At 46.9% G+C, this 72,089-nt stretch overlaps 1 protein-coding gene and 1 pseudogene across 1 annotated transcript; one reads left to right on the top strand and one right to left on the bottom strand.

Annotated features, from left to right (window-relative positions):
* Positions 1 to 545: 545 nt before the first annotated feature.
* LOC115319878 (4-coumarate--CoA ligase 1-like) lies at positions 546 to 59,249 on the bottom strand. The gene is made up of 9 exons (XM_040205439.3): positions 59,121 to 59,249; positions 50,263 to 50,464; positions 29,516 to 29,619; positions 27,973 to 28,175; positions 24,100 to 24,268; positions 9,911 to 10,180; positions 9,639 to 9,783; positions 7,253 to 7,504; positions 546 to 664 (listed from the first exon to the last, which is right to left on the bottom strand). Exons 1-9 carry the CDS (start codon positions 59,247 to 59,249, stop codon positions 546 to 548), a joined length of 1,593 nt encoding a protein of 530 aa, XP_040061373.1.
* LOC120836495 lies at positions 42,045 to 43,383 on the top strand (annotated as a pseudogene).
* Positions 59,250 to 72,089: the final 12,840 nt, after the last annotated feature.

Here is a 72,089-nt window from a genome sequence, read left to right on the forward strand (position 1 = left end):
GTGGTTCTAGTAACGCTGGAGGACAGGCATAACCCCCCCCCCCCCCCCTCCACACCGTCCTCTCCTCCTCCTCATGAGTTGCGCTCTAACTTGGCATTACACAGAATTGTAAGCATCTTTCATTTTTGTTTTTCTCGTTCAGTGCTATCAAGACAATTTAAGACAAAACCTTTATTCAACCTCAAACCGGGTTCCGCTGTTTCTTGAGTATATTCAATCTTCCCCTAACTATGCCGAGCGTAAGTTCGTATGCTTCCTGCGCTGAGCTCTGAATGGCTCCGTTTGAAAGGATAGAGGGTAGGCCTCAAAGCATCTAGCATTGAGGTCTACCCACTATCCTTCCATCAGAGCCATTCGGAGCTCGGCGTTCTGACGTCACTGCAACCCCTGCGCAGGAAGCATACGAAACTGCGCTCCGCATATCAAATCGCTAGACAAAGTTCCCATTACCAGCACACGACTTGTACTAAGGCTATTAGGTCTATAAATATTTTTTATCAAAACCGACCTAGGCCTTGTTATATTGTAGCACACAACGAGTGAGATTAGCCGTCTTGATGAAGCATCTGCAGTCTTCTTCTCATTGCTTTACCGTTGGCGTCCTTCGGTATCTCGTCAACAAATTTCACGCCCCCGTGAAGGTGCTTGTAGACTCCAAGTTGGCCTGAGAAGAAAAGTAAGGGTTCAGTATAATAGTAAACAGGTGACACTGTCTAGAACAACGATGAATAAACATAGCCATTAATTAAAACGTTAAAAAAATTCTTAACGCGATTTTAGCAGTGTTGGGTAAAGTACACCTAAAAGGTACTTAAAGTAGAAAATTAATTACAGGTCATGTACTTCCAGTAATGTAGTCAGTAAACCGGGCGCCATGTACTGGAAGTAATATACTATAAATAGAAAGGACTTTCCAAGTGAAATGCAACTATTTTTAACACAATATTGCATGATGTTATTTAATTTCCTTTACGATGTATTTTTTAACTGCTATGCACTCTACGTAAATCGAGGTACATTAGTTATTTTTGTAAATGGCGGCGAAAATTGGATAAAGCATAGTTGCCACAGAGTAGTTAATTTACTCTCGCTGGCGAATTATTTAACATAATCACCTTATAATACGCCATTACTTCACTCGGAAAAGTGACCAGATGACGCCTCGAAATACGACAGCGCGTTTTCAGATGACGATATGCTTATTTTTTCTTCAAATTTGGGCGATGTACTTTGAAGTCAGGAGTTGAACTTCCCACGGAAAGTACTAGAAAATAATGCTTTTAAGTAGAGTACAAGTATGCACACATAGACAATGTACTTCAAGTAAAAGACAAGTCCTCTAAACCTACTTGAAAGTGGTACTTTAAGTACAACGCACTTGAAGTACTTCCCAACTACAGGGTGATTCCACGTCAGTTCATGGCCCGGGTCATAGTTTAGATATTTTTGTTAAAGATATATGAAAGCCATGTTCCTGGGAGGAACATTCAGCTATAGATGAAAGCCGTAACATTTGTTTTCATCAAGATATAAAATAGAGAACTCGAGGTGTGGAAAATGAGAAGATTTCACAACGCTACATTTCACAGTCGTCATTTCCCCACCGAAGCTTTCACGTCACCATAACTTTTTTAATACGTTTTACAAGAGATATACAATACATACACAATAAATTAAAAATATAAATAAAATATTTCTATGCAGACAAAAAGTTTAATACGGCATAGAAACGCGTTTTAGAAACGCATTCACAATGTTTTTGCAAATAAACCACCTTTCATAATACTTCACAAAACATATCAAAATGCGCGTCTTTATAAATGTTCCTTATGAATATATAAAGATAATATGCTCATCCTTAATTATCTTTCTGTTATTAATGCGGAAATGCGGCTGATTTCTCAAAATGTGGCAAGATAGGGCGTTGATATTTAAAGTTTTTTTTTTTAATTTCATTGGCACTTTGTAGTGACTTGAACTAACCTGTAATAGCAAAATATTGAGTAATATATGAACTCCGAATGGGAAAAGCTACGACAAACCTTCACTCGGAGCGAGTTAACGTCTTCGTATAGCAGCTTTGCCGCACAGCGCCAAACATTTTGAGCGTTAGTTATGACATGTATTTTATATTCTTAAATTTTTTTCATAAGAGGTGAGTATAAGTGACGCGGAAAGGGACTTTGAGCTGGAATACAATTAGGCTTACAATTCACAGAAACAAAACGGCCCTACTAGTTCTGCAAATTCGCTAACTATGCATAAATAAGCTTAAAACTCTCGGTTGCGCGAGTGGCCATGTATACATCCGCCCTCTCGGCAAATGATGACTTCCACAGATGAGATGCCTGGATTTCTTACACAGGTTTTACGGTGGTCCACTCTGCTTGCTGTACCGCACGAAGCTCTCGAACCCGTTCCGCAGACAGGTGGAACATGCAGACAATTTTTACTTTTTCACGTAGCACTTCTACAAAGTCTTTAGCGGTGACAATCGTTGAGTTAAGCGAAGATCTCAAATTGTCGAGCGTTGCGTGGTGTTTAATAACACCACTGCTCCCTCACAAGCGCCTTTTCCGTGTCCAGTGGCTGAAAAAAATCCATCTTGCTGGAGAGTATACGGCTACCGAGACAATTTGGGCCATTGGAAGTGATTCTTGAAATGCGCCGCCCGCCGCTTTGATGATACAAAAGTTATTTCAGAAAAGACTGGTTAAAGTTCATCAACATACTTTTTTATGGCCTCTGTGGCTAGAAGAGCGTGAGCTGAGTCATGTGTCGTGTCATTGCTGACAACGGCAAAGCTTTGCGTGCCTTGCGTGGACGTAACCACAGTCGTGAAGAAGGAGACTAGTTTTTTTTCTAATGAAACCTCTGCACTTCGATTGGGAAGAGTACTGTCCAATTTTCCGCGAAATCGAAGTGGAACATCACTTCCTTGTGTGGTAAGGCAGTTCCTGTGTCATGTATCAGGCTTCGTTGAAGGTCACGGATGTAAGAACGCCTCATATACTCTGCGCTCTCCAGTTCCCGCAGGAAGGAGGAAGTGTCCATAACCTTTTTGACGCGTTCGCCGGCGTCCCATAACGCGAAACAAGTCTTTCCGTCTTCGTCGAGATGGAGCGACTGCAGTGAGATGCTCTGCATTTTGGGGCACTTTTCGCAACGACGCAGGAAGCAATTTTTTTGTGGAGCGCTGCAGAGGTAGAGGCGTTTTAGGTCGTCTTCAGTAAATGTCGTCTTTGGGACATTTGTTATGGCCGTTAAAAGCAACTAAAAATTGGCGCAATATCTGCACGCGCACACCTTGTGCTCGGGCCTTTTTTTTTACCCATTTTGGTCGTAGGGAATAAAATTTGGAGATGCCTAGTTCTAGATGGTAATCGCCCTTCCTAAACGGCTGGAAAGCTTCCTTAAAGGAGCCCTGCAACAACTTTTTGACTGGGTTTTGATTTGCATTGAACCTGGGCGCACTGAACGTAGGAACTATGTGAAATTTTTATTTTCTCGAATTTCGCTTTATTTTAGAAGTTATAGGAAAATTAAAATTACAAAAATGAGGAAAAAATAACCTCCTTCATGACGTCGCTGGTCGTGGTCGAGGTCACCGAAGGTACCCGACGTCTTCCCGAGGTCCGCCCGAGGTCCTCGCGGGGGGGGGGGGGGGGGGGGGGGGGGGAGGGAGGGGAGGAGAGAGAGGGGGGAGGGGGGGCTCGCGGTTACGCCGACGGCGACGGCGACGCCGCTCAAGCCGGGAACGGGCGCCTAAGTGCTGCGCTCTAAAAAAGCTTCAGTGGCTCTGACCATAAGTGAGGCCAGTACCAAAGATTTCACCTAACGCGCGCTTTTGGCACCGCGGGTCACCCCCGTAGGTGGAGGAGGTTTCCGCGTCGTCCGGTTAAAATAGGAACCACTGATATTTAGTTACTCTCTCCGCGCCCGCTGGCTTGCCCGAACCCCAAGAGACGTGGAAACCGCAAAAAAGTTAGACGCTTAAATATGATTGCAGGGCTCCTTTATTAGAGCGGGTCATAAACCTCTTTACGACTTCGGACATATCGCTGGTCATGGCTTTGACGACGTCCTTTTTGTTAGGGCTTTGAACAGATCATGCGAGGTCGTCGCTTGTGTAGTACTCAATTGCAACCCTCACGTCTTCGGCATTCGCCTTTTTCCCCATGTAGGGATCAGGGGTTGCCCATACACAAAATTACGTTTCAGTTTTCTTGTCTGATCAATCATAGGCAGTCGCTTCCGGCACCAGACGCGATAGTTTGTTTTTTCGAGATGCGTGGTAACAGAAGCGGATACAATCGCTTGCGTTCCTGGTGGGAACTGCATGCCTTCAGCGCTTCGCGGAACGCGTCAAACCACTCCGTGCTGTGCTCACAACTGTCTTCGAGTTCGAGAGTTTCGTGGGGTGAAGCAAGAAGGGTGAACCACCGTAAAACCTGTGTGAGGAATCCAGGCATCTCATCTGTGGAAGTCATCATATGCCGAGAGGCCGAATGTATACATGGCCACTCGCGCAACTGATGTCACATTCAATTGGGGCGCACGCAGCACCGAGAAAGTGCTGCCCCCAAGGCCGCGCCACCGCGCGGGTGCAGCGTATGACGCACTACCAAGTGAACTCGAAGCATTCCGCCGTGCAACGCGTTTGGCGTGGTCACTTCAAGGGCAAAACATAAACGGCTGGACCACTGAACAAAATCCGCCGCGAGTGGGGCGGCGGCCCGCGCCATCTAGCGAGAGTCTCCCGAGCCGCCATGTTTACCGAGACGAGGAAGACGAAGCGAGGGAAAGAAGGGGCCGAAGGAGGCGGAGAGCGGTAGCTCAAGGCCGCGCCGGCCCGCAGTGCGCGAAGCTGCACGGCCTCCTTTCGACGGTGCAGTTGGTGCAGCAACGCGCCGGTGTCGTGCGTCGCACCAAGTCCCAAATGAACGTAGTGCAGCCGCACCGACACGACCATTTGAACGCGACGCGTCCATCGGTGCAGTGCGGTGCGGTGTGGTGCGCCCCAATTGAATGTGACATGAGAGTTTTAAGCTTCTGTCTGCATAGTTAGCGAATTTGCAAAACTAGTGGGGCCGTTTTGTTTCTGTGAATTGCAAGCCAATTATTTGTATTCCAGCTCAAAGGTCCTTTTCAAGTCACTAATACTCACCCCTTATAAAAAAAAAGAATTTTATTAATATAAAATGCATCATACAACTAACGCTCAAAATGTTTGGTGCTGTGCGGCAAAGCCGCTATGACGAAGACGTCGGCTCGCTCCGAGTGAATGTTTGTCGTAAATTTTCCCGTTAGGAGGTCATATGTTACTCAAGTCACTTCAAAGTGCCAAGGGGAGTTTAAAGATAATAAAAGTAAAAGTGTTTTAAATATCGACGCCCAATCTAGCCACATTTTGAAACATCAGCAGCATTTCCGGGTTAATAACAAAAAGATAATTAAGGGTGGGCATATTACCTTTATATATCCGTAAAGAATATTTAAAGACAAGCATTTTGCTATCGTTCGTGAAGTATTATAAAAGATGGTTTATTTGCAAAAAAAAAAAAATTGTGAATATAGTATATCTCTAAAACGTGTTTTTATACCCTGTTTAACTTTTTGTTTTATAAAGATATTTTATTGATATTTTTTTAATTTCTTTGTCTAGGTGTTGTATCTCCTTTGTAAGATGTATTAAAAAACGTTATGGTTACATAAATGCTTTGATGAGGAAATGACGCATCGAGCTTCTCTATTTTATATCTCAGCGAAGAATAGTGTTACGGCGTTCATATATAGCTGAATGTTCCTCCAAAGCACATGGCTTTCATATATATTTTTAACAAGAATATCTCAATAACTGCCCGGATCATCATTGCATTGACTGACGTGGAATCACCCCACAGTATATTAGGGCTTAAAAATTTAGTATAGTTAAACCAATAAACTAGATGCAGTAAGACATTCTAGAAAGGTGCCCTTAGATGGTGCATTTATCATCCTCCAATATGAAAAGTGGGTTGAAAAAAAAAAAATGTAACTTAAAAACAAAACAATTATACTAGAGGCAAGTTTGTAGAAACCAGGCGGGGGATTATCTATGAATGCCGCTTGCATTCATCGTTGCAAACACGGGCAGGTGTTCGCTTTCCCGCTAAATTTAACGGGCAACTTGAATTGATGCATAGGTCACGTGAAGTTATTTTTCCGCTAAATTTAGAGGGGAACCTTAGTGGGGGAACCTGAATTGGTACATAGGTCACGTGAAGTCGATTTTCTGCCCATTTAGGCGGGGAAACTAATTCCGCAAACTTTAGTGGGAAAACTGAATTAGCGCATAGGGCACGTGAAGTCAGTTTTCCCCTGAATTTAGCGGGGAAACTGCATTGATTCATGCGTCGCGTAAAATCAGCTTTCCGCTAAATTTAGCGGGGAAACTTAATTAGTGCATAGGCAACGGGAAGTCAATTTTCAGATAAATTTAGCGGAAACCTGAATATGTGCATAGGTAGCGTGGAGTCAGTTTTCCGCTAAATTTAGCAGGGAACCTGAATTGGTGCATGAGTCACGTGAAGTTAATGTTCTGCTGAATTTAGAGGAGAACCTGATTCCGCTAAGTTTAGTGGGAAACCGGAATAGGCGTATAGGTCATGTAAGGTCAATTTTCCGCTAAATTTAGTGGAAAACTGACTGCATTAGAGGCGACATGCATGGCCAGAAAAATATGATGAGTAGCTCCATAATGATGTCCCACTATAATTGTCAAGATTCTTTTTTTTTTTTGCGGGTGTGCGTTTTTTGTTAGTTAATTCTAGCTCTGAGTGGTGCATAAAAATGATTTTTTGAGCATAGAATGTACTTGTGCATCCCATGTCTCTTTTTGCATTCGCTTACCAAGAGTTTTTGAATATGTCGCTTTTAAATGAGTAAGGTCCCTGATCTTTTTTTTTTTTTTTTCTTTTTTTTTTATTAATTCTATCTGTGAGGAATGAGTGAGATTGAAGTAAGTATTTTGTTTTGTCAATACATAAAATGCATAAAATAAAATAAAATGTGCATAAAATATTATGTGGAGAAGTTTTAGGCAGAAGCACTCCCGACGAGATTGCAGAGGCTTCCAATCGATAAAAGAATCCCGAACAACTAAGGTATTTCTACTTAATTTTGCATTACATTTTGTTGTGTGTAATTCTCCACATCTTATGTCTAAAATATGCTCATGGTGCAAAAAAGAAATCTCGAGATTGAGATTTACCTGCAACGAAGTTTTGGAGCTCTTCCTCGGTGATTTTGCTACAAGATTTCTTCAACACAACAAACGCCAAGGCCGCTTCATGATATCGTGGGTGAGGGACACCAATGACCACTGCTTCTTCGATTCCGTCGTGGCTGAGCAACACGCTTTCGATAGAGGAGGGCGCCACTTGGATGTTCATGCATTTAAAGAACTGGCTCATTCTTTCGACGTAGAAAAACTGACCGTCTTCGTTGTAATAGCAGATGTCGCCTGGAAATTAGCGTGTAGTCGTCATCTCTAGCTGAAAGTTGAGTTCATGAGCTGGTGTAATGTTAAGCTAAATAAATAAATAGTAGATGGACGCTCTCGGAATATCAACGGCACACGAGACAAGGGTCGAAATATATGAGAAAGGTAAAGAACGCGCGAAAACCTTTAATACTCTGAGACAATCTTTCTGTGGCCATGCAGCCAAATGGCACGAGTGTGGGTGCTTGACCAGCGAGCCCTGAAGACAAGGCCTTTCCTTTCAAACGTCATCACTATGCGCAAAGCAAGTCGTCTGCTTCTCGCGCTGGAGTTGCGGTGACGTCAGAAAGACGCCGAACTAAGATTGGTTCCGATTGAAGGATAGTGGGTAGACCTCAAAGCAAGCTGCCTCGCCTTCGTTCAGAGCCAATCACAGCTCGGTGTTTTGACGTCTGCAGAACCCCTGCAAAAGGAGCAGAAGTACTTCCGCTCCACATACCTGCCTTTAGGTCTACCCACTACCCTTCCAATCGGAGCCAACAAGAGTTCGGGCCATTTGACGTTTCCGCAAGCCCTGCTCAGGAAGCGGATGAACTTGCGCTCCGGATTGGACAGACGCCGCGTAACCTAGCTCGCGTAAGCGTCACCGCCAGCGCGACTCGCAGCGCCTCACAACGAGCGTGACGTAGCAAGTGGTGACGCCAAGACCTGCGTGTGCCGCTTTACGTAGTCTCCCGTCGAGCTTGACGTGTTTGCCGCTTGGGGCAGGTCGGGATTCCGTTACTAACGGTGACGTCATGCGCAGAGCTTGTTTTCTTGGTGGTATTGCTTTCGCGTGTATATTGCTAAAGGTGATATTCGCTCGCACGTTTTGAAGAATAGTTATGTTGGTAGACGTTCAAGCGAGTGCATGGAAAGAGGCCGTTGATGAGTATACTACGCAGCCATCAAGGAGCTTCTCTGCTGCAGTAATATATTTTACTTTTCAGTACATAACAATGAATATTAATAACAAGATAAAATAATAATAATAATAATGCGCAGTTTACATTCAAACAAACGGTGGGAAAATTGGGGAATAACGAAAAACTTCAATTTGAAGCTTGAGTTCTCAGACCTATACGCATTTGGTAAGCAAAGAGATTGCGCTTAATAAAAAAACAAACGCGCACAAAAATACGCATTTATGCATTGAGCAAAGCAACATAAAAAATTTATACAGGGACAACCGCGCCAGCAGAACATCAGGAAAACAAAAAGTTGAATTACGTTCTTCAAAATGGTCAGAATATGGTAAATTTTGTAAAAAAAATCCTGGAGCGTATCTTCCTTGAGAAATTCTAGCCACATCTATATATTAGTGTTTCTAATGTTGTTTAGAGGCCGAGGAACCGAACATTGAGGAATTTGGTGCTCATAATTAGATCCGAACGTAAAAATCATTTAGTATTAATTGTGACGGGTAAAGTAGAAGATATCATAATGATTGACGCGGCTAATTTGGTTTTAAAATATGAGAGTTTCATTTTGTTTTGTTCAAATAGCAACCGCGAAGCAGATCGGCTTGTTTGTCTCATTAAATAAGCCTGAACTTTCTAAAGTGCTTCCTCAATGTAATGGGCCTTTAACGTTGGCAACTACCTCGCGGATGTGATTCAACTACCAGTGTGAATGGGCAGTTCTAGCAGACCGTCGCCACGTTCTACTATGGCTACAATACGACTCCAGTCGCGCGCTGAAGAGCATGCTTCGAAGTCACAGCGCGAGCTCACGGCAGCAATGCGGCACGGCAACGCTATGCCAAGGCTAAGCGTCATAAGGGCTTTCGTGTCCGCGAATTTACCCCCGATGGCGTCACAGCGTCACCTGACACTGAGACGCCATCAGGAAGGTGCGCTGATTGCGTTCCATTTAGAGGTACTCTCTGAACGGTCACGTGACACCGACGTCACACCATGGTGTGACTTGACACTGTGACGTGACACCGTGATGTCCTGTATCACCATGACGTCAAATAACGTGGAAGTGGCATGTGACAAGGATGGCTTTATATGTTCCCAAAGCTCTTGCTACGTGCCATTCAGTGGTCTCCTTACTGTATAGCCGCCAAACGAGGAGTGCTAAGAGACTGACTTGTTAAGTCGGCATCCCCTACCTGTTCGTACCCAACCATCGGGAGTAATTTTCTGCGATGTAGCTTCCGGGTGTCCGTAATAGCCCTTCATGGAACACGGCGTCTTCACTAGCACTTCTCCTTCTTCGTTTGGTCCAAGTACTCTTCCACTCTTGACATCAACAACCTGATGACAAGCCGATATCCATTGTGGCCAGCATATCGACAGGGGATAAACGATATTAATAGTTGCGAGCTGAAACTGGACTATCCGCACACCTCTCGTACTCATCACTAAATAGACCCAAATTTACCTTAACTTGTACCATCGGGGACGGGAATCCAATGCCGTACCAACGGGACGCGCCACAGGGAGGTCTGCATACCCGTCCGACTTCCGTAGCTCCGTAAGTTTCTTTGACGATGGCCAGATCAAACGACCGTTCGATTTGCCTCAAAATGTGGGGCGTGGCCTTTGAGCCACACAGAAGAATAGTCGTTAGACTATCCAGCTGAATTCCTTGCTTCTCAGCCGCCTTGGCAAGCAGCTGAATCCAGTATGGACTCCCGAACACCTTAGTCACCTGTGCCAGGATGAGGGGAGAGGGATTCGAATCATGCGGTTCCGCAATTTGTATTTCGAAGAGAGCTCGCATTCTGTGGCTGCGAAATGAATTGTAAGCATGCAGGTCTACGCGCGCACTACTTTATTCACATCAGAATGCATTGCGCCCTATGGTCATACTGCTAATACATCATACAAACGGCAGGCTGCATAACACTGCTTGAGGTGTCTTTCGTGCTTGTACTGTAGCGTTGGTCATAAAAAAAAAAACTGTCTTCAGACATCGTCGAAGCATGCGAATGCATGACACGAAACATGCTTCAACATGCATGGGGCGTGTATCCACAGATATTTTTGGCATTTTGTATGCAACGAACAAAGTGTCTTTGGTATGCATGTATATGAGCAGCGTGATTGGTGAGAAAAAAAAGTGCTACGGTACAAAGTGAGGCGAACGCCCTTTCTCAAGGGAGTTCGCGCCACTAATCACCAGCTTTAAAAATCCCTTAGCGGAGGTTGTTTTAGCGATAATGTCATATAATTATTTTATATACCTATGAATATTACTTGGAAATACTCTCTTTGAACCTATAGTACAGTATACTATTCTTTGCGTGACATATTGGGGAACAAAAACAACCAAATTGCAGAGGCGGTCATCTGTGAACGAGTGTCTCAGGGTTGTCGAGCATATCAGCAGTTGTTTATGGGAATACTTTTAAAGGTGCACTTAAGTGGACTCTGATATCGTCTATATTGTCATAACTCAATCTGCGGGCTCTAAGCATCCCAAGAAACCCGAAATCACATTCACGAGCGGTCAATTTCCCTGCTAAAAATCCATTCAAAAACCGCGCCGTCTCCTCTTTCTGCGGCGTGGTGCAGAACACAAGGCGGCGCTATTGGATGGGAGGGCGCAGAGCCGTATATGGGGAGAGTTTGGTCAGTCTATGATCTCGCCGCCGTAACGCTCTCCTCCCAAGTGAGCCAATCAGCACACGGCGTAGAGCGAGAGGCATGAGCGCATGCGCGTGAACTCCCGGCTGCTCCCACCTGAGTGGGGAGGGCCGCCATCTTCGATCATTCTCCCGGCGGAATGCGTGGGATCGGCATCTAAATCTTGATTATTGCCTTTTATATCGCTCGCTCTGGCAAGAAAATGACATTCTGTTATTCCTCGGTTGGTTTAAAAGCTAATAAATGAAGATTTTTCGGCATATAGCCACAAACTTTTATACAGGCGAAAAAGAAGTCGACCCGTAGCAGACGACGGGTAGCCTTAGCAGTGCTCTTCTCCGACCAGCTCCGACAGCATTGCTAAAAAATGGCGGTCGTCTCTTCTCTGCTCCCTTCTTTCTCTCTCGCTCCTTCGGCGCTCTCCTCCCTTTCATTTGCTTTTCTCCTCTCCGGCGCCTTCGTCGCCGCACCCACTGGCCAAACTCTCCCAATATAGACCTTTTCCACAAGGGCGCCGCCATCTTGAATTGTCGTCACTTCCAGTATGGGCGAAAACATTACTTTGCCGTCGCCACGCCAATAGAAGACATTTGTGATATATGTCTAACCGTCACACATTCTTGTTTTGGCTCCCCTCTATTTTTTTACTGGTTACAGGTTGAAATGTTTTACTATATTGTCGTCGCCCATACTGGAAGTGACGACAATTCAAGATGGCGGCGCCCCTGTGGAAAATGTCTATAGACCGACACGCGGGCTTGACGTCACGGAGCTGCGGCGGCGCTGCGATCGCGCCGGAGCCGGAGGGTGTGGGCAAAAGCGCGCACGTTTCGATGGGCGTCATAGCATTTCATCATGACGCGAAGCTGTGTTGCCGTTAATTGCGCCAAACTGTACAAGAAAAGCAGCAGAGTGAGTTTCCACAAGTTCCCGGGAGACTCTGAAAGGCACAGAAGGTGGATGATATCCGTGGACCGAAAAGTACGGTCGACTCGTTCGAACGACCGCTTGTGCGGCAAACACTTTCTTGACGGCAAGTGCGGCTTTCATTTCAATCTCCGTCCCGAGGCTTGCTTATGTGCAGGGAAACCGTTGTCTGATCGAGACCACCCGAATTTTGTTCCGACGGTGTTCGCGCACAAAGCACCGGCCAAGCGCTCGTCGGAGGCTCGTTACGCCCGTGCTACCCAGCAGAAGGGGAACGGCGACAGAACGGCAGTGTTGTTTCCAGCCTCACCCGCCGGCGGAAATGAGCCTTCAACTAAGTGTAGTAGATGATAAAAGCAAGTCAGTCACCACTGCAAATTATCACTATTAAGATAAATTCAGTTACGAAATTTTTACAAGCTGAAACAGCAGTTATCATGAGAAAACTCGCACGCACATTGCGAGCGTACCCCATGTTCATCGGCGGTACAGCGTTCGGTGCGCGCTCCATTCACGAAATGTTCCGAGCGAAGTCGAGAGGATAGCGCTGAGGAAACGCCTTTTCGGTTTACGGACGCAATCCACTGCCACCGAGACAGGGGTCATGTTTAAAGCGATGGAGCTCAAAGACATTGCAGCCGCTCTCGCCTTGCTGGATTCCTTGCAAGCTACATATGTCCTCGGACAGTATTCTATGCTTTCTGCTTTCATTCGTGCAGCCTGTGATCCAGCAATGGTGTCCCGATGACCGGGGACTGTTGCAATCGAAGCCTCTGGCTCTAATTAAGTTTGCGAGTTTAAAACAGAAAAGAAAGCGCGAATGAAGTTCGGGCGCAGCAGACACCCAACACCGGCGAAGCCTCCTCATCTGGGAATTTCACTCTTTCTACACAATCAGAAAGAGGGAAAGAGCCGGTAGCCCTTTCCCCTTCTCTCTCTCGCCCTCTTTCAGTAAAACGGACTATAGCTACCTACGGTAGCAGAGTTGCGCATTCAGCATCGGCGAGTGGCCGTAGCGCCTGCTTTCCCGCACGCCTGCATGCTTTGCTCCTCACGTGACGAAATTTGGCGAATAGCGGCGCCGCGCGCGCCGCCACGCGTGGAAAACAGAAGAGGAGGAAAAGGAGGCGGAAAGCAGGAAAACATACGCCGGGGCGCGAGAAACGTCGGCGGAGCGACCGTAAAGGTGGCTTTCTTGCACGCCACCGGATGCTTTGCTCCTCACGTGATCGATCTCGGCGAATAGTGGCGTGGCGGCGCGGGGAAAACAAATGCGGAACTCTGGCTCCCGTAGGGAGCCTATACAGGAATTCTAGGAGGGCAGCAGGGGATGGCACGCGACAGTCAATCACAAGTGAAGGCTTCCCGGTAGACTAAATTTTCGAAAGCGCGAGGATTCGAAAATTTAGTCTGCCGAAAAGCCGTCATTCGTGATTAGCTGTTGTGTTCCCCCCCACCCCTCTGCGCCCCCTGATGTTCTGCGCCACCAGCAGAAAGGGGAGCGTGGCGCGTATTGATTGGATTTCTAATAGGGAAATCGGCCGCCCTTGAATGAAACTTTGGGTTTGAGTTATGACAATAAATAGACGATCTTGGAATCCACTTGAGTGCCCCTTTAATAATCTTTACAAATATAGAGGGTAAGGAAAACGAAGAACGTTTTCTCGCGAGCAAACTACCAGCCATGGCGAACGTCAGGAATTAGAAAAGACAAAAAGATTTGTATGGTGCTGATTAAAAGTAATCAGTTTACTTGTAATCAATTACAATTTAGGAAGGTTTTGTAATCTTTGATTACACACATTAGGAAGCAATTGCAAGAGTAATATGATTCCTTTTCGAAGTACCAACATTACTTGAAGCCGATATATCCTACTGAAAAAAACCGTTTGGCGCCTATATGAAAATAAACGGGTCCATACAGGTAACAGTTTAACCATACCGGTCACCAGTTTGTCAAAGGGGTCGCCCGTATGGCTCAAAGGGGTCCCCCGTATGAGCCATAACGGTCACCTATTTGGACAAACAGGTCACTCCTTTGTCCAACGGGTCGCTCGTCTGGGCAAATGGGTTGCTCGTCTGGGCAAATGGGTCGCTCGTCTGGGCAAATGGGCGACTCGTTTGGGCAAAGTTGTCGCACGTTTGCTCAAACCGGTGACAATGTTGCAAACTGTACCGGTTTAATCAAACGGCTCTCCGGAGCCCCGTTTGATACTGAACGTACAGATCGGCGGCGTGGGCACACCTAGCGTTTCAGCCGTGGCAGCCAATGTTTCCGGAAGGCTGGTTCATCGATTTCAGATCTTCCGCGTAATGCAAGTAATTATATTTATATTTCAATTGCGCTGATGTTCGCTTATGCTGCAACTAAGACTAACTCCTTTTTTTGTTGTTTTTTTACGTAAACGCGCGACGTTGGTGAGCCGATATTTTTGACAGAACTTTAAAACTTTGTCCATCTTTGTTGCCTCAATTTACTTATTCAGATCGAATCTTTCTCGCAGAAGACGCGACCGCGTGAAAGAATGTACGTCTAGACTCCGTTTCACTTTAATTCAAGACGCCGCGAAGGTATCACGCGTACACGCGCCTCCAAGAACATCGAGCATTGCGAGAGCACGCCCGCCGTTGCAGCAGTCAAACTACGAGCTCGCGCTGAGTACTTTCTTCGCTCGGGCGCAAGCCGAGCTTTTGGCCGCCCCGCCGCCATTTCCAAGGTTCAAGCGTGCTAAAATGCGCGCGCGCGTTTTTTTTTTTTTTTTCGACGTTACAAAAACACATTTCACTGGAATGCCTGAGGAGAGGGAGAGGGACTGTCCCTGTGGTCCTCGCCCCCTCCTTCCTTTCTTGTCACCCGTCACATGACTCGCAGCCACGCGCGAGCTACACGCTGATAAGCATCGAGATCCGGAAGGGTGCGTATAGCAGCCGCTTTTTTCTTTGTCTGCTTGTTGTCAGTTCCAGCTCCAACTTCGCGCGTCCACCTGCTTCGATCTGTCGCCTAACCCTGCGGTCTTATTAGGATGTCTCTCGACAACGTATTGGATGTGCACCAAAGCTATCAGTGTTCGAAAAGTCCTACGTCTATATCGGTAAAAAGCGATTCTTCAAAAAAGTCAGGAATTCTTGCGGTTTGGTTGGGTTCGGCAACTGACAGCTTGTGCGCCACATCGTGTTGAAACTTCCAAGAAGCCGTTCCCTCTCATTCGTGTTTGTGTGGTTGTCCTGCTTTGACCGTGTCGACAAATATCACGGATTACATCTTTCAAGTCCGCTATTTTTATGGTAAGTGCACTGCAACCTACTTCTTGGCAACGATTGACCGTACTTCTACTCGTACTCTTCCAGATTATCTATATAATTACGCAGCCACTATTCTCGCGGCAGCCGGGCGAATAATTTCCCGAAAGTCTACCTTCATAGTCTAGAATTACCTCGGTTCTTGTTTGGTTTGCTATCTTCTCAGTTGTATAAAAGCTTAGAGTGCCTCTCACATTTCACAGATCGCTTGCACGTTTGTACTTGTCTACAGAAGACGTAATAAACTTTGAGGAGAATTGAAGACAATCTTTTGTGTCTGTTTTCCTGTCCATTTGCAAGCACCTACGTGAGCACATTCGTTCTACGTGTTTCCTCCATGTTATAAATGGGTTTATGAGTTTCGGAACGTCTTAAATAAGGGTGAAGATAACCAACCTACCAGACGATCCCCGTTTAGGGCTACCGCATAATTTCCCAATTCAAATGGCACGTTCAAACGTGTGGTCACGTGCAAGGTCGAACGGGCACCTGTATCAACCCCGCAAGGCGCACCTGTGAAAGCAGGTGTTTGGAGGGTGGCGCCTCCACGGACCGCGAGCCATGCGGGTTCGCCCGCCCACGTCTGGCTGTGCGTGGCTTTCCCGTGTCTGGGGAAAAGGGCATCCTGGTGGTTGAGCCGAGCCCGGGGTAGGTTTGGACCCTTCGGGACCCCCCGGGTGAGGCAATACACCACTTCGGCCCCTGCTTCTCATAGACGGGAGTCCTGGTAAGGCCCGGCCAGGATGATTCAGTCCAGTCGCCACTTCCACTATCCCCTCTCTACTTTCACCCTTGTCTTCTCCTCCTTTTCACTCTTCTCATTTCTCTTCTTTCTTTTTCAAATTCTCAGGCGGCAAGGGCTAACCTTGGGGGGCGACAGACCCCTTGTCCAGAACCACACTTGGGTATAGTTCCTGGGCAGTGCTAATAGCATAACGTTTCCAGCACAGCCCTTTTTGTTATGGTGCGTTATCTATTCCCTTGTTGGGCTCCGTGGTGGGCGGCACACCACAGGTTCCGAACAAACTTCGCCTCTTATGGCAACCCCCCAAACCAAAACCCCCAGTTCTGGACGTGCCGCTAAGAGGCATCGTCCCGAACGAACAGTCATAGTAAAAGACAAAGAAGATGAAACATTTTTCAGATTCATGGTGATCCACTCCGAGGTCCCTGACAAACCTCTCTCTAAGATGTCACCGTTTCTTGTAGCGAAGGTTCTTTACAGTCAGATTGGTCCTGATTACAAGGCAAAGAAACTGCATTCTGGTGATCTTCTTGTAGAAGTTGCCAAAAAGTCCCAGAGGATTACGCTTCTAAAATTGACATCCCTAGGTGACATACAGGTAAGTGTGAGCACACATAGAACCCTTAATACCATTCGAGGGGTGATTTTAGGAGATGATCTTCTTTCCAGTAGTAAAGATGAGATCTTGGAAGGCCTGCGGGCATCTAGAGTAGTGGCGGTCAAACGCATTATGACGAGGCGTGACGGTGCAGAGGTGAGAACTAAACACCTTATCCTGACGTTTGAACGTCACACGCTTCTTGCACTCGTCAAAGCTGGCTACTTGAATTGTCGTGTCAGACCGTACGTCCCGAACCCACAGCGATGCTTCCGTTGCCAGCGTTTTGGTCACGGGTCGCGCAGCTGTCGGGGGAGGGAGACGTGTGCAAAGTGTGGGAGCCGCGACCATGTGGCCGACGTCTTTGAAGATTCAGTTGCCTGCGCGTACTGTAAGGGTCCTCACCCTGCTTACTCTCGGTCCTGCCCGCTGTGGCGACAAGAAAAGGAGATCCTTACCTTACGAGCCAAAGAGAACTTATCGTACTCTGAAGCAAGACAAAGGTTTTCCTTCATTTCCAAAGGTACCTACTCCGACGCGGTGCGCAGGGGCCCTGCAACACGTACGGAGTCCAGGGCTACTCAGTTCTCTCTTGAGGACTTGACAAGCCCTTCTCAGGCCCCGAAACAACCTGCGGGGAAGCAGGGTGCCCCAGGTAACGCTGGGAGCACACAGACTCTCCAGTCGATTCAGGCACGACCTCCGGCTGACCGGCAGCCTCGTGCCAGTGGCTCTTCTCAAGATGGAGAGCGAGCCCGTCGTTCCAATCCCTCGGAGGCGGCCCGCCTTGTTACGGAGCAACAGGGCCCACCTGCTGCTCCATCAATGTCAAAAGACGTTGAAAGCGTGAATATATGAGGGTCTCGGCCTTGTACGTCGAAGACTTCTTCGACGGGGTCTAGCCGTGGCCGGAAGCTCGTGGTCCAGGTCTCCGACCACGTCGGAACTGCAAACTTGCGTCCAAGGTTTAGGATGCAGTGGGAGCTGTTGACATTGCCGACTCTTCAGCTCCTTCCTCGGATCAGGAGGACATGGAATGGCAAACTGCTAAATCAAAACAAAAAGGAAGAAAGCCGGTGGTTCCTCCTTAGTGTGTAGCACAAGTAGAATTGCTTTAATTCATTTATGAAATCTTTATTCCCTTAAAATGGGCTCTGTAATTCTTCAGTGGAACTGCCGTGGCTTATTCACTAACCTTACAGATGTTGAGTTCCTTTTAGAAGAGTATAAGGCATCTGCCTTATGCTTGCAGGAAACACACTTGAATATGATCTCACACTAAGTTTCTGAGACGCTACAGTGTGTTTCGTAAAGACCGCCCTAGCACGTCCATTTCTTGTGGCGGTGTTGCGGTGGTGCTTCCAAAACATATTCCATGTTCAGAGGTTCCGCTTCAGACGCCACTCGAAGCTATCGCTGTTCGTCTCTTGTTGCATAAAGCCATAACTGTATGTTCAGTGTATTTTCCACCTTCTCTTTCTCTGAAGCGACAAGATCTCGACTCTCTTTTAAGCCAGCTCCCAGAGCCCATTCTTTTACTCGGTGATTTTAACGCACATAGTTCCCTCTGGGGAAGTGATCATACAGATACACGTGGAAAGATAGTCGAATCCATATTATTTTCACAGTCATTATGCATTTTTAATGCTGGCCGTCCTACATATTTTAGTCCTTCATCCTTGTCATCTACATGCATCGATCTTTCTATTGGCAGTGCAAATCTGCTACCCGATTTTTCATGGACTGTTGATCAGAATCCCCATGGAAGTGACCACTTCCCCATTATTTTAAAATGTTACGACACTCCGCAGTCTTCATCTACGCGCCATCCACGCTGGAAGTTTGAAAAAGCAGACTGGAGCCTTTTTACGCAGTCATCACTCCTGGCCTGTTCTCGCCTCGATCAGCTTTCGATTGATGAGCTCAGCCATCTTTTAACATCCCATATTCTCACTGCAGCGTCACTCTCAATCCCTCGGTCATCTGGACAGCTCCCTAGACGACCGAAGCCATGGTGGAATGAAGACTGTAAAGAGAGTCGCAAACAGCAAAACAAAGCTTGGAGTGTTCCAAGACGTTATCCAACTCGGGATAACCTGATATCTTTCCGAAAAATGAAAGCTCGTGCTAGGTACATTCGTCAGAAAGCGAAACGCGAGATCTGGCAAAAATATGCGTCCTCTATCAATAGTTGTACTTCTTCCAAGGAAGTATGGGACAGGATTCATAAAGTAAATGGCTCGTATCATGCTTTCACTATTCCACTTCTTTCCAGAAATGGAAAATGCCCAAGCAATCTTGAAGAACAGGGCAACATCCTTGGCGAGCATTTTGAATTCATTTCCAGCTCGCAGCATTACTCGCCTGCTTTTCTGCAACATAAAAGGATAGCTGAAAGTATGGTACTGAAAACATCCGGTGGTGAACGCGAAGCTTATAATGCCCCCTTTACTTTACACGAACTGAACATAGTGCTCCAAAACTCTAAGTCATCGGCTCCTGGTCCAGATGGTATTCATTATTATATGCTTCAACATCTCCATCCTTCCACACTTGATATTGTTTTATACCTTTTTAATCGTATTTGGTTTGAGGGCTACTTTCCATTGGACTGGAGAATGGCAACAATCATACCCATACTCAAGCCCGGTAAAGATCCATCCTGTGCGGCTAGTTATAGGCCTACCGCTTTGACTAGCTGCTTTGGAAAGACTCTTGAACGAATAATTAATAGAAGATTGATGTATTTCCTTGAGCTAAATAGACATCTAGATGTGAACCAATGCGGCTATCGTTCGTCTCGGTCCACTCTTGACCATTTAGTGCGGCTGGAGACAGTCGTGCGTGAGGCCTTCGTTCATCGACAACATTGCCTATCTGTAATTTTTGACCTCGAAAAAGCCTACGATACAGACTGGCGTTTTGGTACACTGAGGGACTTGTATGATATGGGTGTCCATGGTCGAATGCTTCGTACCATTGAGAGCAACCTCAGCAGGCGCACCTTTCGTGTTCAGATAGGAACAGCTTTATCTAAAGTGTTTGTCCAGGAAAATGGCGTTCCTCAGGGAGGCGTTCTTAGTGTCACTTTGTTTATTGTCAAAATGAACTCCCTTGCATTGGCTATCCCCCCATCGGTGCAGTATTCACTCTATGTAGACGACCTTCAGATCTTTGTGTTGTCTTGCAATCTGTCACTGTGTGAGCGACGAATTCAGTTAACTATCAATAAGCTATCAACCTGGGCCAATCAAAATGGGTTTAAGTTTTCCTCAGATAAAACAGTTTGTGTGTGCTTTTCTCGGAAACGCGGACTACTTCCAGAACCTGTTCTTGCAATAAACCATTGCACAGTTTCTGTGAAGCCTGAGCACAAGTTTCTAGGTCTTACATTTGACAGCAAACTAACCTTTGGTGCCAGTATTAAGCATCTAAGATTAAAAGCTCACAAATCACTTAATATTCTTAAAGTCCTGTCCCACCGATCCTGGGGCTCTGACCGGACGTGCCTTTTGAGGATATATCGCTCGATAGTGCAATCACGACTGGACTATGGCAGTATTGTTTACTGTTCCGCTAGGCCTTCCATTCTAAAAATGCTCGACCCTATTCATCATCTTGGGTTGCGATTGGCGACGGGTGCCTTTCGCACGTCTCCTGTGCCAAGTCTGTATGCAGAGGCCAACGAGCTGTCTCTTGAGAGGAGAAGATTTTCACTGGGCTTTATGTATACCCGTAGAGTTCCATCTCTGATCACGCTGCGCGAATGGCTGTGGAAGACATGCACTCTGAAAGGGTGTTTCAAAACAAAGCCACAATTGTGCCTCCCTTCTCTTTGAGATTGAAAAGTGCCAGTGAGAACATGCGACTCGATTGGAGGCCCCCGGTAGTGCAGTCTACTGTTGCGGGAGCACCTTGGGAGCACCCTGTCATTAAGTGTGACCTTTCACTCACTCGATACAAGAAAGCTGATACTCCTAATGGTGTGTTTCTTCAGAAATTCTTAGCACTGCAAAGTCAATATTCCGAATATGTAAGCTTCTACACAAATGGTACAAAGACGGAATCTGCTGCTGGGTGTTCCATGATTGGCCCAACCGTTCAACTTGTTAGGCGAATCAACTCCTCTGCTTCTATTTTTACAGCAGAGCTCTATGGTCTGCTTCTTACCATAGGTTTCATACTTTATAAAAAGCTCCCTCGCTCCACCGTATACACCGACTCCCTCAGTGCATTGCATGCACTGTCTTCACTAACACCCCTCAAGCACATCCTGCTCCTTGAACTGCGAAATAAGGTTGTTGCCGCCTCAAGACAGGGATACGAAATTGTATTTTGCTGGATTCCCAGCCACGTGGGCATTCCGGCCAATGAGGCACCAGATCGTGCAGCAAGTAATTGTGTAAAGCGAACAGTTGACCTCCACAGCATTCCTTATGCAGACTACAAAGGCATTCTCAGGCGTCACGTTAAGTGCAAATGGCAGGCTGAATGGGACCAAGAAATCGGCAACAAGTTGCACATGATCAAACCTCTTTTGAGCGAATGGCAGAGTGCACGCCACCAGGAACGCTTTTTTGAGGTTGTTTGAGGCTCAGGATTGGTTAGACTCATCTGACTCATGGCTACCTCCTTCGTGGGGAAGATGCCCCCCCTTGTGAGCAGTGTGACAATGCCTTAAGCATTCTTCATATTCTTGTTGAACGTCCTGCTTATCATGAAGAACGGCTTTTGTATTTTTCGCAGCTGTATCAAGAACAAGTCCCACTACACCCAGCTTTGCTCTTAAGTGATGATTCTCTTGTGACACATACTAATGTTTTCAAATTTTAAGATAGTATCAGCCTTCTACACCGATTGTAGCTTTCTTAACCTACAGATCATGCCCATCACCCTTTTACCTTTTGGTACCCCATTACCATCTTTTATCTAATCACTTGCTACTAAAGCCTCTTTTTTCTCTCCAAACCTTTTCCAGCAATAGTCTCGTTTTTGGCGCTCTATGGCCTTAGTAGCTTTTGCGCCATAAACACCAAATCAACCAAATCAACCAACATGTATCAAACGGGCACCCGTACCGAACGGGCACCTGTATCAAATGGGTACCGTTTCGAGCGGGTAGCGTTTCAAACGGCTACCCGTATCCCGTAATCACGTTTGATCCAAACGGGTCGACAAGTTGGCACCCGTTTGATTTACCAGTTTGCCACCCGTTTGAATTATTAATGGTTTTTTTCAGTAGGTTTCTACCTTCTGCTTTGGCGCTCTTTGTTTCTAAAAGTTTCCAGCCAAAGAAACCTCAAACCAAGTCTTCAGCAGAAGACTGCTTGTTTCTCCCTTCTGCAATGGCCCTCTTTGTTTCTAAAAGTTTCCAGCCAAAGAAACCTCAAACCAAGTCTTCGCAGAAGGGTAGTCTTCTAAAATTGGCGGTTTTAAAAGATCTGTAGTTTCTAGTTCAGTGATTCTAATATATTAATGAAAAGTACGATAGACCTGTTTTCAAACCGGGAGAAAAATATGTCGTTTGGAAGATCTGATGTAATCGGAGAAGCAACAATTACTTTTTAGAGTCGCGGTAAATTCCTTTTTTTCTTTAGTAATCAAGCAATTTATTTGAATACATTTCAACCAAGAGTTGCTGTGATCCTTGTAGATTAATTTTTCAGAGTGTCGTGTAGAAGACTGAAAAAAACAGCCTAATTGATGGAAGTAAACATATGGCTCCAGTTAGAAACTTGCTGGGCGCCTTTGAAGATCCCTAAATCGAACAAGTTTAGTAAGACTCAAATCACGTGGCGATAAAGTTCCTCCTCGTGCAGCAGGGGGAAAGCTGGCGACGAGAAAGCACGGTTCAGAAAACCACCTGCTTTTTCGTATCCCCAGCCTTCAGCCTGCTGCACGAATAAGTACTTTTAACGTGCTTCGAATCTTCCTAAAATAGATTGATTTAGGAATCTTCCATATCGCCCAGAAAGTTTCTAATTTAACCTAAGTTTGGTTTCAATCATGAAGACGTAGATCATTTTAGGTAATTATTTTGCTATTTCGTGCGCGTTTTTCTTCTTCAAATCCTGAGGTTTGCCGTGGTTGGAAGCTTGTTCCCAAAAGGGTTTCTTTTTTCTTTTCTTTTTCTGAATCACACAATTTATAGGATTTTCTGTTAGTTATTCTCAGAGACACCCGGCATAAGGCCGCGGAATAGTCGCCGACCCCGTGATTCCTCCTTCGAGCGTGATTCATTACGCCAGTATACTCCTTTTTTGTGTATGTGAGAACTGCGCGTTAATTGTTCTTGTTAGAAACAATTCTATATCTAGGTGTTCACCAGCATCGTAAAAGTATTATAGTAACGCTTTTAGTGTGTTATGCCTGGAACACCTAGGATAAACCATTAAAGCAAAAACGTATTGCTGATCTGGGTTTTATAACTCAGGATTAAGGTAACGATTTATAGAAAATGACGGGACATTTTTTTGTCTATTTATTTGAAATATTTACTACAAACCCATTTTCAAGTTGAACTACAAACTAGATGGCGGGTGCAGGTTGCCATTGACACTTCTAGTTGCTGAGGACTGTCTGTGTTTTCCCTTGTGTTTTAACATCGAGCCCGATTGACATAATTGTAGCGTTTAATTCACTTTTAAACAGGTAAATTTTCTTATAATTTGCCACGGCCGATAATAATAAGGATAGTCCCTTATTAATAACAGAATTTATTAAATAAAGTGACTACAATTAAGGCTGTTGTTTGTTGATAACTTCAAGTTAAATAATGTATATGCTAATAAAACCCTCTAGACCTGGCAGAGTACTCGGCATCCTTTTGCACCGAAGAAAGAATCATAAACACATGTTTCATATCTAATCTTCGACGATGTTTCATAGACATGGCTGCGATTTTTCAACACGTTATGGTCGCATCGCCGTCCATGTGCGACGCTGTTGGCAGCGGTTTTTTATGGAGCGGAAAACAAGACTAAATTTCTTGTGAGATTTAGCTCACAGATTCCCACACATGGTGCATAGGTAAGCTCACCAGGTAGCGTTTCGGACAAACCGTAAAGCGTTTTGGCAACGAGGTGCCCGGATGAGGAAAATCGGGAAGTCGCCAAAAAGGTGTGCATGAGTTTGGGAAATATTGTATATGAAACTATTTAGATCATTTCAAATTTTGTCAGATCCGTGTCTGCCCACATTGCTGCTATTTCAAATTGTTCAACTCGATGTTATTTTGAAAAAAAAAAAACTTTTTTTGGAACATGTACGCTTTAGAATGACTTTACTTCTTTTTTTTTTAATATACACTTTTTACTCTTTGCTGGTGAGCTACTAGCGGCTAAGAAATCGCGTGACACAATATCGCGCAACCCTGTTAGTGTATGAAAATATACCGTGCGTGTCGTCATACCTTGTATTTTTTCATTGCATCAACCATTTTCTCATTATTCATAGATTTCGATAAAAGGACAGTTTTCGCTCCAGAGGTGATGTCTTGCAGGTAAAACCGGTACGCAATTGTTGATGATATAGGTAGGCAGGAAGCAACAACTTCGTGGTCGCTGGACACTTCATTAGACCTTGACATTTTGAAAGAGAAAACAAGAACACACACACACACAAAACGACGGTTTAAAAACTGATTCCGTTAAAACACTATTGATACAACACCAATACGTCCAAGTTTACACGCGATCTATTTAACAATGTTTTCTCTACTATGCGCCCCTACTCGACCCTTAATTGACGTCACGACACCTGGGTGGCGCTGCTATCGGCACTGGGCATTATTACAGTTGAGAGAGCTAGTAAATACAAGTATCTAGGAGTATGGATATGTAATGGTGCAGAATATCTCAGTGAGCATGAAAAGTATATAATAGGTAAGGGCAACAGAAATGCAGCTGTAATGAAAAATAGAGCACTTTGGAATTACAACAGGTATGAGGTGGTAAGAGAGATTTGGAAAGGGGGTCACGGTGCCTGGGCTTGACTTTTGGAAACGCAGTGCTAATTATGAAATCCGAAGTGCATGCGAGACTAGAAATAAAACAGCGCGGAGTAGGTAGACTGGCTTTGGGGGCACATTGCAAAACGCCAAACCAGGGAGTACAAGAAGACATGGGATGGCGTCATTTGAATGCAGGGAAGCGGTGAGCAAGATAGAATTTGAGGATAGGTTGACGCAAATGGATGGGGAGCAATGGGCACGAAAGGTTTTCAGCTATTTATACATGAGGAGTGTAGACACAAAGTGGAGACAGCGCACTAGGAAATTAAGAGGGAAGTTTTTGGGCTACAGCGAAGATACGGAAGAGCAAGTCTCAGTTAAGAAGAAAGTTAAGGCCACAGAAAGAGATCGGTGGCTAGAGGGAATGCAGACAAAGACGGCTCTGGAAAGCTATAGATTAAACAAAACAGTTATTGCTAAAGAAAGCGTTTATGACAATTCTAGGGGAAGCTAATTGTTGTTTGAGGCGAGGACGGGTGTTCTGCGAACCAGAACATACAGAGTGAAGTACCAGGAAATGGATACAGTGTGCACTGCTTGTGAAGAGGAGGACGAGACGGCTGAGCACCTGATACTGTACTGTAAAGGGCTTCACCCTATGCCTACCGAAGACAACACAGATTTAATAAAGCCATTGGGTTTTAGAGACAGCGAAGGGAGAGTGGATTTCAAGACTGTAGAAATTACCAAGCAAAGATTAAATGAATGGTGACAGAAATCGAGAGAAAACTAGGTATTTTCTTATTCACTGATGGCAAGGGGGTTTCATAGCCTCACTTTCTTTGCACTGCGGAGTGAATATATATTTAACATTTAAATATTCTAAGCTTAAATGGTAAAACAAAATGGCTAGGTGGCGTAAGCTACCACCCGATCCAAAGGGCTCAGCCGTATTCATCCATCCCTCCATCCATCCATCCGGCATGCGCGGTCGATGCATCTCACGCGAATCTGGCTTCTGGGCACGCGCAATGCCCCCAGTTGGCGTGAGCAGACGCGAGTTTCTTTGTTCTTGGGTGTATATTGTTTGTTGCGAACTGAGTATTGTGCAGTGTGTTATGGTTCAAACATATGGTTCAAATTAGAGACTTGCTGAGCGTCAGCGAAAACCCCTAAATAAGTTAATTTTAGGACGACACGAAGCACATGAGAATCTGGAGTGCGCGCTAAAGTTACCACTTGTGCAGGACGCGCAAGGCCGGCGAAGGGAAAACGCGGACGATAAGAGTATCATCCGTGTTTGCGCATCACCGGCCTTGCGCCTGCTTCAAGAGCGGTTACTTTAGAGCAGCCCCGCGCCTCCACGAAGCCGTTTGTAAGTTGACAGATTTAGAGGATCTTGATGACGCTCATAACGTCCCTAACTAGAATAAAATGTTTATTTCTAATAATTAAAAATTAATTAGGTTATATCGGAGAATAGAATACTAATTAGTTTGTTTCTTAATTTGCGACGTCCGCAATGGCTGGCAGTTTGTTCGAGAAAATACTTTGTTATGTTTTGAACCAGCCTGGTTTTCATAATCTTTTCAAAGTATTCGAAAATATTTTAAACGGGCGCTGACACGTCCAAATAATTGTTTTACAGCGGAGGTGTTAAGGGCTAACTTCCCCAGGATCGTGCCCGGCATCAAACAAATGTCGACACAAAACTCTGGACAGCTACCGCCATCTATGAGTTACGGCGGCAACCATACAGCCGGTTTGCCGGCCTCGCTCATTGATAGCGGCAACCTTTTCAGCATTTCCACTCAGGTTTTCACCAGAGTGGAAAGGCTGAATTTCTCTAGGCAGCGTCCTAGATGTCGTCCTCAAGGTCGTCTTAGAAATTGTCCTTGAGGTCGTCCTAGACGTCATCATTGAGGTCGTCCTTGATGTTGTCCTCGAGGTCGTCCTAGGAGTCATCCTTGAGGTTGTAGTAGAGGTCATCATGAAGTCGTCCTTAAGTTCGTCCTAACCGTCGTCCTTGAGGTCGTCCTAAACATCGTCCTAGACGTCGTCCCTGAGGTTGTCCTAAACGTCGTCCCTGAGGTCGTCCTTGAAGTTTACCTTGAGGTCGTCCTAGACGTCGTCCTCTATTCGTCGTCCCTGAGGTCGTAAAAGAAGTCGTCCTTTAAGCCTCACAAAGAAGTCGTCCTTGAGGTCGTCCCACCATAGTACAGCTTCGCTGGTCTTCCTTCTTCACCAGAGTGGAAAGGTTGAAAGTTTTTTTTCTTCTGATTATTATTATCCTAAACGATTGACAACGATGCCTGGACATTACCCTCAAAATTCGAAACTTGGAATGTCAACATTTTTGAAGTAAAAAAAAGATCCAAATGCCGAATTTGAAGTTCCCGCGTGATCCGCGCCAGGGCGGTGACGTCAAATTTTGAGCCATCCTGCGAATCGAGTTTCTATCGCGCCTCCGCTCCGAGCTGACGTCGCCGCCGCGACCCGAAGTGTCGTGTTCGCCGACGTCGCGCGAACAACCGGTTTCCTCCGTCGGTGCTGTGCCGCCTATCGCTGAGAGCAGGCGACGCTTGACTTCCGTGTTGGAAGTTCTTTTAGGGCCCTTTCAGCGATCTGAAATTCTTTGATACGGTGTGAGGTCGAAGAGAACACGCTGTGGACTTTTGTGAGCGACGTGAGAGGCCACGTCTCGCCAGTCCTGCACTGAAGGCTGCCCCGGCAGTGTCACAATCAAAACTACGATACACAAACACCAAACCCAGTTGTTTTGATTGTTTGACGATTTCCTTTTCGAAGTCTAAGAGGTCGTCGGACACCTAAAAAAAGACTACTTCGTCCGATTCCCCGACTTACCGATCATCCTCTGCTACATGCGTCGAGCGCCGCCATGTTAGCCGAGGGAAGATAAACATCGACGTGGCAACATCACACCGGTTTCCGATTTTAGGTATTTCAAAAAGGAGGGATGTAGTGCGTTCGCAATTGCGTCAAAAAACATGTTATACTAATGCCGTTATTAAATGTACAAAAATGTCGCCTACGAAGCTTCTAAATTTCATGATATTTGACACCACAACTCAAAAGAAGCGAGGAGGTGAGGAGCGGGAGACAATAACGCCAAAAACAAAAATGCGCACGCGCTTAAGGATTTTTTTTTTTTCGTTGCGTTGCGGCTTTTTTTGGCGTGTCTTTTGATTAAAACTTGCATCGGTTTAGAAAATAAAAAAATACGAGCTCTGGAGTTATAGTGGCCCTTTAAAAAAAATGGTCTGTCAATTACAGTACGCCTCCGCGCGCGTATACATAAGTTCTAGAACTCACCCGGGCCGATGTAAATGGGCCACGATGCTGTAGTGCGTGTGTTCAACAGCCTTCGGGCTACCCGTTGTTCCCGATGTGTACAACAGTACGATGACTTCCTTCTTGACGTCGGCCACAGGAAATTCCTGGAAGGTGTCTTCGTTCATTTCCTTGAAGTCGGGCACGGAAACAAAACCAGGGGCGGTTCCTACGCAGAAGTAACCCTGAAAGCGTTGAACACGCGCGATTAATCGCCACATGTCAAGCGGACCAGTTGTTTTTAAATAGTTGTTTGTTGTCAAACTCTTTGGAGTCACGTGTAGACCGCTAGGCTCATCTGTGGAACGCTGAAACTCGTGGCCAGCACGAGCCGATCGCTGAATGCAGTATACGTGTCTTTGCCCGGATTTCTTCAAGTGACGCGAAATTTCAGCACCAAATATTGTTAGCGATGCGCGCGACCAAAAGCGCGCTGTGGTCGGCTTCCCACGCCAAACCAGCGGCAAAAAAAAGCATGTTAGCACTTGGCACTCCTGGTGTCGGTTTAAGAACGCGACGGCTCCTAACTTCTACTGTACTTCCGCATCGTCGAAAGTGGCGTCGCAACTGATGATAAATAATCAAGGTCATTTCTCGAGGTGTCACGGCGAGGTAAATTCACGGTCATGACGTCACGGATGGAAGCCATAAGAGGGTGCCACCAAAACATCTTGGCGCTAATCCTTCGTTTCACAGTTGCACCCACTGATATCTATGACAATTGCAGGATTGCGCTTCCCCGCTTCAAGGCCACTGCACGATTGCGGTCACTGGTCGGCCATCTTACGACATCCGCTGAAGCGTTGTCAAGGCGGTGGTCACGTGACTTTTGCCTTTGTTGTTTCGTGACCTACAGATGGTAACCATGGCGACTGTCTAGGCTTGACTGCGCTAGAGCGAATGTTCTAAGATGTCCGACGGTTGCCGCCTTCGCGGAGCGGGGAAGCACGATCCAGCAATTGTCATAGATATCAGTGGTTTCGCCGTAAAGCCGGGATCACAGTGCTCACACATCAATCAAAAGACAGTCTGCAAACTTGAGTAACCGCAATATCCGTGGTTCGACTGTCGCGTGCCATGTTTTTCACTTGAACTCGGACATGCGGCGTACGAAGCACAAATCTCGCGGTTACTCGCGTTCGAATCTATTTGCAAACAATCGTATTTACACCGTATAAGCAGTGTGACCCCGGCTTAACCTGGCAAAGAGCAAACGCTGTGGCCCTCTCGAGCCAATCAGAGAGACGGAGGTGAAGCACGTGACAGCCCCTACTAAGAGACTGAGGTATACAGGGGCGAGAGTCACGCCACTTACGTACTCCTTAGAGATTACCTGCCGCTCAAAATTCGTACAAAGAGGTTTTCCTCTCTCCGTTGCTTCGGCAGCAACTATAGTGAGATACATTTGTCACGTGTTTCTCTCCGCCGCGCTGATTGGTTCACTGGAACCATAGCCTTCACGGTTTGCCAAGTGACGATGAGACCCTTTTAAGCTGCTGGAGTGGCTAGTGTGTGGCTAGGCTACCTTTACGTCCATCTTGTTACGCAAGTTGCTGAATCGTTTAGCTTCACTGGCTGAGGTGAGGATGTGGGCGGCATTGCTGTCTCGAATCCTGTAAAGAATATCATCTGAAACGAATAAAGTAGGCAAATGAACGATAACATGCTGCAGTGGTCGTGTTTTGTATTAGTCGCATTTCGAAATCGTCACCGCGAGGGTTGCAAAGCTCGATGACGAAATCCTGGGGATCGCAATGTTGACAACGTCAACAACACTTGGGTAACGTGCCAGATGCTCGTATAAAGAGAGAAATATTTCTACCCAAGATCCCGCGTGGGTCAAAGGGATCGACGGCCGCTTGAAGGGACGGCATAATCGGGTTTTTACCGTTTCGCGCTAGGATTTAGTAGAGACGCGCCTAACGTTGGTGGAAGCTTTCGCTCAAATTATGGAAAGATTGGCTCACCTGTGTAAAGCAAGAAAAAAACTTTCAGCCTTTCCACTCTCGCGAAGAAGGAAAACCAGCGAAGCTGTACTATGGTGGAAATTAACTATTTATAAATGTAAGGATTGAGGTGTGATTGGGTAATTGGTTATGCATTGTACTTGCTTGCCTTTGTTATACCACGTCATCCGCCGAAGGCTCATGAGCGGGAGTCGAGGCGTTGCTAGTCGCTCCTCCACCACGTTCAGCCTCGGCAGGTAATCCGGTACGGGTGGGTACTTGTAGCCGTTCACGGTCGCGAACCGGGGCACCGCGCCTTTGAGTAGGGAATCTCGGCACGTTCTGCACGCCGGTCCTTTGTAGAAGTCCGCCGACTCGATGCACTGCCGCAACGCGCACGCGCCCGTTTCCCGATTTTTCTCGTCCAATTGGAAGTCTTTTGCTTCTGCTCCCTCGAAAACGTCCTCTGTTTTTATTTTACGGGTGATACGCCATGAAATTTAATTTCCGGCACCAAGCAGCAAGTTCCCGGTCCCGGCCCAGGGTGGTACGTCACCAGTAGCCCCGGGTCGAAGACCTCAAGGATGTCTGAACAAGCTCCATCGCTGGTGCCAGGGATCTCCGAGGGCGGGACACCCGGACCATCACATGCAAGTGCTCAGCAGCCAACTCAGAACGCCATAGCCATGTCACCAGTTGTCATGACTACCAGTACTATAAAAATCCCAACCAAGCGACGATGCCCGGACTTTGATAAAGATCCACTATCCCACGACGACCGATCCTCTACCTACACTGTTTACGGCACAGTCGCCCCATCGGAGGGAGGCAGTCATGATCACATGCAAGACGTCGACCTGGACGATTACGAGAACCCTTTCACTGAAGTCCGATACAAGAAAAACCGCCCTGCAGGAATACCAGTAGTCTTCAAAACAGTTAACAGTGAAAAATCTTTCTGGCGCATCAATCCCAATGTTGTTGCCAACGAAGTGATTGGCATCGCCAAAGAGAAACTACTTTTTCACCGCATCAACAAGGACGGCAGCCTTGCTGTTAGCGTGGAATCTCTCCTAGCGGCAAACAGGCTTCTTGCTGTTACATCGCTTTGTACCATCGAGGTGACCACGAGTGTCCCCGAGTCGTACTCACGGAACCTCGGGAAAATCAAAGGAGTCCCTCTTGAATACTCGGACGGTGAGCTACTCGAATATTTAAAAGATTTTGGCGTCCTCTATGTTCAGCGCCAGATTTCTTACAGACGACAGGATGACGGCAAAGTCGAAGAACACAAGACTGAGAGTGTCATTCTTCGTTTCCGTCCGGATCGCCCAATGCCACAGCGCATTTTAATAGGTTTCACATCTCACCCTGTAGAGGAATACTTTGGCCCACCCATCCAATGCTTTCACTGTCAAAGATATGGGCACATTTCAAAATTCTGTCGTGGTCCACAACGTTGTAATGTGTTCGCTGGGCCACACAATCACGAGGCATGTACATCTTTGCAAGACCCAAAGTGTGCCAACTGTGAAGGTCCACATCCCTCAACGTTTGCTGGTTGCCCATGCAAGAAGTCCGCGACAAACATGCACAAGAAGGAACTCGTGAACGGTAGGGATTACCGAGCAAAGAAACCAAACCCGAACCCAGACATTGTACGTTTTTCAAGGCCACCACCATCTGCAAATCCAAAGAAATCAACGAAGAGAACGTATTCTGACGTCGTACAAGGGGCACCAAAAGAAGATAGGAGCAGATGAAAAGCAATGTTACAGCAAGACATTCCTCTGTCAAGAAATACTTCGGATCCTACGACACGGCCGCCGGTAGCAGCACCTCGTAGAGGAAAGAACAATGAACGCAACCCACCAGCTGCTGCAATTCCAGGTAGAATACCTCAGGAACAACAAAACGACTTTGGACAAGTTATTGTTCCCATGCTTTTTGCTGCGCTTAGAGCAATAATCAGAACGCTGCCCGGTTCTAGCAACCTTCCGGAAGTTAGGGCAATACTGGCCATGGAACCACTCATCAGGACAACATGCCCATTGGTGAGTGAAGACCTCCATGGCTGAGGCCTATAAGCGCACATCTATCCTCCAGTGGAATGCTAACAGCTTGCAAGGAAAATTAGGGGACTTTCGACAATTTGTTGCGCAATACTCTTTTTCCATTCTAATAATATCAGAGGCGCGTGTAAATAATCAATTTCGACTTGCTAACTATGTTATGTACCAATCAAAGAGGCCAAGAGGAACAAGTCGATGCTTAGTCGGGGTGCGTAAAGAATTTGGCTCGATTCTGTTATTTACTTCAGATTCAAGTGCATTGGAGTATGTCGTCTGCAAAGTCAGTTATGGCACGACCTCACTTACTGTAGTAGGCGTATATATAGAACCACAGAAGACTGTGACAAGAACAGAGTTCGAGGCATCATTCACAAGACTTGAACGTCCCTACGTTGTTTGCGGAGATTTTAACGCCCATCATACCCTATGGGGCGGATCCCACTGCGATCCTCGAGGAAGCCTTATCGAAAGCCTGGTAGACCAGTATGATATGTGCATTCTGAATGACCGCTCTCCAACATACTTGAAAGGTGTAAACTATTCAAGTTGCCTAGACCTGACCTTGTGCTCCTCCGATCATTCACATGAGTTTGACTGGCGCATAGACTTGGACACGCGTGGCAGTGATCATTTTCCCATACTGATACACCATCCCCGGATTGTTTTTAACCGTGTTCCGCACCGGGTACACTTTACCAACTGGAAAATGTTCCGCTTTTTAAATAACAAAGAGGTGGAACAAATTCAGTCTCTCGAAAACTTTGAAAACATTATTAGCAGAAATTTTGAAAAGGCTACACGTAAGGTGCCCGTTCCAAAAGACCGTGTTTGTGTGAATGGCGAATATGAAAGACTGCGGCCTGTAAGACGCAAAGCTGCAAGAAGATATCGGAGATCTGGGAGAATTGAAGACTATCGCGAGGCTCAACACCTTCATACTCAAATGCGCCGACAGCTACAAAAGCTGGCTAAGCGTCATTGGAGAAAGCTTTGTGCCAGATTTTCTCCTTTCACCCAAGTTAAGATGGTATGGAACATATTGCGTTCGCTTAGGTCACCTGTTACGCAACAACGTCCATTTCGGGCACTGGCACTTTCGCAAGGAACATCCGAAGTGATAGTGGCTGATCAGTTTTGTGTTTCTCCATCTCAACCAGGTGTGGCAATGTTATCGCCAGAATATTGTGCCTCTCGTGAAGCTGCACTGAAAGACGCTGCTCAAGAAATTCATTCCCAACACTTGCAACTCGACTAAAAGTTCACCATTCATGAACTTAATGAGGCGTTACGAACGATTCGTAAGCATACAGCCCCTTGGCATGATCACATTCGTTATGAAGCACTTACAAATCTCGGGCCGGGAACACTGCGCAGCCTACTTGATATTTACAATAATGTGTGGAACAGAGAAACCTTCCCAGCTTCATGGAAACTAGCGAAGATAATTCCAATACTTAAGTCGGGAAAAACACCGAAAGAACTGGGATCATTTCGCCCAGTCAGTCTGACAAGCTGTGTAGGAAAAATTTTTGAAAAAATGATACAATCACGGCTACAATGGTGGATGGAAACAACCGATGTATTACCGGAACAATTAACCGGATTTCGACCTCGACGATGCACTATAGACTCAGTCTTAGATCTTGTAACAACTATTGAACATGAACGGGCATCCGGAAATATGACGATCGCTGTATTTCTAGACGTGCATCGCGCTTTTGACACCGTGAGTCACGAACATGTTCTTCGTGGACTTTTACGGCTTAAGATACCAGGCCGTATGATCCGCTGTATACGCAACTTTCTCATGCACAGGAAGATATTTGTAGGCACGAGTGAGGGAAATAGCAAACAACATGAACTCCACCATGGTGTGCCACAAGGCAGCGTGTTAAGCCCCACTTTATTTAATGTAGTCATGGCAGAACTGCCAAGTAAACTTCCTTCACCACTGAATGTGTCCATCTACGCTGATGATATTTGTATATGGGTATCTGGGACTTCTGAGACCAAACTACAAGAACAATTGCAGTATGGCCTTAATGACACATACAGTTATCTTCGTGAAAGGGGCATGGACATTTTCAGTTAAAAAATCTGCATTTCTCCCATTTACTAGAAAGCACCTTAAGAATTTTAAATTGACACTTCAAGGACAACAGATTGAAAAGGTGAAGTGGCATCGTTTTCTTGGAGTTACGCTGGACTTCTCCCTCACATGGTCAAGACATATTAACATGCTTGAGGAAAAAATTAACAGTCATTAACATTCTTAGATATGTGGACCGTGCCAGATGGGGAGGCTCGACTGATGGACTACTGCTATTGCATACCGCTATAGTACGCCAGACTATCGCATACTCCATTCCTGTTTTACATGACCTCTCACCAACACTGGTAAAACGCTTGACATACATGATTGCGCGAAGTTTGCGCGTATTCCTTGGACTCCCCCGCGCAACATCTAGTGACCTCGTCATTGCTGAGGCCAAGGAACCTCCAGTACCTGTTCTCCTGGAACAAGAAACATGCCGTCATTATCTTCGATTGGCTTCGCACTCACATGCCCGACCCTTGTGCCAAAAGATACTTCGACGGACGGAGTCTAGCTTTCACCGACTTCTCGTCGCACTACCCGTCGCAGCACCTCATCATGCGCATTGGCTTCCAAGTCTAATCAACCCTCCGTGGACAATTCCGCCACTGGAGATACAGACTGAAATTCCTGGTCTTGGATCAAAATCTTCGGTGGCCCCCGTGGTGGCGAAGACAATGTCCCTCTCCATTTAGAGGCACGCTACAAAGACGACATTCATATTTACACAGACGGGTCAACATCTGCTTACTCAATCCCGATGTTAGACACATTTAAATGTTTTCGATTGTCCCATCATACATGCTCGACGTCAGCGGAGTTACATGCAATACTTTCAGCATCATCATTCATTGAAGCATTCGGTACACCATCAAACTGGGTTGTTCTAACGGACTCAAAATCATAACTAGAATTATTACAGGGCATGCACCTTCGTACTTCCCAGGTGACCATTCTATATCGGGTGCAACTCACGTTAGCACAAGCTCGACTCCACGGACATAACGTCAGGCTACAATGGATACCGAGCCACTGCCAAATCGCCGGAAATGAAGAGGCTGTTCACCTGGCAGCTCAAGCTCACGCTGGTGACGCAATGGAAGCGACATCCTTTACCTCTGGAGTTGCGAAATTCATCCTTCGTCACTTACGCCATCTACGTTGTCGGCAGTGCTGGCTAAAGGACACTTCAGCAGAGACTCTCCTACCATATATCGACCCGGATTTTGAGCTTCCGCCGCACACCGGGATGAAAAGAAAATACGACGCATTAATCCATCGACTCAGACTTGAAGTGGCCTTTACTAACAGCTTTTTATTTCGAATTAAGCGCCGAGATTCGCCAAGATGTGACTGTGGAGAACCATATCAGGATGTACAACATATCCTCCTTGACTGTGAACGCTTTCAGCATGAAAGGCGCCGGATGGAGATTCGCCTTCAAATAATAGATGATAGACCCCTGTCTCTGACCAAGTTGTTGGGGCCCTGGCCGACGCGTAAAAAACAAGACAGCAATGAGTATCATTCATGACTTTCTAAAGGACGATAGAATCGTGTATGATTATTAAGTGCGAACGTGCGTCAATTTCAACGGGAATGACTATGTATGTAATTTAGCAAATCAATGCACGACTCCCCAAACGGTCGTCTTATTCGCAATTGTAATTAGATTTGTTTGTATGTTTTTTTTACGGTTTTATTTTATGTGTTTTATCTTTATTCTTTTCCTTTTATGTTCTTCCTTTTATTCATATATATTTTCTCTCTCTTTCTTGTTATGGAGTAGCCGGTGTCATTTAAAGAATACCAACATCTCCATAATAAAGAATTTATCTCTCTCAGTCTCCGGCGAACCAGGGTCGGTCGCACACGGCGCACGTGACCTTAAACGGGTTCTCCACAAACTCCCTCCGGAACCTCGCCGTCGCACCTGGGGGTTCAGCGGGCGTGGAGTGCTGTCGTCGCCGGGCCTCGCGCTTGCGCTTGGCCTCCGCAGCCCGCCGGCGCCATTTACATCGCTGGTTCTGTTCTCGGCGGACGCTTTCCAGGCGAGCGATATGCTCTTCTTTCGCAAGGGAGTCTGAAGCGATGGGCGCAGTGGAAGTTGAGGTGACAGCGGCTTCACGTCGGTTGCGGACCCATTGGCGCTGCTGCGTACGTCGCCGCTCTTTCCGCACCCAGTCTTCTTCCCCGAAAGGGCACGCGCACGGCCCATCATGAGTCTAAACTAGAGCCACTCTACATGGCAGCGTAGCTGCCAGAGTATCGCCACGCTTTTCCCTGTGCCGCCTCTCACCGTGATTGGTCAAACGCGGTACCATAGCAACGAGCTGAGCTGTTCGGTTTCCTTGGCAACCGAGTGAATACTCGTCACGTGACTTCAAAAGAGCCGTGATGTCGCCGGTAACATGGCAGCGCCCAAAGCTGGTGGATACGAGTTTGTTCGGTGCGCGGTAGTCGCAATGTGCCGCTGCTTGCCGACGATTTCGGACTTCTTCGTGCTCTCTGACGCAGGTATAACGTGAAGATCTGAAAGAATGATACTTTATACCCTTTCTGTGCAAGATCGCTCTGGATATTAGCACCTGTGCGACAGCATCAGTCATATCGCCGTAGCGGTGCTCGGATTCCTGGATGTGTTCGAGGATCGTTTGCATGCAATTTTCGCATACTCCTAGCCTTGTTTGAACGTTGGAATGTCTGAGAATCAATGCAAATTATACGCGTCGCATGTTGGACCTTGGGGGAGTTGTTTCAGCACCAGGTAACCGCGTAATCTCAAAATTTTAGCGAGGAAGCTCCTGCGATCTTTACGTTTTGTACTAATCAACGATCTTACGATATAGCTTTTAGGATAACATTTTCGCATTTTCTAGCTTCCTTTGAATGTTGAAATGTCTGTGCAGGGCCTAGGGGAAGTTGTTTCAGCCCTGGATCACCGAATATTCACAGCGACTTTAAGTGAGGAAGCGCCCGCGACCTTTAACCTTTTGTACTAATCGACGATTTTACGAATTGGCAGTTCTGAAAACTTTGATAAACGTCCTCTCGTTGCAATAGCTTGCATTTGATCGGAGTGTTTTTTTTTTTTAAGTGACAAGCTGGCGTTTGCTCAAATGACGTATATGAAATGACCTGCTCTATAAGAATGCATCAACTCATACTATTAAATTTATATGCTCTGAGGTGTGTTCGTCTTTGTAGTTAACAAGTTAAAGACAATTATCTTTTACGAGTGTAATATTTATTTTATGCAGCTGGCCCGTTTCGCAGTTATTAATGTCCTTGTGCTATGATGCTATCATCATGTGTGTATGGTTCTAAATATCCTCTTTGCAATGCCGACAAAAGCCAAAATGACGTCAACCGACCCCAGCTCACGCCTTTGACACAAAAACTGCGTCACTCGGACGTGTACGCTCGTCAACAATCAATTCGTCGATGAATATTTGAATTCGAGTTTGTGGCCAATGAGTTGCACATGAGTGCACTTGCGAATGAGAAGTTCTATGGTGTGCTCAAAAAGCACGGTGGAAGCTTGGGGTCATCGCACCGGTGTCCTAGCATGTCACGACCGCGTGATTCCACTATTCTCTTTTGAGTTGAGGATTAAAGCTAAGGAAGATGTTAAATAATCATTTCATGGCCCCTTTAGCACGGGTGTGCGTGCTACACCAGATAAATATAGACATTTTGTATGCCGGTAAACGTCCGGACGACCACTCGGCCTGTCGGCAAGAACACGTCGTATCCGGCGTCCGTCTCTTTTGATGACGTTAACAATCCTCTGTAGACCACCGTGCTGTCCTTCTTGGTTTAACCCCGTCGACTGTTTATCGCTTAAAATGAGGGTGATAGCGTCGTCGACGTCGCTCCTCGCCAGTCGGTGAGATAATCTCATCTTGAATGAATGATTGGGTCTTGAAGTATGGTGCTAAGCATACATACTCTTGCTGTGGGGCAGTCGAGCAGCAGTCAACGCACACGGCGGCAGGCTGGCAGACGCACACGCGTAAGGGTTTTTGCCTATCTGCTTTGCCTGGCGCGCCGCCGTGTGCGCACCAATTTAAGTGCAAATAAATCCCTCACTCACTCACTCACTCATGTCCCAAGGCAATCTTCCTGTCATAGCCGGCATAATCGGATTTTGTTAAATAGGAGCGAAGTCCGAAAGTACAAGAACGGCACGTTCGTCCCTCGAAGAGGCCGCCATCCCGGCGGCGCGGAAAACCACTCGCTTTGTCCGTTCACGCTGCATATCGTCTCATTTCACAGAAGAATCAGGCACCGCTCCTCCAGAGGCCCGTGCCGTACCGCCATGCAAAACGTCTTTTAGGTCTTTTACCACTTTTCAATTACCGAATGGAGATATCAACTAGATAAAGGTTGCCGCCCGGTGTAACTAGCAGTACGGTTACCATAGAAACCTCCCAGGCCCAAAATGGAGATCACTATTGGCGCTTCTGACGTCGTGCATCTAGATAATTTTGCGTCGTGTCGCTACTCTGGCAGCTACGCTGCCACATACACGTTTGCAAGAAAGGCTCCTGTGCGCTGCCATTTTGAGCGATGCTGGCGCCCCGTAGCGTTTCCGCCATGCTGGGGTACGCCAGGGCACGTCATTGGGGTGCGCGATGACAAGATGGTGCCGTTTGCTGCATAGCCGATGGCTTACGTTAGCGGCACACTTACTGTCTCGAAACGCAGGAGGAGGTATCCACACAGAATCGTAGCGTCACATATTGTAGGACGGGGCATCTTTCATGGTTGGAGCTGACTTTATAACGAGCGCAGCCTCTGTTCCTGCATGTTGTGGAAGCCAGATCTGCCGCGAGCGCTGCCATCGTTGATGCAAAGGCCATGCGACTTTTGGCGCATTCTGAAGAGAGCGCCTTGAGACTTTAGATCTTTTTGAAAATTTTCGATTTGTTACCGCTTTAGGCATTTTATTTAATCGTCCTTGCTATTTCGCTGTCAAAGACGACACGTGTACGTTTTATAATTATTTTTTAAAATTTTCTTTCTGCGCTCAGTGGTGTACGCTTCGGCAAGAGACGCTTGGCAACATTGCACGACAACCAGCGAACGTCCTGGCTGGAGAGTAGGTCCGCCTCATTTTGGCGCGCGGTTCGTGGTTAAGCCGGGATCCCACTTGCAAAGGTGTATAGAGTGGCTCTAGTCTAAACCACCGTGGTCTAAACCGAAACTGATACGAGCGTAGGATACAGCGCGCAAAAGAGACGAGGACGAAGAAACACACGGGAAAAGCGCTGCGCTCGTCACGTGTGTTTCTTCTTCGCCCTCGTCTGTTTTTCCCATTGTTTCCTAGGATGCATTTCCACCAACGCACCCAACTATCCATTCTTCTACGATAGCTGGAAAGGTTGCCGCCATCTACGAGCGACGGCGACAACCAGACTGGATGTGTGCTTGCAACGCCGTCGCTTATAGATGGCGGTCTCTGTACAGAGGTTTGGGGAGGTTGGTGTCGAGAAGATTTTGGTACCGGACACGGTCCCGGGGAACCTAGCCCTTAACAGCTCCGCTGTAAAAATCTTGTTTTGAGAGTGAGGCAATGGCTACGAACGTTGACATGAATGGAATCAGACGGGGTTTCTGCACTGATTGCTTGTGTAAAAAGCTCTACCGGGACACTCTGCACGGTGGAACGTACCAGTGGTGTGCTTACTGCGGGCACCCTCACACCGCCCACAACGAACTCGGTAATTATGAAATTTTTGTATTATGGTATGTAGGCAGGCTTTATTTACGTTCTGTTGGCATATGCGTTGCTTCTGAAAAAAAAAATGAATGGCTTGCGCCGAAACGTCAACAGAAATATATTTTTTCAGTTGATTATGTTGATTTCTAAAACATGCCTCAGATCTCTTCTGCAGCTTCAAGTCGCAAATGTAATCCATGTTTTCCAAAGCCACATAGAACTTCTAATGTTCCGCTACGACTAAGTGCGTTCTCGTTCTGTTTTGGTAATACAAAAACGATTCTTGTAAGTCACTTAAAACAGCAGTTAATTCTCGTGTCAAATATTAGCAGTCGCAGAAGTTATCGTCATAAGCTAATGTCACTCGCTATGTCATCGTATACAAATTGGGTTTCAAATCTTTACCTGTTTACATTTTATTTTCGAATTTGTTTCCTACCGCCTGCTTGAAAACAGGTGAAAACGCTTCATTACCTTCATTCTAATTCCCACTCTCTGTATCTAAAGGAAAACCATATGGTCTCTCATTCAGCAAAAGGTGGAGGCACAGCTTCGGTTCCAAAACACAATGGTCACCATGCTGGGAAAACTGGAGGAGGTAAAAGGGGCCTTCTGCGGAGACAACAACATTCTTGAACATTGAAGACCATCCTCCGGTCTCTATTGGCTAGAAGTTCTCTCATCACCAATGGTACGCAATTTCGAACAATCGCGGCTTGCAGAACGACCGCACCCCTGACGATAGAGTTCCAGGGCCCAAGACTTTCTTCGGTTCGGGGAAACAGATAGTTCCTGGGAACCGGTCAGTGAAACTCTCCGCTGGGACGACTCTGGAGGAGGCACTAGTCATGTGCATTATAACATAACGTATATGTACGGTGTATTACATAACGGGACTCTCCTACCCTGCGGCATATGGACAAACCCTTGAACTCCTCCAGTGTCCGCTCGTTGAAAACGACGAGTTTCGATTCCGTTCATGTCGGAAAAACTCAGAAAATTGCCTATGGTCGTTCAAAAACAACAGAGGTTCTGAGCTGATGGCAAGAAACGCCGAGTAATTTGTTTTTAATGCTATGAAGCAGGTAACTACACTCTAAAAAAAAAGCACGGGAACCTACTTTCCCGAACAGCACTTGGATAGCCAATCACCGTAACTCAAGGAGTCAGCTCAGCGAATCACGATGCCGAAACATAAGATTTGACCGAAAATCCAGTCTGAGTTGTGACATTAATCAATGCAAAACGTCACGCTTGTATTGCTTAGTGTCATAACTCAGACTGCATTTTTTTTTTGTATAATAATATTTTTCGGCATCTACATTCGCTGAGCTGCTTCCATGAGTTTTGGTGATTGACTTTCCAAGTGTTGTGCGGGAAAGTAGGCGCACGGCATTTTTTAGAATGTACTCTTATTTTTTGTGTTATCCGCTGAAAAAGAAAATTTTCAGCACGGTTGTATTGTTATTTCTTATGATAGGCAAAAGGAGTCACTTTGCAGCACGAAATTTCTTGTGTGATAGTTTGTAAGAAACGCCAATTTCTGGCGTCGTTCTAACATCTTTTTATCCGTATAAGCTACCAGAACGTCGTTATAAAATTTCTATTTAGATCCAGACATTTAAAAATATTTTCTTGTGTCATGGCAAATAAAACACGTGTTTACTTTTAAAGATTGTTACTGTTTTATTTGACATATTGATTCCGCTTGTCAGACATAATATACAGATGAATTTTCGATTCCGTTACGCAGCAGAAAATACCTTTGGTTAAACAATATCAGCGAAACTGCGAGAACTGCATTACTGCAGTGCAGCATGGAAGAAAGAAGAAGTGCCTGAGATTGAGGGCGTAAAATTTTCGTTCCGTCAATTCGACAGCCTTTTCGGTAGCCTATAGCCAGCTGTGACCTTCAAAGACCGACCATAGTAAGCTTCAGAACTACCGGCAACGTCCGAGCAGTCGCCAGTGAAAAGCCACTCGTAAGGGTGGTCTTTTCTAGACCCCAATCATGATGCCCGGCTCCACGATCGAACTTCCACATATCGAGCATTGAAAGCGCCGCCACCAACGTCACAAACCCGGCATCGACAAACCACATCACCCCTGGACAACACTGCATGCCGAACGACTCAACTCACGATGCTCATGACACCGCGTCAAAATTCTGGACGTCCGAGTCGGTAGCGAACTCGTCTGAGACCGGGGTCGAAATTATGGATGAAAGCAACACCAACAACGAAGAGTGGAACAAGGCACGATCACGTAAGCGCTCACACAAAACACTGTCCGACTCTGCTTCGAGTTCGGGAACAGTTCGCAGACAGCCAAACGTCAGTGAAGGACTCACAGTAATCTTTGCCGCTACGAAGCCTGACCAAAGGCTAGCAACTTTAAGCTGCTTGAGGCTTTCCAACGCCCTAGAGAAGCTCTGTTCAGAGTGCATCCTTCAGATCCGCCCCAACGAGAGCCTCAACGTTGTCGCCGTTGATCTGCGCAACGGACAAACAACAAGGACGCTGCTGAAATGTTCTGAACTTTGTGGTGTCTCTGTCAGGGCCTACCAATCCCTTGAGGGCCCCACATCGATTGGTGTTATAAAAAATGTCGATGCTGAACTGTCAGATCCTGAAATTCTAGAAAACCTGCGATCGGATGGCCGCATAGCCAGAGTACGTCGTCTTGTGGTGACAGGTGTCGTAAAGCTGACATTCAACAGTTCACCATTGCCAAGTTTCGTGCTGCTAGGACGAGTACGACACCAAGTGACGGAGTTCAAGCCCCGTCCAATCCAGTGTCGCAACTGTGGTGGTTTTGGACACTTTGCAGTCTCATGCGCACGTTCTTCCGCATGCTCTCGTTGTGCAGAGCCGCATCCTATAACTAACACCACGAGCAACACCAAATGTAAATCCACAGTGATCAAGTGCGTCAACTGTGGAGAAGCACATGAAGCTACATCTCCAGCGTGTTCAAAATGGAGTGAAGAGCAAAATGTCGTCACGTACGCCAAGAGAAACGCCGTTGACTACCGCTCTGCCAGAATTATTGTAAAGCAGGCATCGGGAGTCATACCAGAACCCATTCTCAATGTGGTGGCCAACAGCACCTCCAAGAAAAGTGGAGAAGCCCCAGTGCAGGACAGGCAACCCCCAGCCCTTGACGATAAGGGGATAAGCTATGCCGCAGCACTCAAGACCGATCCTCAAAAAAATATCGAAAGACCACCTAATAACAACTCTGCAACAACGTCTAATATGCAAAAACCCGGTGTCACAATTCCGACGGGCACTGAAAAGTCGACATGCAACGGAGCATCTATCAAAAAAATCTGAGCACTCAATGGGAGTCAACAATATTGAACCAACATCAACGGCTGACTCTTCAAAAAGATTACCCCGAGATGCTCCGGAAAAACCTACGGCGAATTCGATCAAATTATTCAGAATAGCAGCAGAAATGGCGTGCGCTTATGTCGATGGCATTGATGCCTCGTGGGCACACATCCTATGCGGTTTCATTCAGGCAGCGTTCCCACTGCTGAGTATAGCTTAATGCTACATCCCAACATCCACCCAAAGAGACGCACCCGAAATATTGCATGTCCAGCAGTGCTTCAATGGAATACTAACGGCATAGAACAACGCCTCTCAGATCTACGCCTACATTTAAAGACCAACCGATACGACGCCCTCGCCCTTCAAGAAACTCGTATAAAATACGGCAAATTCAGACTTTCTCCATACGTCATTTATCAGGGCCTACTGCCAGTTACTGAAAACACGAACAACGAAGTGCCGAAAGCCACGATACTTGTCCGAAAAAAACTGGATCAGCATCAAATAGATTTGACAGACTTATGTGACGATGCTGCTGAGTTCACCGCTGTAACGATACGTAAAGGGGACTGCGACACCACTATAGTTTCTGCGTACGTCCGCCCGGGAACCAAATGGGACCCTACGATAAATGATGAAGATTATGCCGCGCTGCTCAGAAAACGTACTATTTTTCGGAGACTTTAACGTCCAAAATCACACCTGGGAAGATAAGCACACAACGACGCGCGGATCTGCTCTAGAGGCCACAGTGGACAAGCTAGGGCTCACTCCACTGAATGATGGAACCGCAACATTTGTCAGATCGGCGGTCTCCAATAGTGTCCTTGACCTCAGCTTCGCTACACCACAACTCAGCGTATAATGGCAACCTCAACATGACAGCTGGGGTAGTGATCATATCCCCATCATTATCTCCTCCCCAAGCTCTACAAGCGCTACACATAGGACCTGCAGAGTCGTCAACTGGGACCAATATCGCTTGCACCTCCAAGACCTTCTCTCAGAAGGAAACGTCGATCTCACAACGGCTATTTCACGAGCCCTATACGACGCACCGGGGCCGGTCCAGGTCCCAGTCTCCCGCCCGAATCCTAACCTCCTCTACCTCAAGCTGAGGGCCCGCTGACGGCAAGCCCAAAATCGTTCGCTACGTACAAGGAGAATGGAGGATATTCAGCGCTATAGGAGAATCGACGCAGCGTTCCGCCGCCATACTAACCGACTTGAGCGAAAGCAGTGGTGGCAAAAATGTGAATCTCTTGGTACTCCCGGTGGCGCAAGACAGGCTTGGAGGATGGCACGTGCTCTCGCATCAGAGGTAGTTCCTCGGCTTCAGATCTCAGCGTTTGCTATATCGCAAAATATTACATTAGCACGAACTGCCGAGCTTTTGGCCGATCAATTCTCCCGTCCAATCTCTCCCCCTTCAGACTTTCAAATTAGCTCATCAGTGACCCCCCTTTATCAACTGCCCAACATAGACTCCGACTCCACGCTTAAAGAACTGCAGAACGCACTTAGAAGATCCACCCGTCGTAGAAGCACTCCAGGGCCGGACGGGATAACGTACCAGGCTTTAAACAACATAGACCCCATCATGCTGCCTAAATTACTGGAGGAGCTAAACTCAGTCTGGAGCACGGCGGCACTGCCGGATGCTTGGCTCAACTCCGAAGTCATACCAATCCACAAACCAGGCAAACCGGTAGAAGATTTGTCATCATACCGACCAATTTCACTCACCTCCTGCCTTGGAAAAGTTCTCGAACGCATGATACTTAGAAGACTAGACTGGGCACTAGAAACAGTTGGCGCGACCCCAGAACAACTCTCTGGTTTCCGCCGTCGACGTTGCACGGCAGATGATATTGGGGATCTCGTCTAAGCGTTGTAGGAAGCCAAACAAGCTAATCACGGTTACGCCGTCATTTTCCTTGATATTACCAAATCATTTGATGTGATTCCTGACGCTACTGTCATTAACCAGCTTCAAGTCCTTGGCGTCACGGGACGAACTTTGACATTTATCAAGGCCTTTCTCACTGGCCGGACTATGAAAGTTCGCATCGGAAACGATCGCAGCACGATCAGACACGTAACTCAAGGAGTTCCTCAAGGAAGCGTACTAAGCCCGCTTGTCTTTAACGTTGCAATGGCCGCTCTTCCCCGAACTCTCGCCCGTGATAACCGATCTCCAAGAATTCAAATATACGCGGATGATGTGGCCCTTTGGGCCACGTCACCACCAGTCATGTATGCTAAAATGCAACGTCGTTTACAGCTGACTCTTGACGGTATTTCAAAGGAAATTACTCGACTGGGTTTAACTATCTCGCCATCTGAAACCGCGGTACTTGCTCACCATCCACGTGGCTTTAAGGCCAGCTCTTTCACGTACTCTGTAAACGGTACTCCCATAACACGGATGCGCAACCACATGTACCTAGGACTGGTTATTGATGACTGCCTTTCCTGGCGTCCAGCCGCGAAACAAACAATATCTCGGTGCGCCCTGCACCTCAACGTACTTCGCAGGATCCGAGGATTAACGTGGGGAACCTCGCAATCTATGATTCTGCAAATGTATAGGGGACTGATACAATCCAGGTTGCTCTATGCGCTCCCACTTGTACTCGTACGGGACGCTCAGCTCACGAAGATGGAGATCATTCAAAGGAAAGCCCTCAGAATCTACCTCGGTCTTCCCCCGTCCGCGCCGAACGTCCCTATTTGGTCGAAGCTAGACAAAACACAATAGACAATCTAGCGTTCCCTCAGGCACAACGACATCTCGCCCGGCAGACGCTCACAAGTTCTACTTCCAACCTCTTACAACGCTTCGATAGACGTCCCAATTCCCTCCTAGGAAAAGTCTACGCAGTTAAGGAGTCGGTCGGTACATTGGATGACGACCCTCCTCCACCACCCCCTCATACAACTGTGTTTCTGAATATATCGGAAGAAATTCCCCAACTACGCAGCAAAAAGTTGGTCTCGGATGTGGTTTCCCGTAATCTTGCGGAAGAACACGTCGACAGCTTTTTCGACGGTTGGATAAAAGTTTTCACCGATGGCTCAGTCTGTCATCAAAAGAAATCCTCAACTGCTGCTGTAGTTATCCCTGAACTCGCCATTATCAAGTCCGGTCGCCTCAACTTCCACACATCATCCACCATCGCAGAATTAAAAGCACTAGAACTTGCGCTCGGTACCCTCCACGACTTTCAGAGCCCAGAAAAGGCGGCTTTGCTCACAGATTCCAGAGCGGCACTACACATCCTCACCAATCTGGAAGACGCACCTCCGATTGCCCGCATCATCGCTTTCAAAGTCGAATCTTTGAAAAAAAAAAAAAAAAACTTGGACTATAGCATTCCAGTGGTTGCCATCTCACTGTGGGATCGACGGCAAGGAAAGGGCCGACCGAATCGCAGCTGAGGCACATGAACTCACCAACAGCACTCTCCACGTGCCGAAGATCAACGAGGCCAGGCTTCTCATTGCACGTGAGACGCAAAAAAGACACCCGGACGTAGGCGTAGCTGGTGGAACCCCACCATCACCGGTCCCCACCAAACTCGGCCGCCCAGAAGCAGCCCTTCTTCACCGACTCAGAACACGTTCAGCTTTTACGGCTTCTTGGCTTTACCGCATCAAATGCGGGGACAGCCCACACTGTCAGACATGCCAAGTTCCCGAGGATATACAACATCTCCTTTGTGACTGCCCAATCTTCGACGCTCAGCGTCCTAGACTCCACCTTGAACTTCGTCAAAAAGGCGCAGCAAGGCAGAGCCTTTCGCACCTGCTTTTCCCGCCAGGTCCCAGGTGCATCGCTAAGAAAACATTCGCGCTGCTCCTGACATTCCTGGAAGACACCGGCTTGGCTGACCATCTTAAATGCTTGGTGTTCCTTCCAGTTTCCAGTACGGCGGTCCCGGCTTGGCGCAAGGTCTTTGACTGTGACGGGTAACATGACCTTTTGCCATTGAGGTGGCAGACCTGACAGTGCTGGACTAGACACCACTTAATATCTTTTGATCAGTGTGTGTCTTGTTTGAACCTACCTTCTATTTCTTCCTTCTCTCTGTCTCTTTCCCTTTTCTTTTGCTGCTCAGACCGGGACTGGCAGGCCCCCATTAGAAGGAGTGGCCACACTCTTCCGGTCTTCCTTCCCCCTCCCCTTTCTTGGTTTTAAAATAAATTTCAACGCTTACACACACACAGTGCAGCATGTCAGCTCACAGTCAAGACACGAAGGAGCAGAAAGTGTACGACACAATAGGGAGTATTCACTGGCGGCCATATCCGTGTGCGCTGCTGCTGAGCGCGTGCTCACGACGAGCTTCCGCATTCCTTTTGGGGCGTGCACTTAGCACCATCAAGGTTGCCAGTCTTAGCAGGCTATTAATATGAGCTCGTTCTGAGCATGCGCTCTAAACATTGCCCTCAAATATGGCGTCCAGTGAATACCTCCTATAAGACAGATAACCTAAAGCCGGGGTCACACTGCTTATACATCATGCAAAATCAGACATTTTCCAAATTGAGTCACCGCGATATCCGTGTTTTGTATGCCACGTGACAAAGTTACCTCTTGAATTGGTTGCCTCGTGGCGTACAAGGCACGGGTGTCGCGGTGACTCGTTTTAGAACATGTATGCAGAATGTATCTTTTATGATTTTTAAGCAGTGTGACTCCGACTTTTTTTTTTTTTTAAGCAGGCCACCGTCTCTCCAAATTTAGGGGGAAAATGTCTAAAAAAATGTGCCTCTTACTAAAGGGGACGGAGCTCGAATTTGAGGGCGACGCCGTATCGCTCACTTTAAGAGGGGTGGTGTCTCACTTATTTAAGAGGGAGCATCCCCATGTAATATTAAAAGGTCTGTCGCCCCCCTTAAAGTTAAGTGGAAAAAAATTGAATAAATGTCCATCTTACTAAGTGGTACCGGGCTTAGAGTGTAGGCTCACTTCCGGGTGGCGCAGCCTGTACCGCGAGCCACGCGCTCCTCTGTTTGCATTTCATTTTTCCCCGATAGTACAAGTCGCTCGTATCAATCCTGTTCTACGGAACAGCGTTTCAAATAAAAAGGGCTGCACTCTAACCTTGGAAGCCACTTATTGTAGGACTTGAGTAACGGTAATACGCAGAGATACTGCAGTCATTAGGAAGATCCGCTTCACCTCATGCGTGTATCGGAATTTGGGAATGTTTTAAGTACAAAGCTTTGCAAGATGATGTTGATGTCCAAAACAGTTCCTCTGCATGAGAATTCATAAATGTATCTGTTTTGCTTTTGGGTTTCGGTGACACTTTGGAATGTCAACCATGGCACTGGTTTCGGCTGCTTGAAAGGCCATAATTCCTTGTTGTATTATCTTGAAATTACCTAATGGAAAGTTGGCAATTAAGTTGGCTAGGAAACAAAAAAGTATTAAACTTATACCCGTGCCACACGGACAACTCGAATGCTTTTTAAAACGAATGACATTTGTGTGATCGACGAATCAGCTCGCAATCTGTCGCGCGTGGAATGCGCCACGCCCGGAGTGTCGCGTGCTGATTGGCCGTCCGCTCAAATGTCATTCGTTGGAAATAGCATTCGAGTCGCCTGTGTGGCACGGGTCATGTCATTCGTTGTAAATGGCATTCGAGTTGCCCGTGTGGCACGGGTATTAGTAATACCCGTGCCACACAGGCACTCGAATGCCATTTACAACGAATAACATTTGAGTGCACGGCCAATCAGAGCGCGACACTCCGGGCGTGGCGCATTCCACGTGCGACAGATTCCGAGCTGATATGTCGAACACATAAATGTCATTCATTGTAAATGGCATTCGAGTTGCCCGTGTGGCACGGGTATAAGGCTCCGATCGTCATAGATTTTTGAGGAGGCCTTTTTCCAATCACTGTGCGGCTGTATGATCGCCTTCTCCTTTTGTCAGAATTTGATGTGGTGGCGGTGTTGAAAACAGTAAAGAAGAAAGCTGCCACCTTCCAGGTACTGAGGCCCGGGGCTCAGATTGAGGCACCGCCGACGCTCGGTGTGGCATCCTCTCAACGTCGTCGTCTTCCTCTTTTCTGGTTTCTTTCAGCAAGTCTCCGCTGACGCTGTTCTAGCAAGCCGGCCAAGAACAAACTGTCACCGAGACGCCGAGACTGAACGCTTCTATTTCACGCTTCAAATGCCGTTTCCAATACTGTGACGTCACAATCTGCTGATTGGTCGACGCCGTGTTGCACATTTAGTTTACGCTGTATTCGCGGGAGGAGTATTCGGCGTTGGCGACGGCCTTGGCTCCGCCCACAGGCAAAAATCTCCCGAAATACGGCTCTTGGGTTAATATGGTAATCGTGGTCTTTCCCAGTTGTGTCTTAATTCAGTCAGAACAAGTACTTTGACAGTGGCCGTTGGGTCAGCCTCCACCTAGGCCATTGCTGACCGGCAACCAGTTAGCCCTAGAGCCACTGTATATGGCAGCGTAGCTGCGCTGCCATAGATACAGTGGCTCTTGGTAGCCCCGGTGCTCGAGGCTCTCCAAGAAGCTGCCTCTCCTCTACTCGCGAGAACATGAACTTAGGAGTGGGAGAAACAGTTGGTGCTGTGGGAAAAGTAAAAAAAACTCAGAGTAGTTGAAATAAACTAAACGAGTTGCGAAGTACCCTGCGGTAAGGACACCAAGAAAGAACGCACACCCATTTGGTCAGGAGAGAAGAAGACAGCACAAAAGTGCACGTGCCCTTCCTTGTCCCATCTTTCGTTGTGTGCTTCTTTTTATTCTTTTTCAGATAGTACGTTTTGGCGCAGTATAGTGTGCCTTCATTTATGGGCAAACGTTGAAAGTTGGAAACCCGTAAACACTATTTGGCGCGCACAGAAAGATGTGAGACAATAAAAACTCTCGACGCAGTGATCGACGAATACGGGGCACAATCCCAAGGCAGGAACGTCACCTTGACAGTGTCTCTGTCACAATCTCGCGTTCGTCTTTTAATATGCAGATTGTCTAGCCGACAGTCAAAGCAGTGAAGTTTACCTTTCTACGAAATATTCTTTCGCGGAAGTCACGACCATATTTTATCCTCACCGTCTGACAAGATCAGATGGGATGCCACAGAAACTCCCCCGGCAAAAACGACGCTGTACAAGGCGATCATGTCTTCCAGGGAATTGTCCACATGTACCAGGACCTTGTCGCCTTTCTTAACGCCGTGTCTCTGGAACCCAGCGGCATATCGCTGACACATCTTGAGGAGCTCTGCAAAAGTGATCTCTTCGTCGTTCCAGACCTGCAATATGTTGACAATTCAGACTTGATCCGCGACACCCGTATTGTATGGCAATACCGCCTTAAAAACAAGAGATGCGCAGGACGTCATCGTTTAGGCTAGGCTCCATGAGGCGAATATGCTGAGTAACGTGACTTCCCATGACGCCATGGTATGGCGTGACACTGTGAACTCGATTTTACGGACAGATTTGGTCGGGAACTTGGCGTCACGTGATATGACGTCGCGCAACCTGATATCAGTTCACGTCCGGCACATTTCGCCGCTACATTTAGAGAACTTGACGTCACTCGACGTGATGTCACGTGATAACATGACGTCGTGTGACGTCAATTTCTCTGCTAAATCTAGCGCGTTAATGCACTTACGGACGGAAGAATTCCTGGGATAGGGGGTTCCGTTCAGAAAAGCAAAAAATAACATCTTCCAGTTTTATCCAAGAGGTGCTCGGGGGTGTTACGATTATGCGGGCATCGAACCCTTGGAGAGCATCAGTGAGATTACAGAGAGTTGGCTATTGTGCTCCAGCGCGAAACTTTTCTTCGTCGTTGCGTATCCACAGAAAAGAGCGAGTAGAAAACAGTCTATGCCAGAAAAAACTGTTGCCATCCCCGTTTTTGCGGGTGGAGGAGCGGCGTCAATTTTAACATTCGCGCCGGTGACGACAGTGGCGCAATGGTGCCCAAATGAACGCCAGTGGCGTGGAGAAAGCTCTACAGTAATTCAACCAATAACCGCATTTCGCGTCTTTGGATAGCAAGAATTCACGTCGGCGCACACTGCCAGCTTACTATGCCAATAAACTGGAGAGCTATTCTTTCTGCTTGTTTTGTTGCTAAGACGATACACTCGAAAGGAGTGGAGTCCAACATGAAATTAAGTATATATATATAAAAAAATAAAAAAAAATAAAACGAAGGGTTGTGAAGTTCGGTGTATTGTTTGTAGTTCAGTGATCAACCGTTGTGGTGGTGGCGACGTTCGACATCCAGGGGAGGTGTACATAAGGCGTAGAGGCAATAAAGTTTTTAGCTGAGTTTGAGACGTTGTCTGTCCCTTTTTCTTTCTACTTCACGATTTCCCGTTTTTCAAACCAGAGTCTCAGGTTTTCAATCATCTCGTATAACTTACACCAGCTCGCCTGCACTTTAACCGTTTTTTCATTGTCATAACATGTTTGTTTAATGGTAGCAAAAACTGGAGGCGCCACTGGAGAGGATCAGGAAAGTTTCGGGGAGCGCGAAATCGGGGCGCCCGAGACAAGAGTCACCTCAAGCTCTAAATAATGCCCGGGATTTTCTTTTTTTTTTATGTAACATGTTTTTTTTTTGTACGCATGTGTCCAACGTCGTGAACACGATACACGTGCGAACACGAGCAGTATTTTTTTAATTTCTTGGCGGCGGGTCAATTGACCGAAGTCTCCCATCTTCCACTCTTTTATGGTGCCTGGAGCGTGTGTCCGACTGGTGCATTTAGCGCCCTATCCTGGCCATGCATCAAAAGTGGCCCTGAAATGGCAACAAGTGACGTCACGGGAGCCGGAGTGTCAGGCTGTCGGATGTCGGATGTCGCGATCCTGGCGGTTGCTCTTAGAGATGCGTGCGAAAAGTACGAGCGATCGCGAATGTCGCTGTCATCACAGTGACCCAACTTCTGGCTGCTGAATTTCCCGTGGAGTGTCACACTGGAGAGAGACCTCCAGCAAAACAAGCGTCTGCACGCCCACCACCGCTGCTGGGACAGCGCCAGGATCGCGGCCGGCGATATCATCGCACTTGTATGACGTATTCCGGCGGAAATTGAGAGACCAGTTTTTTTAGACGCGGTAAACCCAGCAGTCGTATTCCAGGCACCATAGTTACACACCTGCCACACGGTGAAATTTGATATCAGTTCCATCGACTGGCATTAAGTCTGTTGGATTTGTCCAGTAACTTCTGAACAAGTTCTTTCCAAGTTCAGAAGAGCGTGGGGGTCGTACACATAAAGCTAGGGTGCCTACATGTTTCCGCTCCGCTTTAGGGTGGCGCCAACTTCTTGTTACCCTTTCCCAGATCCTCTCCCACCGCCATTTTTTCCAACTTCTTATTTCGCTAAACGTAAACAACGTTGAGTTTCTGTAGTCTCGACACACCGGCAACACTGTGAGGCCATTTCCATTTCCGTTCATAAGAGGAGTGGGAGGCTCAGCGTGATGGCGGTTGTCGTGGCTGTCGCTCTCTTTATTCGGGTGTTTCATATATTGAAGTTGCGAGCAGGAAGTATGCGTTGCTTTTATCGAAACGCGAGTTCCCGCGACAAAATAGAACGCAACACACCGGCATTAAACGCTAAAACCTCGCCGTCGGAACGAGAGCGGTGAGCGCTCTCTAGCCCTAACCAGGATTAGCGGCGTATAGTCCGAGCGCACGACCCGTGAGTGTGACGAAATGGTCGACGAAAACAGCGGAGGTTGCCATGGTGACGAGGTACGCAACACTGGTTTGTCGGCAACAGGTATCACAATCGTTGTCGCCACCCAAAACAGCGGAGCGGCGGAAACATGTAGGCACCCTACATAAAGATATGATGTAGCTAGAGGTTGTGGAGATCTGGCTGCCCTCCCCCGCGCCGACGTTTCGGGCCCCAAACCCCGGCAGAAGCTTAAAGGGCAACTCCGGCCAAAACTCAAAATGAATTAAATTACTGGTATCGCTTTAGTGACACAAAATACGACCCCAGCCAAAATTGCACGTCCGTGGGACGCCGCATTCTCAACTAATGCCGATAATAAAAACGCGACCCGCCGCGAGCCGCTGCTCCTTAGCGGCCGGCCAGCGGGTTGCCGATCGCTAAAGCAACATTGGGCCGTGATGTCAACATCGTCCTCTTTTTTTCCTCCGTTCCGGACGGGAGCACGACGCAGCCGTCGCGTGCGCTTCTTTGGGCCGCTACCACCGCTACTTCGGCTTGTAATTGCGTGTTTAGCCGTTGCTTTCACCTGTAGCCCGTGTAGCTTCGGTATAGCCTTTTGTTTATTTGCTTGTGAGGTCTCCTAGACTCGTTTTGGCGAGCAACTCGGTGCGCCCAAGACTGCCCAGCTGTTCTTCGAAAGATGCCGAGTACAACTTAAAGCGCTATGGGCTGCTCAGACAAGCCGCTGCGCAACCCGGAGGTGCTTTTTCACAAGTTTCCAACGGATCGGAAATTGGAGAAGGTGTGGGTGAACGCTGTTCGTCGAGTCGACTTTGAAAGCCTTGGACGTCGACCCCCAGATCGAAGCTCTGCTCCGATCATTTTTCGCCGGAGAGTTACGAACAGAACCTACTGGTGTTGGTTGCTTGTGGCTTGTCAGCGAAGGGGTCGAGGCTTAAAAAGGATGCCGTGCCGTCGCTCTTTGCCCATCGTACATGTACAGAAAAGGTAAACACGATAAGAGTATCCTGACCAATAAATAAAACAGTCATTGTCAAGTGCAGTGTTGAAGATTGAGCATTCATGCTCCACTGAATGTCTGTTGAATGGGGAATGGTGGGCATGTAGAGTACAACCAGTAACTAGCTCCAAACACTGAAGTTTGTAATGAAAACGAAAACATTGTTCTGCTTTGCGTCACTGCTTGTTTACTACGCAATCTCGTCCGTAGTATTCAGGTCCGTAACGACTACTAGCGAACAGCCGGCGCGTGAAGCTCATGCGATATAAACATTCGCCTCCCAATCGTTCGAACCCGTTACGCAGCAGTATTAATTAACACTGCGCTTGTGAATACCACAAGAAACTTTAAAGAAATCGTGAAAACTTCGGATTTGTAAGTTACAACTCTCTAATTTGCCCGAGTTCGGCTAGAGGTAAATATAATATTTAAAAATGCAAAAAAAAACAAAAAAAACAATAGCCTTAGTTAAAAGTTACGAAGGAAAACTTAAGATCCTATGTATTCTAATAAAAAAATTGTTGTGGGTGGGGGTGGGAATGCGAAAGGGAAAAAAAGTGTTCTCACCTTGCTAACGTTTTCTGTTTTCCTTTATCACCCACACAAACTTTTGCTAGCTTTGAGAAAAAAATGACTGCCCAAAGAACTTTTTTTTTTATTTTTCTTAGTGCGGCAAGTTTTTTTTGTTTGTACAAAGATTCACTACCTGGACGAACTTATGTGGTGAGTTAGTGTCGTAGCTTACAAATTCGGCTTTTACGCGCCTGAGAAAAAAATAACGAAAAAACAGACGTCTACAGCTTGACACACGTCTCTTCGGTTGTTCCGGAACGCGCCGGAGAGCCTCAAAGCTTCGTGTCTGGGACTGACCCGCCGCGCGAAAGCGCCAGCACTGTACGTTACTAGCAGCGCGGCGTAGAGCAACGCCGCTCCATCCACGGAGCCCCGATGACAATTTAGGCCTAGCGACGAGTGCGGGAGACCGCACGCACGCCGACAGCTGCTGAGTACGGCACCGAACGAGTTCACTCGTTTTCCAGTCGCTAGTTTTTCGGTATACAAGCAACAAGTACGGCACGGCATAGCGCACGCGCGGCTGCGGCCAACGATTACGCCACCGAACGAGTTGACGGGTTTTCCAGTCGCTAGCTTTTGGGTATACGCACTAACTTTTGCTACATATGCTGGATAACTACCACGTATACAGAATTAAAACAAAATCAGTTTACCTTCTATCTTTAGACGATTAGCGCAACAGAGGTAGGTGCCGCTTGGACTGCGTACTCGCTGAACGAGAACGATCTTGGCGTCACGTCCACATAGAGGCTGATTTCCAGTGTTGCCGGAACCTCGAGCGGCTAGTTTCGGTTTTGTCGGCCGCGCCCCGAACAAAATTTTGAGACGTCGATATCTTTAAAACTACGCACAATAACGAGAAAAGAATTACACCTTGCAACTCAATGGCGCTAACTGCACTAAAAACAGCCATAATCCCAAAATCGAAAGTATGGACCGGAGTTGCCCTTTTAACGCGCCATGCCTCCAAGGTGCGCCATGCCTCGGGGCAACGGCGATGGCCTCGCGTACCAATCCGAGTACGCCGCTCCCCGAGGCCAACTGACGTCACGCGACTGGCTACCCAGAACAAAGGAGCGAAAACTCGAAAGGGGGACACGGGACAGAGAGGTCTGTCTCTCGGATGGCGGCTCTCTCCGACGGCGGCTCTTGAACGGCGGACCGCAAGGGAAGCGTGCAGCGGTGACAGGGAAGGAGGACGCTGGCACGGGAATCGACGGGAGACGGACGCTGGCGCGGAGCGGTGCGGGCGCGACGTTGAGTTGCGGACTCGACCAACGGACCGGACAGCGACCCTGTACGACATCGTCCCCATGACGCGGTGTGGACGACCACCGCTCGGACACGGAGCAGCTGCTGCCTCGGCCACGCTGATGACCGTTCCCCGATCCCGAATCCCCCCAGGCAATAAGTGAGTGAATAAACCTTTTTCCCGAGAGCGAAGTATTGCTGTGCAATGTTCATCCGGGGACAGGGTCTGAGGGAATCGGAGCTAGAAGCCCGTATAAACTGGCGCCGCAACGTGGGGACTGATATTTGATCAGGCTGGCATTCCGATTTCTAACCTGTTTCCGGTTGAATTGGGGCACTGTTTCACGCTCTTTTGGGGGGGTCATCTTCGGCGCGGGAACAGCGCACGAAGTTTCCTTGCGGTCACGCCGCACGAAGGTCCTGACAATATCGCCTGCCTGACGAGGAGGCGCGGACCTGGACCGCTTTCTCTTGGGCTTAACCCTTTTGCCAGCTTGTCAGGAATTCAGGAATGTCAGGCGTGTCAGCTTGTCAGATCGGCGAACAAGTTCGCGTGTTCAATTGCCGACCATGGAACAAGTGGTTGAAGGCCACCATCGTGTCGAGGAGTGGACCCGTTTCCTACAAGCTACGGGTAGAGCTGGACTATAGCGCTGTCATTTGGCGTCGTAACAAAGACCACATCCGGTCCGATGCTGACCAGAGCGAAGATGCACCATTTCCTATACAGGTATGCAGAGTTTAGGTTTTACCTCGGCTTTTGGAGCTACCAAGCCCATTTTAACCAGCAATAAGATCAAGGACACTGACGTCTGGCAACACAGAAGGGCAAGCAGCCCTGTCACCAGTATGCCGGTACCTAGCAAGAGCGCACCGTCCTCCCGCGCGCTCTTCGCCGGAGGTGTGAACTGAAACTTGGGGCGGACGTCACAGTTCTGTGGGGAAAGTGTGGTGTTAGGCTCAAGTTAGGGTGACCACCCGTCCCGCGACTCGCGGGACTGTCCCGCATTAAGGGCTCGTGTCCCGCGTCCCGCGGGAAACTTTAAAATCCTCAAAATGTCCCGCATTTCATACTGTCGTAAATTTCACTCTGCAACTCATGGTGCTGCTGAACAACGGGGCACGGGGAAGTGCGGAGGTCGCTGGTAATCGTGTGAATCGCAATGGTCCCTATTGAAAAATCTAATTTGTATGAGAAACTTCTGTGTCCAATAAACATATATGTATCATAAAATAAATAGAGGAACATATAAGAACCATACAAGAGCCATATTATAACTATTTAAGAACATATAAGAACCACATAAAAAACTTGTGAAAAGTTAATTAACCGTTTCTTAACCGTTTCTTGTATAGTTCTTAGATGTTCTCATATATCTTATGTAGTTCTTATAAAGTTCTTATATTTTCTTGTATATCTTATATGATTCATAATTGTTTATTAGACACAAGAAATATCTCGTACAAATGACTTTTTCAGTAAGGGTATGACATTTTTTATCCAAGAATTGCAAAATTGCGGAAAGCGACCGTCGTTCTTGGAGGAGAACCGACGCAAATGATTCGCTGTGCCTCTCCCCTTGGTGGAAAAATATTCTAAGAAACATTGCTCGCCACTAGTTATAATATATAATTTTGTAAATATTTCAAAGTAGCCTTAAATGTAAAAAAAATTGCTGAGGATTTTTCTTTTTATGAAGACTCAAGGCAAAAAGCCTGCAACCCACAAGGGTCGAAAAAGACAATATTGTTAAACTTTATGATGCAATTAAGCGCAAAGGTACGAGCGAGCTGGACAAGAATGACGAAAATAATCGCTGGAAAAAAGGAACAAGAGAGACAAAGGACAAACACAAATCTTGGGTTTGTGTTTGTGCTTTGTCCCTCTTGCTCCCCTTCTCCAGGGATTATTTTCGTCATGTTAAACATTTGTGTAGGATCATGGTGATAAAAGTAAGTGTTGACAAAAACAATGACCCTAAAAATTTTACTGTTTCTTAGTTTCATTTGATGCATTGAGTTCTGCTGCAGTTGATTTTTATGCTTTCAACTTCGACACATTGAATAACATAGTTGTCATAAAAAAATATATCACTGGAGTGAAAATTATTTTAGCCTAGTTGCTGCAATCCAATTTGCAGGTTTATAAACAGCAAAGGACATTAAATATGTTAACAGAGCCTCGCTTCATATAGTGTGCGCGTTCATAGATCTCTCCGCTTGACTCACTTGACGCAGTGAGTCACGTGCCGTGTGATACATGGCTAATCATAGCACCAATGCAAAAGCGCCACGAAAACAGACAATTTATTATACATTGCAATTCATTATTTTATTCCCATATTTTCGTTCTGTGATACTAACAAAAAGGCAAAAACAATTACTCTGAACCGGTTACCGTTATATCTTTTTCCGGTTCAGGTCCAGTTTTAATTCCAAGATAGCGGCGAAGATTTCGGTTCGGTTTCGTTCCCGTTCGGCTAAAAATAAAGGTTGGGTTTCGGTTCAACGCCCTGGTTACATTTACAAATTACAGAGCCTCAAATGTAACGAATTACCGTTACAAATTACTTTGGCTGATAATTAACGGATTACTCACCCGTTGCGCTAGAAATTACTTTCACGTTTCTTTTCTGTAATTATCAAGAAAAACAATAGAAACAATTTCGATGTTTTCAAAAATGTTCTGCAGCCTTACTTCCCATTTTTCGTACGCGCGTATCACAGTATTCATTGTAAAAATAAAATATGGTACTAAAGAGAAATAATGTACGTCCACTCCATTAACCTGTAAGCTGACAAAGCAGCGAAAGCTGCAACCACGTCCGCCATCCCGCTAGCATACGGCGACCGGAAATCATTCACGGAATTCTGCAAAGAAAGCTCACGGTGATCATGCTCAGGAGCAGCGTCTACCTCTCCTAAGAGATCAAAAGGACAACACCATCTCGGCCTTGTCTTTTTCATCTTTGTTTTTCGCGTATTTGTATATGCCTTACACGTTATTCCAGCCGTTCTAGAGACAGGTCATACAAAACATCGTGTTTTCTTATCGGTTATTCTTTTGTTGAACTTGCTATCTGTGCGCTGCTGGATTGCCTGATCATATTGCTCCAGTTTCTGGAAATATGTTCATATATTTAAGAGGTAACGAGTAATTAAATTATTCCGTTGGTAATATTTATAACGAAAATAGATTACAAATTACGGCCACAAAAGATTAACGTAGCAATTACAAAATTACTTTAAAAAGTAACGGATTATAAGCAATCAGTTACTTGAAACGGATTATTTCCCAAGTCTGGGTGCTGGCGCTGATTTTTGCGCTTCAGTTTAGATCGAGGCCAGGTATTTTTGACCCCCTATGTATACAAAAGCACAGTTAAATTAAACATATGTTGTCAAGATTACCAGAGCAGTTCGGCAGCCATATTGCTCGAGGCACTGTTTCACCGCCTGGTAAAACGTCATTTCCGGCACAGGTTCCGATGGGTACGGGGAATAGACAATGCCATTTTCGATCCGGGCCTTGAGTGTCATTTTTTCTACACGTGTTGTATTAGATTACCCTGAAAAAACAAGAAAACAAAAGTGGTTGGTGCATAGGTTTACAGTGCCGCATAAACATCATTAGAACTACAGCCGGAGCTGAAGAAACGTCCACGGACTCCTGCCGCATGACGATTTCGGGTGAGCAAGAAGCGAATGCCCGCGGCTAGGGAGTCCGGTGGAGCCAAATGTTTCTTTGAAGAGTTCCTTTAAAGAATACTTCCACGAAATTTGAAATATACCTGTCGTGTCCAGAAATAGGCTGAATATGATACATAATATCCGTAAATGACAATCGTACGTTTTTTTTTAATTCCATTATAATTATAACCTTAAATCGCTAACTTCACCCTTGGCAACTGATAAAACCCGTTTGCTCTACTGACGTCTAACCCCTGGTTAGCTCAGTTGGTAGAGCGCTCCACCTATAATGGAGAGGTGGATATTTTCGGTCGCGCACCAGTCACCTAGCTGTGTTTAGATATATGTGTTTGTCTTTTGTCCCTGTTTCCCTTCTTCCCTTCCCCAGGGAATATTTTCGTCCTGATGACTGTATTTTTCGGTATAAACGGCCCGCCCTGGCAAGCGCTAGGAGAGCAGCCAGTGGAGAGCACGTCCCATCCGGCGCAATAGTGACGTAGTTTGTCTCGGGATGAGCAAAGCTGCGGCGAGGCTGACGTTGTCAGGACAGAGGTCGGCATTTGAGGACGCCCTCACTCACCCTCACAGCCACATCGACCTAAGTCCCTCGCTCACCCTTACAGCTACACTCACCCTCCGCTCCTCACACAACTTCATCCTCACATTCACACTTTCCTTCAGCCCGTCAGCCACCCTCACTGAACCTCTCGGCCATCACTCACTCATGGCCCTCACGCACTCACCATTTTCACGGCCCTCACGTACTCATACCCCTCACGCCCCACACGCACTACCGCCCTCACGCACTCATGACCCTCACGCCCCTCACGCACTCACCACCCACACGGCCCTCACGCACTCAGAGCCCTCATGCCGCTATGAACCTCACGCACTCACCGTCTTCACGGCCCTCACGCATTCATGGCCCCTACTCCACTGAGGCCCGCTTCAGACGGGGCAATTTCGCCCAGAAATTTGACGCCGCAACTCCAGCAGCTTGGGCCACCCGCGCTCAACGCAGCAACCAACTCCTGCGATTTGACCTCATCATCATAAAATTTTATTTTTCTTGCACTATTTAGACACACAAATGCGCACTATAAACGTGTTTTCTTGCATTCAAATTTTGTTGAGAATACTAGTGCATCTTTCTGAAACAGTTTATTTCCAAAAACGATTAATTTCAAACCGGAACCAAGTCTTTTGTTGTCATCATCACCGGGACGAGGTATCACGTGAAAATATGGCGTACGTGATTGGCCTGCAGCCGCTTCAAACGTCTTCGAATTGCTCCGAGTTGCTCGCTCATTTCGAGCCGGACCCGATCTCAGCAATTTATGTCGACCTAGGGAAAGCTAGGAAACAACCCGCCAGCAATAGTGAAATTGCTGAGAAAGTTGCTCAGTCTCAAGGGTCCTCACGCACTCACCGCCCTCCCGCACTTATGGCCCTCAACGCCCTCACGGCCCTCACGCACTCATACCCCTCACGCCCCTCACGCCCCTCACGTACTCATGGCCCTCATGCCGCTCACGCACTGACCGCCCTCGCGGTCCTCACGCACTCATGGCCCTCACACCCCTCACGCTCTCACTGCCCTCACACCCCTCACGTCTCTCATGCACTCACGACCCTCGTGCCACTCACACACTAACCGCCCTGACGCCCCTCACGCACACATGGCCCTCACACCCCTCACGCACTCACCGCCCTCACGCCCCTGACGCACTCACGCCCCTGACGCACTCACGCCCCTCACGCACACATGGCCCTCACACCCCACGCCCCTCACAGCCCTCACGGCCCTCACGCCCCTTACGCACTCACTTCCCTCGCGCCACTCACACACTCACCGCCCTCACGCCACTCACACACTCACCGCCATAGGTCGGCATTTTAGCTGGCCTTACTCAAATTCACGATCACCACTTTTTTCTTAATCAAAACTCACGCCCACTCACGATCATGATCTAATAAAAGCAGGGTCATTACATGGACTCTCCCTGATGGTTCAACACAAACCCGAAACTCAATTGCCATCACCATCACGGTCGCCACGCTCACAGATCATCATGGCCATCACGCTTACAGGTCATCACGATTCATCAGACTGACAGGTCATCAGACTCACAGGTCGTCAGGCTCCCCACACTCACACATCATCACGAATCATCAGACTCACAGGTCATCACACTCGCATATGCTCACGGTCCTCATGCTCACAAACTGGTTCTTACACTCACAGGTCCTCACGGTCCTTACGCTCACAGGTCATCATGCTCATCACGCTCACAGGTCCTCACGGTCCTCACACTCACAGGTCATCGCTGTCCTCACACTCACAGGTCCTTCGGTCATTAGACTTACAGCTCCTCACGGTCCTCGCACTCACACATGTCATCACGCTCATCACACTCACCGGTCCTCACACTCACAGGTCATCACGCTTACAGGTTTTCTTTCTGTTTTAGAGCGGGGCTCTTATGTGCCAGTTTCCGCGTTGAGCGGCGTCGGCGTAATCGCGCGCGATGCGTTATGGGACGTCCCAGTTTCCCAGCTAAATTTAGCGGGGAAACTGAATTGGTTTTGAGGTTATGTGGAAACAGTTTTATGGCTATATTTAGCGGGGAAACTGAATGCCCAGTCTTGTAATATGGGACGCCACAAAACTACGCACCGGTTCAGTCTTCCCGCTAAATTTAGCTGGAAATTGAAGTGTTGTTGAGGTCACGTGACGTCAATTTTCCCCAAAAAACTTGCGGAGAAACTGAATTTTTTATGGGTGACGTGACACGAAGCCATGTGACGTCATTTTTCCCGCTAAATTTAGCGGGGAAATCGAATTTGTGTTAAGGTCACTTGGCGTCAATTTTCCAGCTGAATTTAGCGGGGAACCGTGGGATCAGGGGTGGGTATGAAGGAGGGTGAGGGGAGGGTACGGGGGAGGGGGATAAGAGGGTACTCAAGAGGAGGAGGGGAGGATACGGAGGAGAAGGAGGGGCGTACCCCTCCTCTCCTCCTCTCGAGCTGCACTCGAATTTCGCATTACAGAGATTTGTAAACGCCTTTCATTTTTTATTTTGTTTCTCGCAAGCCATTGGTTTGTCTTCTCGTGAGTCGTGCTTCGGGGAAACTACCCCGAAACATTGAACTACTGAACCGCTTATCCAATTCGAAAGAAATATGTTTATGTTTATTCTTCGCACATTTCTATCAAATTTCATTAACATGGATAAGTTACGAAAGGAAGTGTAAATGCGAGCTGACGAAAGTGGCTGTGCAGAACTTTCGCCTGCTGACAAGGGTGACGGTAAAACACAAGCGCGCCTTCCGACGGGTTACACAAGCAACGTCGCAGTGATTATAGCATGGCCTAGCTGTGCATACCTAGCACATTTGTACACAAATAAACAATTACTACATATATCCCCAGCCACACGTACTCTTACGGAAGTTTATACAGGTTGTGCATCGACCAAATCTTTTTCTTTTTTGGGGAGAGGGGGGAGGGGAAAGGCGGTATAATGGTGGATAGAGCTGTTTCAAGAAACGTACCTCCGGTTTGAGATTTCACCATAACCCCTGTTGGCAATGGCGTCCGTCAGTCGTATGCTTTTATTTATTTATTTATTGATACTGTCAGCCCTAGACAGGGCTTTTACAGGAGTGGGTAATACAATGCAGTAAATCACATACATGCAAACAACAATGCACAATAAGAAAAAAAAAGAAAAAAGAGAGAACGGCGGCAGAGAATACTAATACCTGCTGCGACAAAAAGCACGAAAAGAGAAAAAAAAGATGCTGTTATTATATGACTTGCTCACTAGACAGGCAATGATACAGCATTCGAAGTGCTCAAGTGCTTATACAGATTAACGCCAACACAACAAGTGAAAAAAAAATGATGGGAATGGACTTTGAGGGTAAGAGTAGAACACTAGATAGGCATCGTGATTAATCAGCATTTACGACGCGTGACAAAGTACTAAGCTCTCGACGTTCTTAACAAACTCATTAATTGAGGTTAGGGTGACAGTGCCACTTGGCAGAGCATTCCACTCCGTAATTGCTCTGGCAAAGAAACTATACTTGAAGAAATCGTTTCTAACAGACGGCTCTCTTATGTACATAGCATGACGGTGCCTTGTGGATTCACCCAAGCGTATGTCCATGTAGTTAGATTTTAGATTCTATGAGCAGAGGCCGCTGAGGCCGACTTTTCCTTCTCACTCGAGTTGCCTTTCGTTTTGTTGATCAACCGTGCTTGCCGGAGTAGGCGACGATATAAAAAAACATCGGTCGGCGTTGTTTTTCAGTCATCTCGGCGTTTACAAAATGCCGTCAGCATTTATTACCTTGATACATGCAGCCGTTCTTGGTTTGGTCTCGTTTGGATTGGTTTGGCTAGGCTTGGCTTGGTTTGGTTTGGAGCGGTTTGGGGGTTTGGGGTCGTCCCCGAATGGTTCTCTGTCGCGCTCTCGATCACGTAGGGTGCGCCACTTATCGTGTGGCAAGCCATCTTGCAACAACCGACACTTAAAAGCATGATATCGCACAATTTGAAAAATCTCTCTCGAAGTATCGATTGATTATGGCACAACCTTTGTTACACTTTCTGAGTGATGAGTCATTTGCGAAAGGTACAGTGAGGTACGTGGAAAGATAAAACTGTTTGTGCGACTGGGTGCTGATGAGGATCATATGAGTCACTTAATTTTATCGCAGCTCTGCGAAAGTTATAGTTCAAGCAATCATAAAATTCTACGCCCGCTGGCCGCAGCTTGGCAGCCGGAGCCGAAATCAACACGGGCCTTTCTATGCCGCAAGCAGAGAAGCGCTAACCTTTTGGAGTGCTTCCCCGATCCGACGTTACCGCGCCCACTCGAAGCGCCATCAGTTCGTTGGCGTCTCGCCGCCTGCAGTGAAGCGATGAGCGAATGCTGAGGCAAGACGAAAGCGACCTCCCCCCCCATACCTCATGTGCCCTCCACGGCTGGTTGACACATTGCGGAGGGCGCTAGCAAGGAGGAGACTGCAAGAAAAAGCCCCCTCCCCCTCCTCCGCCCTCTACAGGACCCAGCGCGTCGACATGAGGGAGGATCCGGCGAGCGACACCTAAACCAAAGCCTTGCACAGTAGTTGCGAAGCGAGAATCTCCTCGCCCACTAAGGTGGTCCATTAGCTCACTTGACCAACCCATCCAAGATAGTACCTGCATTTACTGCGACTCATCATGGCCATGGTCGTCAGACTCATGTCATCAAGCAGACTAATGCAATCACCGGACTCATATCCGCCCTAAGACTCACGTCTTGATTCAGGCTCCTGCTCATGAGTCTCAAAACTCCTAATCGCGATATCAAAACTCCCGCTCATGAGTTCCTCACTTAGAGCTTAAGCTCACACTCACGCTCATGAGTCCTCAGAAATCACGCTCACACTCACACTCAGTTTTCAGAACTCACACTCGAACTCGTGAGTTCTCAGGACTCAAGCTCACACTTAAGCCTTGTACTCTCAGGACTTGAATTCGGTTCGATTAGTTGGAATTCACTATCTTTAACACAAGTTGAAATCATTGAGCGTGCGCAGAAGAAACTTATGCGAATTATTTATGATCGATACATTGGTCGGAAACTGCTTTTAGTTACGATTTATTGCTGTCTTCATTTAGCCTTGAAGTCTTCTTCATTTTCATGTTCTTCATAAGGTAGTTCATGGTACTGTTAATACTGAAAATTTACATATAAATATAGACTTTCATATGCCATTCAGAGCAAGTCGACATTTTTTAACGTTTTATACTACTAGAGTTTGTGAATCATCGCCATTGTGTCGTATGCAGTCTGCCTAGAATATTATATGCAATTGTGACGTTGATATTTTTCTTGATTTTGTTATTTACAAGTTGGCCTTCAAAAAGTGTATTTTATCCAACCAAGAGTTAGTGTAAGCTTGTATTGGCTCTGTAAACTTGTATTTGTGTCCTTACAAATGTCTGTGTAATTTTGTGCATGTTTGTGTTTTAAATAGTGTCGCTGTAAACACGAAATGACAGTGCACCACACAAAAGGCGTTACAGCTGTTTGTGGGCACTAAAGAAAAATAAAACATTATTATTAATATTATTATTATTATTATTATTAGAGTTCTCAGAACTCACGATCAGACTCACGCGCATGAGTTCCCATGACTCACACTCACACTCATGAGTACTCAGAACTAACGATCACACTCACGATCAGACTCACGCTCATGAGTTCTCAGAACTCACAAACACACTCACACTCACAATTTTTCGAGACTCACGGCCTTACTCATGATCATCTCAAGCATGACGGTGAGCGCGACTGATGGCATTCATGAGAGAGAATGCCGAGTAATGCTCACCGCCCTCACGCCCCTCATGCACTCATGGCCCTCACACCCTCACACACTCACCGCCCTCACGGCCCTCGCACACTCACGGTCCTCACAGCCCTCACGGTTCTCACTCATTCTCACACTCATGAATTTTCCTGGTTCAAAAACTCACTCACCCTCACCTCACCTGTGAAGATGAGGGTGAGTGAGGGTGAGTGAGGGCCCTTATGAGTGAAGTTTGCCGAGGTATGCGTCAGCATGTCCTCTCCGTTCCAGCCACCGAAGCGGTCGAAGCACGCCAGCGATCGGGCCACTGCAACTAACCGCAAAGCTGCTTTTGTGTTAATTTTGAGTGACGGGAAGAGGCAGAATAGCGACGTCTGGGCACACAAAAGAGAGTCCCGTTGAGTGGGGAGTTCTTCCCTGCCCTCTTCTCGTGTGCTGGCCGTGGAGGTGTCGGCATGACGTCAGATTCAAAGCATGCGTACTTCTAGGCGAGACAGTTATCGTCACTATCTGTCAAGGTTCCTAGACGGGCATTACAAACGAGGCTTTAGCGGCATCCCCCAGGTGCTCTTTGTTAATCGTTTGATTTGTAAAAAATTTCTTTCGTCTTTTTTAGCAAGATATTGGTGTGTCCTACGTAATACTGCTCTTTTGAACATGTATATACCAAAAAGTAAGCACCGAAACTTTGTTGTGGTATCCCTTTGAAGGGGTACGGAAACAAAAATTTAAATATTCAAATTTCGTTCGGAAATGAGTCAAGCATGACGGATAAAAACCGTAAATAATAATCGCACGTCTGTATTGTGAACGCCTGGCTATACTTTTCGTTCCAAACGGTGCACTCAAGCAAGCGCTTGAAGTGAAGCGAAAGGAGAGCGCGATGCGTCATGGGATATCCGGCGCAAACAAAAACAGAAAGAAAAGATTCCCCGCATTCGTGACGTAGCAAGGCTGGCGTGGTTATGAGCTTTGCCCTTGGTGGCGTTATCAGCGTTGTGGTGGTATCAATAGCGTGAGCGCGTTACAACCGACTACTACTAAGCGTTGTGAAAGTAGAAGGGGGGAGGAGAGGGCCAATATTGAGAATACGCACCGGGCGCGTTGGTCACTGACTCCGTTACAACCGAGCCGTTCGAAGTACCTGTGGGGTGACGAGCGTGTAACTGACCCAAGGAGCACGTAGCTTCCACAACGCTGTCAGCTTAGGGCTGAACGGGGTGGGGAAAGCAACGTTTGTCCGAGTTTTTAGCGACGGGCTGATATTCTATGGGGAGAATGGCTGTATCCGGTTGCACGAACGAGGGTCCGAAAAAGAGGGGAGTCCTTCCTTTCCGTCTCCTTGAACTGTTTGTTACAATGCGCGAGTTGTGAGCTGAGGAGGAAAGCTAAGGAGCAAAGTGTTAAAATTCCAAAGAGCGGCGCTGCTCTGATGGAACTTGCTACGTCATGACTACGTAGCAAGTTCCCCAACATTGCTAGATTACCTCCCAAATAGGCTCCACATGCATCCACCAGGTGCGCATTCAGAGGATCGTTGAATTAGCATTAAAATTAGTTTGCTTGTGCCCTTCAACGAAAGACTGATATTGTTGAGGTTATGCTGCAACATGCAACACATTATAAGTTTAAAAAATGAGCGCTGGAGTTTGGTTTCCGTACCGCTTTAAATAAAGCCAACATTTTTGGAAGAACCTGTCCAGCTTGCGCAAGGTCAGTTTGCTCTGGGAAACAGCGTGGTTTTTCACCGCTATAAAAAAACAATGTATGGATATACTTCGTTTCAGCTTCGGTCCGAGCGCGGCCGATGTTATGAGCCGAAGGGCCAATCAAACAGCGAAAGAGGCACAACGTCATGGCGTACTGTCTGCAGTTGATAGGACCAGCCGGAATTCGCGTCTCTCTGTGCGTGCTCCTCCGCCGCCTAGTCTTATCAAGCGCAGAGAGCACGCCATGACGCTCCGCTTTTTGCGGTGTTTGATTGGCCCTTCGGCTCATAACATCGGCCACGCTCGGACCGAAGCTGAAACGAAGTATAGTGAAGCAGCTCGACACTTGAACACGCGGTACATTAAGAACCGAAGGGATCGGTGACTGAGTGGGCTAGCTTATATTAGAGCCACTAAATTAGCCACACTTAGGGTATCGGCACTCTGTTTCCCGATATTGTTATGGGCGCCGCCGATTTTCATGATTCAAAAGTGCGACTTCCTCGGCGTTAGATTCGGCGTTAGCAAGCTCATGTGATATTTCTTTGCTCTGTCGCGAACTATTTAAACATTTGTGGATGATAGAAAAGCGTTTCCTGTAATTTAAGTTAACGCTTCAGATAAATTGTAACCATGATTTTAAGACCAAGATGGGTAAGTGTCGTTACATTGAAGCTATATCTTATTTATTCACACTAGCGCACTGCAGCTTGAAGCACGGGCTCCGAAAGTTCGCTTTGCTGCAGAACCCAAAGGTCCTGGGTTCAAACACCACTCTTCCCGTTTCAATCTGGATGAGCATTGTACCGGCGTGCGGTTGAGGATCACTACAACGTTGTGCGCGTTAAAGACCCCAGCATAGCGGTCGTACAGCGCTGGTTAATTTTCTCATTTAGAGATGGGACAGCAGACGCCAACTAGGGCCGACTAACTTCCGGCTGCATAAACATACACATATACATATGTATACAGGGTGTCTTTTGTTTTTAAGCTTTACAGATTTGTTAAAAAAAGAAAATCCGTGCAAGTTATATTTGAAAGACAGGTGCAAAGGAAAAAAACATTTTTTTATACAGCCGGGTTGGGAAAAGGAAGTCATAAAACGAATTTATAAATTCGCTTCATGACTTCCTTCTCCCAACCCGGCTGTTTAAAAAGATGCTTTATTTTTCCTTTGCATCTGTATTCTAAATGTAACTTTCACAGCTTTTTTTAAACAAATCTGTAAAGCTTAAGAACAGAAGAGACCCTGTATATATATGTATATGTGTATGTTGTACAACGAAAATGAAATCCACTAAATTATTGAAAACCAATAAATTGACTCATTTTAGAACGACTTGAAGCTCGTGGGACACTCAAGGGTGCGCAAAGTTACCACTCGTGAAGCAGGCGCAAAGCTAACAGTGGCGGAACGCGATGATAACCTAATCATGCGCGTTTTGCCACTGCTAGCCTTGCGCCTGCTTCATGAGTGGTAACTTTGATGCGCCCGCGGGTGTCCCACGAGCCTCAAGTCGTTCTAAAAAAATATGATTTCGTGGTTCTCGATGACGCTCAGTCAGTTTCTAATTGGAACCATTTGTCTAGTTTTATTAATTAAAAACTTAATCAAACAATTTGGTTAAATCAGCCGACTTATCGCAAAGATTGGCCACCAACAGAATGTCCACCTGACCGTATAATTCACCTGAACAAACCGCATAAGTGTAACTTTCACGACTTTTTTTAAACAAATCTGTAAACGTTAAAATAACACCCTGTGTATATATATCGGTATATATTTTTTTTTTCTTAAAAGAACTAGCATTCTTTTAAAAGATCAAAGTCTGTGAAGCCTACAGCATATGGCTTCACAAAGCGGCATCACACACTGTTGCCGCCAACACCGGGTATGAAGTGGACGCCAAATTTGAGTGCGCTGTTCAGAGCGCATGCTCAGGACGATCTCACATTAATTGGATGCTAAGACCGACAATCGCGAGTTCTTGACGGTGTGGGATCCAGGTTGCAAAGATACTCTCGAAGCTCGGCGTCTGCACACGCTCAGCAGTCGCGCAGACCTTTCCTGACAATTCCAGATGTCTCGTGCGGAATCAACTGCTTCATATAGGGAGTATTCACTGGACGCCATATTTGTGGGTGCTGTTTAGAGCTTATGCTCATAACGAGCTCACATCAATAGGCTGCTAAGATCGGCATTCTTGATGGTGCGGAATGCACGTTGCAAAAGAACTGTGGTAGCTCGCCATTAGCAGGCGCTCAGCATTCGCGCACACAGCTATGGCCGCCAGTGAATACTCCCTATACACAGGAATCATTAGGAGCTTAGAATGCACAAGAAATGAAGCGAACACAAAATGAGGCCACCGCATACCCTGTTTGCCTTTCTTTCTGCCTCCTCTGTGATCTGAAATCAGAAAATATTGATCAAGCGTCAACTTGGTCTTCGATTCCTGGATATCCTTGCGCGCCTTATATACACGTCGGAGCGTCACAGTGCATCAGCAGACTGTAGGGGCGCGTCCCATATTTCTGGAAAGTTCTATTCGACCTGAAGCCAGTCCCGCGCGGCCTTATACGCGCTGATTGGACATGAGGCCAATCCGAACACCGACGTACCACTCGTGTCCAATCTGTGTCTGAGATCGATCTCGCTGGGATGACGTCGCTATTCTAGTGCACATGTTGTGATTGCTCTCGGGGTTTCGGCAGAAGCGTCCCTCACCATCGAGACCGATGTCATACACAAAAGAAAAACCAAGCGCAGACGCCGGCTGGCGAGCATTCGCTCTGGTGCCACGGCCTGTCGGTCGGATGCAGTGCAGTTGCTAAAACGCCAAAGCACCCTAAAAACATGATTAACACCGGTCATACACAAAAAAAAAAAAAAAAAATCAAGCGCACACGCCGGTTGGCGAGCATTCGCTCTGGTGCCACGGCCTGTCGGCCGGATGCAGTGCAGTTGCAAAAACGCCAAAGCGAACTAAAAACATGATTAAACCCCTCTAAAATTTAACGAATACTGGCAAGCGAGCATCCGCTGACGGGGGTGAACGGACGGGGGTGAACACCTGTAACTGCAACGGGGGTGAACACCTGTAACTGCAACGGGGTTCAGGTGCGTGAACGCCTATAGCGACTGAATCGAGAAACAATAGGCTGCATTGTTCAAACGTGAACTATAATTTTGGTGAAGCTGCACGGGTCAGTGTCTGAAGCAAGGAATGCTGGGCAGGCCAGGAAGCCGTGGCCGTATAACGGTGGTTCGGCGGCCTCCACTGACGTCACACCTGCTGCCCTTCTGGGGGTTTTGAACACATGTCTTTCGCAGCGTAAACTGTGTACTATGGTATTTTTTTTCTTTTTTTTAAGAAGCAAAATTCACACCGGTGTGCTGAAAGGAAGGTGCGTGCAAGGTCACTGAATGCTGTGCCGGAATAGGAAACTGAATGGGAGCCACTGAATGGGAAACCTATTCAGTGACTCTGGTGCAAAAGGCTCGGAAGGCTAAGGGGCCGGAAGGGGTGCCTGTCGCAGTCTCGAAAGTCAGAAAAATAAACGAGTCAACGTAAATGAGAAACAAATCGCTAAATAAAGCGACACAGATAAGCATTAGTATTGTACAGGCGTGCGTGCGGTCGTGTATCACTACTGCCTGGTGCACGTTAAAGACCCCTGTAGTTGTACTGCACATGACTAAATTACACATCTACAGCTAAGAGACAAGTCGTCCGTTGTGGTCGACTAACTTCAGGCTGTATAAACATACACACAAGACACAATAGATAAGCATTATTCAAAGTACACAAGAAATAGACTAATGTGTATAAAAGTACTTACCCGCGAAACACCAGATTTGCTAGTAATACAGTTAAATATATAGTGTGATTCAGTATTTACCTTTATAAAACATACAATAATTTTGGACCCAAAAACTCACGGGGTATGACGCGATGCTTCTGAGAGAAGAAAACGCAAAATAATTGTAAAGTACACTGTTAGCAAAGAGTGTGCATTTGGGTAACATTTCGAGTCAAATACCCCCGATTTGAAATAATTCTAATACTCTGCACGCTGCGCGAAAAAGTAACATTCACCAATTGCCCCTGAGGTTGTAAGAATTTCGTTTTTGTTTACAAACACACGCCCGTACATTCGTGTTCCTGACTCTAACGAATCACATGGCAGCACAAATAGAGCAACGCCGCGGAGCAGGGAAGGTTTTCCAGGGCAAAAGTGCAAGACGGCAAGATTAAAAATCTTTAAAACGCGGCCCATATAATCGTGTGCAATCTGTTGACAATTTAAAGGTTAAAATGACATCGCCACACTTGAACGACGGAGCCGGGAACGTCGGAATTGTTTGATAGGAAGGGGACGAGGGGGGGGGGGGGGGGGGTGCACAGAAATAAAAGATTTTTGTTCTACTGAATAGATTGCCATAAGTGTCTAGTAAACAAAACAAACAAAACCACGCGCCGCCGCCTCCCCCCTCTCCTCCCTCCTCCCCCCCCCCCCCCCCCCCCCCTCCATCGCCGCTGGACACTGGATCAAGCTCGTTTCTGGACCGCGAGTGCTCCAAGTTTCTACTTTACTCTGACGGCTG

The sequence above is a fragment of the Ixodes scapularis genome, unplaced genomic scaffold (genome assembly GCF_016920785.2).
Source record: "Ixodes scapularis isolate PalLabHiFi unplaced genomic scaffold, ASM1692078v2 PGA_scaffold0__279_contigs__length_252992795, whole genome shotgun sequence".
Lineage (NCBI taxonomy): Eukaryota > Metazoa > Arthropoda > Arachnida > Ixodida > Ixodidae > Ixodes > Ixodes scapularis.

Bases quoted from the DNA above. Each gene is read 5' to 3' on its own strand.
- LOC115319878 (XM_040205439.3), bottom strand. From the start codon at position 59,249: ATGACACTCAAGGCCCGGATCGAAAATGGCATTGTCTATTCCCCGTAC. The intron at 29,620-50,262 runs GTGAGGATAAAA...TATTCGTTTCAG, and splicing joins CCATCTGATCTTGTCAGACG to ATGATATTCTTTACAGGATT. The intron at 9,784-9,910 runs GTAAATTTGGGT...GCTTGTCATCAG, and splicing joins CCCCGATGGTACAAGTTAAG to GTTGTTGATGTCAAGAGTGG.